The following is a 72,089-nucleotide window of genomic DNA, read 5'->3' on the forward strand; positions in this document are numbered from 1 at the left end:
GATTAATTTTGAAGACAAGCGGAAAGAAAATAAGGCGACAAAAGAAAGATACAAGATCGGAGGTCTCAGACCTCGGGGGCAGGGGGTGGAGAGCCCGGCGCGGGGGGCGCAACTGCGGCAGCGACGGACGAAGGGATGGCCTCATCGTCAGACTCCTCCAAAAAGCCGAGATTAAGGTCGGGGTATCTGCTGGCCACCCTCTCTCGGCAGAGCTCGAACCCCTTGGTGAACGCCTCCAGGCCGAACTGAACGTTCAGCTCCCTCATCTCCGCGGAGGTCTTGAACTCCTCCACCGCAAGGGTCCTGGCCTCCGAGACCAGAACCGGAGTTTGCTCGGCCAGATGGGCAACCTCGGCCTCCGCCTTCCTTGCCGACTCCTCCAAGCTTCGCCTCTCCTCCTCCCGGGCTCGTCTTTCCTCTTCCCGGTCTTGTCTCTCTCTCTCCAAGGCCTCCCGGAGGGCGGCCACCTCGGCCGTCTTCGCTTGAAGACGAGCAACCTCGTCTTGGCAACGCTCCTCCACCCGAAGAAGGTCCCTTCTCATGCGGCCCGACGCCTCGACATAGGCGAAGAGCTGGTGCCCGATCTGCAAGGACAGATGGAGAATTACAACAAAGACCGAGCAACTGTGCAAATAAAAATCCGCTTACCTCAAGAAAGGACCCCAAGGTGTCCCAGGCCTGCTGCTCGGGATCGACACAGTCGATCCTCTCCACGACATCGGACAGAATACAACCATCGAGCAGCCGACGGATCAGAGCCTTATCGTTGAAGGGGTTCTCCGATCCCCCTTCGGAGCAGACGGACTCGTCTGCAGCGGTTCGGTGACTGCTCGGCCGGCGGGCCACCGATTTTCTCCTCCTCCCCGCAGCGGGCGCCTCTGCGGGGCGGACCTCCAGAATGGGGACCCCGGTCGGCGGGTTCCTTGAGGGAGCCCGGGGGGCCGCTGGCTCGGCATCCGAAGGAATGTCGATTGTCGGGGTCGCCTGGGCGGGGGCAGCCAAGCTCGTCTCCTCCACCCTGGCCCTCTTCGCCGAGCCAGAAGTCGTCGCGCCCTTCCTTTTCTGGGCTTTCATGGCCTTGGCGAGCATCCGTGTGGCTTCGGCGTCCATTGCTAGAAAAAAAAAAAAAAAAGAAAAAGAAAAGAAGAAGGAAAAAGCGGCATCGATCAGTCTGGAGTCAAAAAAAAAAAAAAAAAAAAAAAAAAAAAAAGAGAAGAAGAAAGGAAAAAGAGAAAGAGAAAAGAGGAGAGAAGGAAAGAGAGAGAAGAAGAAGACAAGAAAAGGAAAGATATATACTTGCTGGATCCTGAGGGCTCAGGCCGATGTTGAAAAGAAGCTGCTCCCTCAGTAGGTTTGGAAGGGAAGGAGTGGGGTAGCTCAGGAGCTTCTGGGCGGCCTGAAGATCGTCCTCTCCCAGGCTGGGAGCCCGGCGGACGGAATCCCTCAGAGACCCCCAAGGGGGCAGGCCCAGTTCCAGGGTCGGACAGTAAATGAAGAGAAATTTCCCCTTCCAGTTGTGAATCGAAGAAGAGGCGCCCTTCAGCAACCCTTTCTTACCGAACTGGGGGGAGAAGTACCACCAGTCCTTCGCTGAAGGATGGCGTTTGAAGGTGTAGAAATGTCTGAACAGGGAGAGGGAAGGCTGGACCTCGGCTATATGACAGAGAGAGAGAAATCCTATCAAAAACCTAAAGGAATTCGGGGCGACAGAGGCGAGAGAAATGTCTAAGAAATGAAAGAAGGCGGCAACAAAAACAGGAAGCGGAAGCCGGAGTCCGGCACGGAATGCCTCCTGGTACAAACAAAAGCGACCAGGAGGGGGAGCGCTGGCCCGGTCAGAGGGGCCAGGAAGCTCCAGGTCGTACTCTGAAGGGACCCCGTACCGAGCCCTTATCAGGAGAAGTTCGTTCGGAGTCGACGAACAAGGAATGGCGCCCGGTGCGAAAATCGGGCGAGGCCCTGCCCCGAACGCGGGTTCGTCCGCAGAGACAGGGGCCTGGGGGTTTGAAGCAGAAGAACTCCCGGAGCTTACGGGGGCAGAAGAATCGGAAGATATTTTTCTTTGGGGGAGAACCTAAAGGACCCTAGAAAAGCAAGACGAGAAGGGAGGGAGACGTCGGAGGTCAACTCAGGAGAAGGCACAAAAGAAGTGAAAGGAGGAGAGGACCCTAGGCGGTAAGAAGAAGAAGGTGGGTACTAACCTATCTTGCTCTGGGGGCCTGGGGAGCGAGAAGCGGAAGGCGCCTACGGCTCGAGAGGGCGTTCGCTAGAGCGGACTCTCGGGGAGATGACAGACGCCAGCAAGAAATCAGAAATGGAGTGGGGCGCCTGAAGGGGGGGAGGACGGGTTTAAATAGGCCCTGGGATCCGGTGCCATAATGATCTCGAATCCCCCCAGGCCAGTCCGCATCCGACGCGTGTCCCACTCCCCGTGGCAGATGGCTGAAGGCGGCTGGCGGTTGGCAGGGACATAATTGCGTCGTACCTAGGCCAGCGTACCTGCGGGGTCTTCGAAGCATCCTCTCGTACCGCCCCAATTCGAAAAGACTCCGGCACGTGCTCATTTAATGCCAAAATATCTGGGAGCGGCAGGGCGCGGGATTCGAAGGGACGGTTCTGACTGTACTTTTGTGTACTTCCTTCATTTGAAATTCAAAACTCGGATGTAGGGGGACTGGTGTTGGGTATAAAATACCCACAGCCGGAACCCACGGCGGAACCGCCATGGGCAAGTGTAGCTCCGCCCGGACTCCTACGGGAGCTGGGCTCCACCGCCATCGGCAAGTGCAGCTCCGCCCGGACTCCTACGGGAGCCGGGCTCCACTGCCATCGGCAAGTGCAGCTCCGCCCGGACTCCTACGGGAGCCGGGCTCCACCGCCATCGGCAAGTGCAGCTCCGCCCGAACTCCTACGGGAGCCGGGCTCCACCGCCATCGGTAAGTGCAGCTCCGCCCGGACTCCTATGGGAGCCGGGCTCCACCGCCACCAGCAAGTGCAGCTCCGTCCGGACTCCTACGGGAGCCGGGCTCCACCGCCATCAGCAAGAGCAGCTCAGCCCGGACTCCTATGGGAGCCGGGCTCCACCGCCATCAACAAGTGCAGCTCAGCCCAGACTCCTACGGGAGCCGGGCTCCACCGCCGTCAGCAAGTGCAGCTCCACCCGGACTCCTACGGGAGCCGAGCTCCACTGTCGACATCAGCGCAGCTCCGCCCGGACTCCCACGGGAGCCGGGCTCCGCTCTCAGTATCAACGGCTGGTAAGCTCAATCCGGACTCCTATCAGAGCCGGATTTCACCCTTAACTTTGTTTGCAGTGCAGCTCCGCCCGGACTCCTACGGGAGTCGGGCTCCACCGCCATCAGCAAGTGCAGCTCCACTCGGACTCCTACGGGAGCCGAGCTCCACTGTCGACATCAGCGCAGCTCCGCCCGGACTCCCACGGGAGCCGGGCTCCGCTCTCGGTATCAACTGCTGCTCCGTCAGGACTCCTACAGAAATCGGGCTCCGGCCGTTACCGAGCTCCAATCGACAGATCCGTGCCTCCTGACAGGCCCTCAAAATGGCCACGACCCTGCTCCACTTCCTGTGGCGGACTCCGCGCAGTACCATCATTCCCTGACAAGCCACAGTGGCCATAGCCGCCCTGCTCCACTTCCTGTGCCGGACTCCGCGCAGTACCATCATTCCCTGACAAGCCGCAGTGGCCATAGCCGCCCTGCTCCACTTCCTGTGGCGGACTCCGCACAGCTCCACTATCCCCTGGCAAGCCACAGTGACGGCCACGAACCTGCTCCACCTCCTGCGACGGATACCATGCGATTCTCCTGACGACGGACGCTGCTCCACCCCTCATAACAGACTCCACGTGGCGGGTCGAGGTGATGCCCACGTATCTGCTCCATTATATTTCGCAATCAATTCTCCTGACCATGGGCGGCCCACTACCAGGCGGTTACAAACGTCGCCATCAGTCCGTTGCCTCCCCCGCCTATAAAAGGGAGACTCAGATACGTTATTCTTTAAGCTCTTTTGCCTTTTCCCAAAAACTCTGCTAAATTCTCCGTTCGAGTACTCCATTCTTGTTGAGGCAGAGAACTGACTTGAGCGTCGGAGGGTCTTGCCAGAGCAACCCCACCTCCGGTTTAGACTTCCTTTGCAGGTCCCGGCGGCGACGCGGCTTTCCCAACTCCAGCTTCTCCGGTGCAGGCAGATTTTTGCACCAACACCTCCATTCTTTGGGTAGATCATTTGTACCTTGAGGTTGTTCTTATTGTTCGTCACCTTCATCATCCTATTTGTTTTCATGTTCTTCATCATTTTGAATTGTTGAGTCTTTTAGAGTGAGCTCCTTCATCCCTTCTATAAGAAGATCTGCATCATCAATACCTTCATTCTTCCTTGAGAGAAGATCATTAGTCTCATCAAAAATAACATGTATTGACTCCTCTACTGCTAAAGTTCTTTTATTGAAAACTCTAAAAGCTTTGCTAGAAGAGGAGTACCCAAGAAAAATAGCTTCATCGGATTTTGCATCAAATTTTTTTAGTCTTTCTTTATCATTGTTCAAAATAAAACATCGGCAATCAAAAATATGAAAATATACAATATTTGATTTTCTTCCTTTCCAAAGCTCATAGGGAGTTTTCTTTAAAATTGATCTAATTAAAGCACGGTTTAATATGTAACATGCCATGTTAATTGCTTCCACCCAAAAATATCTTGGGAGGTTGCTTTTACATAGTATGGTACGGGTCATTTCTTCGAGGGTTCTATTTTTTCTTTCTACTATCCCATTTTGTTAGGGTGTCCTAGATGCTGAAAAGTTATGGTCAATACCTTTTTCATTATAAAATTTTTTAAAATCTTGATTTTCAAATTCGGTTCCATGATCACTTCGAATACTTTGAATTAAAAAAATTTTTTCATTAGTGACTTTTCGATAAAATTTTGAGAACACATGAAAAGTTTCATCCTTATGTGCCAAAAAGAAGATCCATGTAAAATGAGAGAAATCATCAATAATCACAAAGCCATATCATTTTTCACCTAGACTAGTAGTTCTAGTGGGTCTAAATAAATCCATGTGTAATAGTTCTAATGGCCTAGAAGTTGAAATAATATTTTTAGATTTGAATGAGACTCTTGTTTGTTTACCCAGTTGGCATGCATCACAAATTCTATCCTTTTCAAAATTTAATTTGGGTAAGCTGGTAACCAATTTCTTTTTTTAATAAGTTTTGAAAGTGAATGTATGCTAATATGTGCAAGCCTACGATGACAAAACTAACTAGTCTCATTAATCTTGGCATTCAAGGCTACTAGGCATTGCATGTTTATTTTGGAAAGATCATTCAAATCTACTATATAAACATTACCATGTCTATGCCCAACAAATTTAATATCTTCATCAACAGGACTAGTTATTATGCGAAATGAAGATTCAAAAATGACTTTGTATCTTTTATCACAAAATTGACTGATGCTTAATAAATTATGTTTCAAACCATCTACTAACAAAATATTTTTAATGTATTTGGAGGGAGTGATACTAATGTTACCTATACCGATAATTTTTTCTTTGCTATTGTCTCCAAAGGTGACCATCCCTCCATCTTTTGCATCAAGTGTGATGAATTAGAATTCATCACCGATCATGTGTCTTGAGCACCCACTATCAAGATACCATTTTTGATTTGTTCCTTGAGATGCAAGACACACCTGCATGCAAAAATCAAATTTTCACTTTAGGTACCCAAGCTTTCTTGGGTCTTTTTTAGTTAGTTACAGTGGTTCCTTTTGGAACTCATATTTTCTTTACATTAAAATTTTCAGATTTGTTAGAAAAATATGTATAGGATTTGTGTCCTACTTTACCACATTTAAAGTCAGTAATATTTGAAAACTTGTTGCATGATGAGTTTACAAAGATATTTTTCAAAAAATTTTATTTCTTTAAAAGGTTATATCCAAGATCAACTTTATCATAAATGGCCTTTTGATTGTCAAGTATCATTTGAAGTTTATTTGAACTTAAAGTGAACTTTTCAACCATTGGTTTTAACTTGGCAATCTCATTTTTTAAGTTCAAATTTTCTTGAGACAAGATTGATTTTTCATTTGAAATAATCTCATTTTCTTTTAGTAAAGATTGATTCTTTGATTTCAATTCTTTATTCTTTACCCCTAGCTTCTTTAGTTCATCAAATAGATCATAAAATACTTCATGAAGTTCTTCAAAGGTAAAGTCATAAGGAGTTTCAGTGTTTATCTCATTTTCATGTGCCATAAGGTACAAGTTGGCTTGTTCATTTGAATCTTCTTCTTCAGAGCTTGACTCATCACTTCCGCTCTATGTAGCCATCATAGCCTTTTTCTTATACTTCTTGAGACCCTTCTTAAGTTATGGACATTCAGACTTAAAGTATCCCGACTTCTTACATTCATAACAAATAAGGGGTTGCTCCTTATCCTTCTCTTTGCTATGTTCTCCTTTTGTAGATGGCCTATTCCTCATTCCTTATCTTCTTTTCTTCAAAAATTTTTTAAGCTTTTTAGTAATGAGGGTCATTTCTTCATCCTGCTCTTCATTTTTCGTATCATCGGATTTCTCATCAAGTTAAGCAGTGGATTTGAGGATGATTGTCCTCTTCTTTTTGATATCTTCTTCTTGATATTGTTTTATGCTTAGTTCATGTATCATCAACGATCCTAAAAGCTCCTTCAAGGGTAAGATATTCAGATCTTTGGCTTCTTGGATTGCGGTCACTTTGGCCTCCCAAGTCCTTGATAAAGACCTAAGAATCTTTCTCACGAGATCACTGTTAGAATAAGACTTATCAAGACTTTTTAGATCATTAATAATATCAGTAAAATGAGTAAACATTTCAATTATTGATTCATCATGCTCCATTTTAAAGAGTTCATATTTATGCACAAGCATGTTAATTTTTGATTCCTTCACTTGATTAGTTCCTTCATGAGTTACTTCTAATCTATCCCATATTTTCTTAGCTGACATGCATGTTAAAATATGATTGAATTCATTAGCATCTAGAGCACAATATAAAACATTCATGACTTTTGCATTGAGTTGAGCCATTTTCTTGTCAACCTCATCTCATTCTTTTTCGGATTTGGTTGATTCCACACTATCAATTATTTTAGTGGATGTGTGTGATCCATTTACTATGATACTCCACATATCATAGTCAAGTACGTGAATAAAGATTTTCATTCGAGCTTTTCAATAGGTATAATTTGACCCATTGAAAAGTGGAGGTCGGTTTGTGGACTTCCCCTCAGCTAGTGAAGCACCAACTTGAGTTGCCATAGATCTTTAGCTCTTTAATGGTTAAATCAAAATAAAGCTAGAGCACCAGACTCTGATACCACTTATTGTCCAGCTATGCAACCCAAGAGGAGGGGTGAATTAGATTTTTAAAAATTTAAAATTAATCTAGAACCACAAGGATTAAGTAATAAAAGACAAGTTGGTTGAAGTGAGTGATTTAAGCAAAGTGAAGATATTAGAAGCAAGAGTGTAAGAAAAAAAAGAAAATAAGATAGAGAATAAGTAAGCACACCATAAATAATCAATATTTATAGTGGTTCGGTGCTAACTTTGCACCTACATCCATTCTCCAAGCTCCTACTTGAGAATTCAAATCCACTAAATCATATTCAACAAGAATACAATGTCGGTACCTCCAACTCTAGCTATCCCAAGCTAGAACACTTATTTTTCGGATACAAACCAACCCAATACAATCTGATTCAAGGTGCAGATCGACCTTTCCACGTTTTGGAACCCTTTCAAAACTAAAAATCAACTCAAAACAGAGTATAACAGTTAATCACACAAAAATACAAATATAGCTCCTTTAACGAGCAAATAAAACTTTAAATACACTTTACACAATAATGAAACAGCTTTTCTGATTCTCCTCAAGGTTGTTGAAGACTTGAATGAGCTCTTGAGGGGTTGGTGAACTTGAAATGAAAGCTTCTTTAACTTCAAGAAGGCTCTTTGCTTAGGGCTGAAATGAATGTATGAAGAACCTTCTTTATTCCCTTCTTTAAGTACCTTTTATAGCTTCAAATGATGGTGGAGAGTGATCTGGATAGTTTTAGAGCCATTGGAGATCATTAAATGAGCATTAAATATGCCAAAATGAGCTGAAAAATTAGCTGTTATGGAGTTTTTCCATCGCAGGGGTCGACTCATAGGATCGACTTCTGTGGCACAGAATAGAAAATGATTGTTCTATAATTTTGACGTGCACAGCAACAGAGGTCGACTCATAGGGTCGACTCATACACAGGGGTCGACTCATGGGATCGACTCAATTGGGTGTGCCAGCCAAAAAATCAGCATGTCGTTCAACCCCTTTTGACATGAGTCAACTCATAGGGTCGACTCAATTTTATAAATATGATTTTCTTTTAAAATACACATCCAAAAAATTTTAAATTACCTCCAATAGATCATAATTCTTTTGTTCTTGCTCTTGAGGCTTTCGAGTTAGGACTTGATGAAATTATGATTTTGCCCCTGATAAATAATAAATCTTTTTTCTAGCCAAAAATATTAGTAATCCCCTCAAATGCTTTGTAATCATCAAAATCAATTCAAGGAGCAACAGCCATGGACCACCCGATCCACGATGGACCGAGGTACAGGCCCCAGGTGCGGCGTCTAGGCCTAGGCCGGTCCGCGCGTGCAGGCCTGGGTCGTGCCCGCACCAGGCGCCTGGGCCCGGGCCGCTCCCCGCACGCGCCCCACGTCGGGCCGCGCCCTGCACGCCTGGCCCGCATGATGCCGCATGCTGGGCTGCATCCGACCGTCTGCAGCCACACCACCGTCGCTCCACCGGCCCGCCACAGGCCACCGGTGGTCCTCCATTGCCTCAGATTCTGTATAAGCTTCAAAAGCACGTATCTTCTCCATCCGAGCTCCATTTGGGGTAATCTTGATCTCGTTGGATTTCATTTTTTATCGTGAACCTCACTATGAGCTCAATATGGATCGAATCTCAAAATATCAAATCCTAACAATCTCCACCTCGACTCGATATTCGACCTCCTCCTAACTCTGAGAGCTTCTGGATCTCCTCGCCCCCATACCTTGGGACAATCGTCTGCTGATCATGGATGGGCAAACATGGGAGTCGAGCAAGGCTGCTCGATCCCATCTCCATCATATGCTGTGCTTCTCCTGACCTGAGATCTGCTCGGAGCATCATCCTGCGGCAATAGAAATCTCATCTTGTGACGTCGCCCCTTGTCCTCCCGAGTCTCCTGTCTCGTGCCCGATCCACCTCCACTTGGAGCTCGACCTCGCTCTGGACTCCACCTAGCTCTCGAAGTTCCACCTCGCACTGGGCTTCCTGTCAGGTAATAATATCCTTTGCTCTCTTTCTTCCCCTCCAGCACAATCCTATCACCACGTAGTACCCTCAGGATTCCTCCATCAGCTATAATCCTGTAGCCTCTCGAATCCAGTCTGCTTAGTGAGATAAGACTCCGTCTGAAATCGAATATGTATCGGACCTCCCCAATCTTCTCATTGTACCATCATATGTCCTCCAGCTGACTATCCCGATGCCTCTGATCGCATAGCTCGATCCATATGGTAGATATACAGTGCCTTCACTGTTCTTTAGAGAGTCAAACTGTTCCTCTCTGCAACATATATGATGGGTGCATGCAGAATCTAATATCCACTGCCAAGAAGAAGTAGATATCTCCAGGACATCTCCATCTGAATCACTGTCGGCCGTCACTACAGCAGCCACCGTTCGATTTTTGAGTTGAAGACAATCTCTGACTAGATGCCCCAACTCCTCACATCAATAACATCTGGTTTTGCTCAAGTCCCTCTTGGACTTGGACCATCCGCGTCGCAATCTCCTGTTGTTCTGTCTACCACCTTCTGCTCCTCCAGAACCCACCAAAGTTGAGCTACCGTCACCTGAGCTCGAAGTTGGGTTCTCCATCCTCAGAACCTCGTTCTGGAGTATCGCCGTGGTGATCTCGTCCATCTTGATGGTGCTCTTTCTCACTAGAAGAGCAGTCACCAAAGACTCGTATGAAGATAGAAGCGACGCTAGCAAAACCAGCGCCATGATCTTCTCCTCAATATTCTCGTCAACGCTGAGGAGGTCGGTGAGGATCTTCTGAAAGTGGCTTATATGCTCCTGCACGCTCTGTTCCTCAGTCATCCGTAGCTAGTAGAACTGCCTCCAGAGGAAAAAAGTGTTAGTGAGAGACTTTGCCATATACAACTCTTCGAGCTTCGACCACAGCACCGTCAGAGAAATCTCGCTCAACACATGGATCACCACCTCATCTGTTTGGTATATATGGATGGTACTCACCACCTGCATCTGTAGCCATTTTCAATCCTGTACCTCCATGGTGGTTGGCTTCTCTTCACACAAGATAGCATCGATCAACCCCTGTTGGATGAGCACGTTCTTCACCCTTGCCTGCCACAAAGAGAAATTATTCTTTCCATCAAATTTGTTGATCTCCATCTTAATTATTCCTATCTTCTCCATCTTCAGTCTTGCTCACCACCACTGCTTTTTGCATCCTTGTACCGCCTTACTCTGATACTACTTATTGGATGGATGTCTGACCAGGACACCACCTCCCAAGATCTTTTTGGTACTGCGTGATGCAGCAGAAAGAAAGAAGAAACAAAATAAAAACAATCAAAATACGTAGATCAGCTATAAAAGGGCTCGCCTCTACGGGGCATGCAAACTTTACTATAAAAAAAAATTTACAAGAGAAGATTTCACCCTTAACCTTCATATACCCCATTTCTCTCTCACAGAAAGTTTTCCTCACAAAAGCTCTCTCTCTTAGAAGACCCCCCTGAACCCCTGAAGCGATCGCTATCCATTACCAGGAGCCTCCTGCTTCTTCTCTCACAGTGTCACGCGGCTCTCTCTCTTCTCTTGGGTCTCTGATCTTCATGCCGTACAAAAAACTCAAGTCACGGGTTCTGTTCCCGTGAGAAACCAAGCCAAAAAAGACCACCATCCCTTCTATTCACCGATCGTACCCTTTCAAAGGGCTTAAACCTCAATTAGAAAGGGATTAAGACTCCTAATCAACCTCAAATCAAGTTCCAAACCATTGGATCAAAACTGGGATCAACCCACGCTGTTGGATCGCGCTCCGATCTATGGATAGTACTGTGGACCATAAGAAACAGCTGGAAAACACCCATGCGGTCCACACGCTGGGCCGTGGACCACCCGATCCATGGTGGATCGGGGTACAGGCCCCAGGCGTGGCACCTGGGCTTGGGCCGACCCGTGCGCGCGGGCCTGGGCCTCACCCGCACTGGGCGCATGGGCCCAGGCCGCGCCCCTCGCTCGCGCCTGGGCCATCACCCCGTGCTGGGCTGCACCTTGTGCGCCTGGCCCACGTGTTGCCGCACATTGGGCGGCATCCGACCGCTTGCGGCCGTGCTGCCGCAACTCCACCGGCCCACCGCCGGTCGTCGACGGTCCTCCATCGCCTCAGGTTCCGTGCATGCTTCAAAAGCATGTATCTTCTCCGTCCGAGCTCCATTTGGGGTGATCTTGGTCTCGTTGGATTTCATTTTTTATCATGAACCTCGTTGTGGGCTCAATATAGATCAAATCTCGAGGCATCAAATCCTAATATATTCAGATTTCAATCTAATAAAGCCCCGAAAAGTATAAATATTAATTAGAATTTCAGTCCAGTAAAGCCCCAAAGGGCACAAATATTGGTTTGGATTTTAGTTCAGTATGGCTCCGAAGGGTGCAAGCATTGATTCGGATTTCAGTCTGGTAAAGCCCCGAAGGCCACAAATATTGGTTCGGATTTTAGTCCAGTATAGCTCCGAAGGATGCAAGCGTTGATTCAGATTTCAGTCTAGTATGGCCCTGAAGGATGCAAATAGTACTTTGAATTTCAGTCCAGTATGACACCAGAGGATGTGAATATTACTCTGAATTTCAGTCTGGTATAACCCTGAAGGGCTTGATCCCCCTTCCACCAATGAGCCTTATGCTGGCCACAAGACCAAAGTGATCTTACACCAGTCTCGAATTGGTATAATACTATATTGATCTATAAAGTGAGATTGTCTTTGGATTCTTTCGAAAATGTCGACCTCCGAGTCGAAGCTTGAACCTAATCCGTTCGAGGTCATACAAATAAAAGTACATTTGAACCTTAATCTTTAATTAATTGATAAATGGTAAGGTTAAATTTATCAATTTTCAGTTCTATTGACCTATAAAGATATATGTAATTATTTTATTCTGATGAGTTATGAAATTTGCTAGAACATGCACACCAAATCATGACACTTGAGAAAATATTTCTTGCATTGATGTAAAAAGAAAATACAAAGGGAAAAACCCATATTGGGTTTATATATTCCCCCAAAGAAGATCTGTATCAGGTCAATACATCCTAAAAGAAAGAAAAATCTTTATCAGATGATTACCGATGCATTGGAATCCTTCTTGATTGATTCCTCTTTAGTCCACTTCGGCTCCTTGGCAATGTCAGTGGTAGTTGGCCCTATGGCTGTAGTGGACTCCGGTTCCTTGATGGTCTTGAAAACCTCAATCTCGACTAGAGGCACAACAGATATAGGCTCCACGACAATGGCCTAAGTTATGCTCATGTCGGTAAACTCCCGACCTAACTCCTTAGTTGGCTCCTTCACCGCTTCAGTGGGCAGCTCGAGATTCTCTTTTATGCCCATGTCAACAGCCACCTTCGGAGTGACTTTGAAGATATCTACCTCAGAATATAATTTCTTGATTAAATTGCGACACTGATTGAATGCATAATCATATGCACCCTCAGAGCTCTCGGATACTTTCTCTTCAAATTCTTCAAAAATCTTATATAACTCGACTGCCCTTGCTACTTTATCTTGCTCCTATTTGAGCTACTTTTTAAGTACTTCAATAGCTTTTTCATGAGCTTCATTGGCCTTCTCCGTCTCTTTAAGCCTTGACCCCAGTTCTTTGTTCTCCTCGACTTAGGTATGCAGCTCAAAAATCTTCATCTCTTGTTCATTATATTTTCACTGAAGGTCCAAAAAATTTTGATTTTTCTCCTTCAGCAACTTTAACTTCTCATTAAGTTGATTTTTGAGCCCTTCCATGAGTTCGGACTCCTTCTTCTCCTCTTGGAGAATCAGCAGGTTGGCTTCTATGGCCTCCTTATTTGTTAGCAAATAGGCCATGTTTTCATACATGACCTTGAGATCGATAGCAACCTGTGAAGCAAAGATCCAGCTTGGTCATTCACTGACCAAAAAAAAAAAAGAGAAAAGAAAAAGAAAGAAAGAAAGAAAGAAAAAGAGAAGAAAAGAAATGGTGAGGAAACTTACATGCATGAGATGCTCGAAAGCATGATTGGCAGTCTCTTACAATTTGTTCTTTCGATGGGCCTCCAGGTGGATGATTGGAAGCACCAATTCAAGAAGGTCGTGACCCAATCAGGCTCGCTCTAAAAGGGACATCCACTCCATGGCATCTCCCTCAGCTGAAGTGGATGGGGCGGGGATTGGCTTGCGTCCCTGGTCCTTGAGAGGGGGCATGGGCCTGCTAGTATCCTTCTTTCTCACCTCGGTTGACTGACGAGGTGGAGGCTCGATTGATACCCCTCGAGGAGTATCATTTCTTCTTGAGCGTAGAAGTTCGGGATGGCATCCGGGCAGGAAGAGGATCTGCACCTTTGGCTCTTTTTGGTGCAGGATCAATGTCAGATGATTTTGGTTGGTCCTTTCTTTTCCTCCCCTCCAGTCTATCTAGATTAAACCTCATTTCTGCATCAAAAGAGTTGTAAAGTCAAGAAAAGATATATAATACAAAAGAAAGAAAGTAAGGTAGGAGAAAACACTTCGATCTTATCCCGAGGAGAGTACTGGTTAATGCCAGCATCATACAATACCTGATCAGTAACTAAAGAAGATAGCTTGGGCACTCTGGTGGTAATTAAGGCTGAATGAGCCACCTAATCCTCGGAGAGAATTTCATCATTGGAATTATGCCTGATGTCCGGATGCCCCCAGAAAGTCCTAAAACCCAATGGAATGGGAGCCTGGACAAAAAAAAAATAGCCTTTTCAGTCGTGAATTGAAGAAGAAAGATTAGGTCCAAATTTATAATTTTTTCGAGGCGAGAAGTACCATCAATCTCTCTCACTCGGATGTCTTTTCAAAAGGATCAGAGACCTAAACAAGGAGATTCTAAGTTCTATATGGAGGAATTTACACATAATTATAAATACTATGATCATCCTATTGGCAATTGGAGTTATCTAGAAATCGAAAATATTATTGAAAAAATGGTGCAATGAAAACTGCAAACTGAATCAAAGGGTTTCATCATAGAAGACAATGCAACTCTTAGGGTGCTCAAAAACTCGATCTTTCGGATCTAGTGCCAACATCTCATACTCATCAGGTACATCATATTTCTCTTTAAGGTTCGTGAGATTCTCTTCAATCAAAATTGATCCCTCCATTTCAAGGCTGAGGTAGTCTATGAGATCATACATAGGAGATTCTGCACTATGGTCTGGACTCCCTTCACCTACAAGACCAATATCAAGGTTCTCCAGGGGTGAACTCTCTACCTCAATAGCGAATAGGGGCTTAATCGACCTAATCTGGGGGTCATCTACAATCCTCTTCCCCTTTCTCCCTCTAGTAAGCATATTATTCCTAAAAAGTTTTCTAAAGGCAAATGAAAAGGGCCGGATGGGAAGAAGTATAAAGAGAAGAAAGAAGCAAAAGAAAGTTATTCGGTGACTCAAAGGAAATCAAGATGAGAAGGTCGATATCTACAGTTGGTAGACGAAACCCCTCCTAGAGATGAGAAAAAAGACCCTTCTTCTCCGATTCCCGCAAGCTCTCTCCGATGGCCTCCCTTTGACGGATGTTGAAAATAGGAAGACTTCGAGAGAAAAAAAAATCTGGTAGAACCTTCGTAGGAAAAATAGTAAAAATGAACAGTGATAGGGGGCAAAGATCTTTTATAAACAAACCAACGACTCAGATTAACTGGCCCCATGGCCGATTTACGACATATAACGCTAATCCAACGGCCTTGTCAGGTGGTGGTTAGGCAAACCCCCTTCAAGTGCTGCCACGATAATTTGATCCGTGATCGAGCCGATGGACCATTCCAACGTTGATATTGGCGCACCCTCATTAGATATTTTCAAAAAAAAAATTTCAAACAATCATGACGAAAAGATATGACGAATCATTTCTCTAAAAGTTAAATCACTTCATTTTTCGATCAAATAATTAATTGTGATATTCTCGAGGCTCGGTGCATCTATTTAAGATGACGACAACACCAGCCTGAAAAACTCTGAGATAAAATATGGAATTATGATTTTCTAGCCGATAAAAATTAAATCAAACAGTAAATATAGAGATAAGATCTTCTGATCGATGAAAATCAGATCAAAAAATAAATATAAAAATAAAATCTCCTGGTCAGTAAAAATCGAGTCAAAAGGTAAGGTAGAGATAAGATCTCCTGATTGAAAAAAATCGGACCAAAAGATAAGTATGGCGAAAAGATCTCTTGACTGATAAAAAACAAGTCAAATGGTAAATATGGAGATAAAATCTCTTGACCGATGAAAAATCGAACCAAAAAGCAAGTGTGGAGACAAGATCTCTTGATCGATAAAAATCGAACCAAAAAGGTAAATACGGGGATAAGATCTCCTGATCGATAAAAATCGAATCAAAAAATAAATATGGAGATAAGATCTCCTGATCGATGAAAATCGGATCAAAAAGCAAATATGGAGATAAGATCTCCTAGCTAATTAAAATCAGACAAAAAGACAACATGGAGATAAGTTCTCTTGGTCGAAAAAAATTGGGTTAAAAGATAAGTATGGAGATAAGATCTACTGATCGATAAAAATTAGGCCAAACAGTAAATATAGAGATAAGATCTTCTGGCTAGTGAAAAATCGGATCAAAAAGCAAATGTCGAGATAAGATCTCCTAATCGATAAAAATCGGATCAAAAAGGCAAATACGAAAATTAGATCTCCCAATCGGTAAAAATCGAATCAAAATATAAATACAGAGATAAGATCTCCTGACCGATAAAAATCAGATCAAAAAACAAATATGGAGATAAAATCTCTTGATCGATAAAAATCGAGCTAAAAGATAAGTATGGAGATAAGATCTTCTGATCTGAAAAAATCAGACCAAAAGATAAGTATGAAGATAAGATCTTCTGATCGGTAAAAATCGAGCCAAATGATATATACAAAGATAAGATCTCTGACTGATAAAAATTGGATCAAAAAGTAAATATGGAGATAAGATCTCCTGTTTGATAAAAATTGAATCAAAAGACAATATGGAGATAAGATCTCGTGCCTGGTAAAAATAGGATCAAAAGGTAAATATGGAGATAAGATCTTCTGATCGATGAAAATCAATCGATCAAAAAGCAAATATGGAGATAAGATCTCCTGATCGATAAAAATCGAGATAAAAGATAAGATGGAGATAAGATCTCATGGTCGATAAAAATCAGGCCACAAAATAAGTGTGAAAATAAGATCTCCTGCTCGATAAAAATCAGACCAAAAGGTAAATATAGAGATAAGATCTTCCAATCGATAAAAATCAAATTAAAAAGCAAATACAGAGATAAGATCTCCTCGTCGGTGAAAATCGGATCAAAAAGTAAATATAGAGATAAGATCTCATAGTCGGTAAAAATCAGACTAAAAGATAAGTGTGGAGATAAGATCTCCTGATCGGTGAAAATCGGATCAAAAAATAAGTATGAAGATAAGATCTCCTGATTAATAAAAATCAAGCCAAAAGGTAAGATGGAGATAAGATCTCCTGATTGATAAAAATCAAACCAAAAAGCAAGTAAGGAGATAAAATCTTGTGGTCGGTAAAAATCAGATCAAAAGATAAGTGTGGAGGTAAAATCTCCTGATCAGTAAAAATTGAGCCAAAAGATAAATATAGAAATAAGATCTTCGAATCAGTAAAAACTAAACCAAAAAGTAAATACAAAGATAAGATCTCCTAACCGATGAAAATCGGATCAAAAAGTAAGTACGGAGATAAAACTTTCTGGCTGATAAAATCCGATCTCAATGGCGAACACCTTCCAAACAGGTGAAAACCCAACCTATAAAGTAAATATGAAGATACTTCTACTTCCTAATCTGATCGAAAAATTATCACCTCAGACATAGAAAGTGGGGGACAAAGTGTTGGTACACTAAACCAGTTCCAACACACGTGGCATCATCATATGAGATCAAAGAGATATCAATCTCAAAGCACCAAATTCCAATTCATCAACTTATCGATAAGTAGATTCAGGTCGGTATTTTACCGACCTGAATAAGAAATACCCTAGTATTCTATGTCCGGGATGACAAATCTCAGCTGATAAAGAAAATATTCAGATTGGATATCTATCGACCTAAATCGCAATGCCTCTTATAGTCGGGATGATTATTATGACTAATCTCTATTTCATCCCGATTATCTACTGAAATAAACTATTATATTGACAGACTTAATCGTTACACGAATGCCCGCGATGGTTTCTGCAATCAGACCACAACTGGCTACGATCTCATATACGGTTAACAGATCCAGCCAAGTATGATCTCATATCTAATTCATATGCACAGCTGTACACCAACTCACTTACAAATGATTCTCTTACTACCTAACAAACTTCTCTAACAGCCTAACAAACTCTGAAATAGCCTCATCAACTCTTTTATAAATAGAAAGTCAGAGATCCTCTATCGATAAATTCTACTCTCTGAAACTAGGAGAGACTCTACTAATAAGAAGCTAGACCATAATCTTGACTCCTACCCAATCCTCCTTTAATTCTATTCGATCTCTCTTATTTTCTCACTCTTTTCCATCTTTATTTTTAAGACTCAAACTAACTTAAATATCGAAAAATCAAAAATTGAAAATTTTTTATTTAATTTTTTAACTAATTTTATATATTGAAAAAATTTTCATCAAACTGTAAGGATCATTCCAACCCAACCTCATTCAATTCGATCTATCCTATTCTAAATTTTGAGCCTTGCATCAACACAGATAACCCATTATGAAAAAGGGAAAGATGAGCAGACAGGCAGCCTCGTAGCCTGGGTAGGTAAGGAAACTTGTGAAGACACTTCCTAGCCTTCTGCTCTAGATAGAATATCTTCAAATAATTTGAATGCCAACAAATCAATGCCTAGAGAAAATAAACTAAGTAGTGAAAACGCCAACCACTCGCAAACCAAGATAGAATACAGTTGACAAATAAAACAAAAAGGCCGAACATAATTTCACCAATCACAACACTACGATTGACAGCATTATGTTTGCAAGGCAGCAGTAGAGCCCACCACCATAACTCTTATTCAAAACACACATTCCAATTGTTCCAGGTTTAGATGGAGAAATAGAAGTAAATAGGTCCAAACAAGTTATACTTTGTGATTACCATTACCAGAAACAAACTAACAACCCAACTTTTTCCTATGCAAAGCACTGGATCTATTGACAGGCAACATGAAGGAAAAGAGTTCATTCTTTCTTCCCTATCCCCAAAGACATGTTGTAGACGCCACGACCCTGCTTATTAAAAATAACAGTAGGTCATAAGTACAACGAGAGAAACCATAAAACAAAAGGAAAATGCCCGGCCATTTACTCACAATGAGAAAAATGCTAGAGGCTGCCAATGCAAGCGGGATAGCAACGGAGGTTATCACATCATAACGTCCTTTCAGGTAAGTATGTTTGGGAACGCGCTGAAAGTATTGCTGATGCTTCTGGAGCCTCTCCCTGGACACAAAAGGTGGTTCTGTCATCCTGCATTTCAAGGGAAAAAAGGATTGAGATATTTCCTGCATCAAAATTCCATCCTTCTGCTTATGTAGTTCTTATTTTCATAGGCCTAGAATGCTTTGAATCTAAATAATAAATAAAGCTTTATCTCAGAATTATGCACCTAGGTATATTGCCAAAAGCAACCCCCCCCCCCCCCCGCAAATCCAAAAAAAGAAAAAAGAAAAGAAAAAAAATCATTGGATAAAAAAGAAGTATGCATTTAATATGCTCCAGAACCTCAATCCATGAAACCACTCATACTTTAAGTTTGTAGCAACATTGAAAAAAGGCCATGACGCTGTTCATAGTTTTTCAGCAAGCAGCAACATAAATCAAAATTCAGCTTCAAAACAGAATTTTGAAAATGTCTTAGCATCACTCTTCCCAGTTAATTTTAGGTACTGAAAGAACAAAAAAAATGGAGCTACATCATAAAACTAGAGCATCGCATCGATCAGCATTACACAACAATAACCTAAATGTTTGAATAATCTGATTGAGGAAAAAGCAACCAGGATAAAAATGTGATGATGTAAGATTATCAAACATCAGCTGCCGTTCGTAATTTGATCGAAAAGAAAGGCTCTAGAAGTGTGAAAATATATCAATTAACCAAAGGGGCTGCATGAGAGATGATAAACAAGTTGTAGGATTGTAAAGAAAGCAGATCAACAAGGGAACAGTATCATTTTAATACAGACAAGTATTTAGTCCTATGTCCTACATATATTTAATCTACAAATGACCACTAGACTATCGAGACCTTGATCAAAGTTATTTAATAAAAGAATATGGTCAGAGGCCCACAGTCCGCAGCAAGCACAGCACATCTCTTCAATTGCAAATGACCAAGGTCCAAAAAGAAAAAAGCTTGCTTGTTGGTTATCAATGTTGAAAAGGAAATATTCCGCACTGTCTACAGTGTGTATGCTTGCACAAACACAAACACATGCACACACCTAGATGCACGTGCCTATGTATGTCTGAATGCATATATGCATGCATGTTGTGTGTATAAGTAAACTGGAAATTGAATTATGCAAATTCATGTTATAGAGATGGCTCAAAAACATAATCATGGAAATTCTTGTAGAGGTTCTGGCCCACAAAGAAATTGAGACAAGGCTAGCTTATATATTCTTGCGGACAGAGAACAAGAGTATTTTTAAGTGTGTCCACATGCTTCCAGCGGATGTGTTTTAACTTTATTTTTGACCATTTTATGCCACTGTGATGTTGAGATCTGATGACACAAACTGAAAATTGGAATGCACTAAAAGCACCAAAAGATGCATATTCCAGTAGCAAAGGATGGTACGTGTGTTCATAGTATGTGTTGCCTCTGATCAGAAACTGAAAATGCAGCAGAAGTGCAAGACTGCCATAAATAAAGCAAATTTGGTGTGCAATGGCAGTTATCAGCAAAGTGACACAGAAGTCAAGCAAATAGTTAGCAGAGTGCAGGGGTAATTTCTGGAGCTTGAGAAAAGGAAGGTGCAAGAACCTATGTTTCTTCTGCATTGGGGAAATATACCAAGAGAGCTTGAAATCCTTTTATCAAGCGGGTCCATCAGCTGCATAAGAAGTTGGATGTACAGTTTCGGGCTGGTGATGGACTTCTTGTTGTGTCTCTTTATTTATGCAATTGGAAATCTCTTGAACTATCTTGACCATACATGGGTAGGCGAGTTCAGAAAAACCCATTTACAATCTTTTTACAGCAATATTCTGGAAAGGCATTATGTCATAGGCAGATAACAAAGGGAGCACCTAAAACCTAGATATCAACAAAATTCTTTCTTATAAAAAAGAGGAAATTACTAAAGAAAAAGAATTTAAGAAAAGTATACACCTATAATGTTTTAATAAGGAAATGTAGGAATATCTAATATAAGCAGTCATCAACTTGTAGCTATAAATTAGGTCTTTATAAATTAGGTCTTTATAACTCAAATCTATAAATGTTCCTATTCTCCTCTTATTTTCTCATCCTTTTGGTCCAATTCCTCTCTTCCATCTTCATCTCTTCTGCCAAAGTTCTTTTGTATTGTTCCGTAAAAGAGGTTGCAACTGCAGTTCTTGTTGCTTATGATTTTCACTCTTGCCATAAAAGTAAGAAGCGAAGGAGAAGAATGAAAATTAGGAGAACGGGATGTAACCCCCTTCCCCTTCCTTCAAGCACCGGCTTTAGGAGATTCAAGCAGACGTTAGGTGAAAAGCACTTAGAGAGCAAGTGGGGGACGGAGTGTTGATTTTCTTTGTGATTTTACTTGTCTATACAAGATCATGGTGGGTCATGTTTTAAAAACCCAACAGGACCAGCTGGTTGAACCACTTGAACCATCAACTGGCCAAGTCTATGGTCCAGATAGAGCCATCTAAGCATTCTATTTATAAAACCGGAATATTTTGTTAAAACCATGCATATAACTGGTTGAACCAACAATCCATTTGAATCATTTCAGGTTCAGATGAACCACGCGTTTTTCAATTTACACTAACATGGGTCCATAAGATCAGGAGTTTTGGGTTTAAGGCATACGCTTCTTGCTTGATAACTCCAGCGAGTGGAGGCAACCTCTTGGAAGCCCCTCCTCTCTGTGTCCATCCTCACAGCCTCAACCTTGATCTTCAGCAAGGACAATGGACTGTTGGCTATGCAGCACCCAACCTTTCATCTCCTACCCACACGCTCCATGGTCTACCCTAGAAAAATACAACCAGCCTTTGTTTTTTCAGAAAAAAAAAAAAGGAACAAGATGAGAGCTTAGAACACTCCCTATTGGTTGGTTGAGATCAGAGCAGGGTTGCTTTATTTTCATGTGTATAAAAATATTATACATATACTAAATTCATTGATAATATGATATCATATTTTATTAATAAAATTATAAATTTTGATTCTTTGTTAAATTTTTAAATGATGAATATTTGAATAATAGATGCAATATGTATTGTTGCAGCATTATGTAATTTTATCATATAGCATTATATATGTATAGTTATAAAATATTTATATATTATAGTTCATAAATTTATTATATGATAATGATGTCACCAGCTAATTCTGTTGATCCAGTGGTTGAACCAGTGGCCCATGACCCTATCATCTTTCCGGTCCAATGAACAGTCTGATTTTTAAAGCATTGGACTCTTAAGTGGGATTTGTGTTCTCAAATGGCTAATACCTAACCGTTAAAATCCTAAGCCTAAAAAAAATAACTACATGACTAGAACCAATATGCAAAGCTTGCTTGTCTTCCCAACTCCTGGTCAATTATCTGCCAGCTTGTCAATCAATTATAAGAAAAATTATTACAAGAATATGTCCTTGCTAACCAATAGCTCTTCAATATTAGCTAGCTCTGTTAGCTAGTCTGTGTGGTGCATTGCCACCTCTAGACTCTAGTCTAGGAATTATGTTATATTTTACTAAAATAGGTCTATTAATGGTAAAAAGATTATTGCCTTGGCTATATCACTAACAATATACTATAACATGTACCTAAATAACCTAAAAAATAGAAGTCCAAATAACTAAATTTATATGAAAATAGAGCATAGACTCCATTAATTGCCCTTTCCTTTTTTATTCAAACAAATAGAATATGATGAGCATGTAGGTAGACAGCTGACATCAGGAAGTATGGCATGGAAGATGGAGGCTCAAAAGAAGCCAATGGCGAGTTTGGCGGGCACATAGCAAACAGTCACAGGTATCAACCAAGATACGTTCCAAACCAAGGCTGGCAGCTGGCATCAACAGCAGATAAAAATATTAAGGAAAGTAAGATGAGGAATGGAGAAAAAAACTTGTGAAAATCCTCAAAAAAGATGCAGATATTAAAGATAGACACAATAATGCATTTGTAAATGTTGTCATGAATGTGTTCCATGGAAAGGCAACTACTGGCATCATAAAGTAAAAAAATGAACTTGACTGAGAGCACAAAGATGAGCACTATTTTAACATAAGTTTGGAACGTGAAAACTTGTAACTCAATACATGCAATAAATGCACAATAGGGAAAAACCGATAAAATCATATCCCTTTTTTTCCTCTGCTGTTCATGGAATACAAGAAATACCACTTTAAACTTTAGAGACAACAAAGTACTAAATATAAGAAGCCATATCCTTCTTTATGAAGAATCTTGATTGTCTGAAAACAGAAGAAAATAAGTTCGACAAGCAAAACTCACCAAACACAGTCAACAAATCTTTAAAAAAAAAAATGCAAATTCCCACGCATTCTATCATACAAGGGATGTTTGTCCCTTTAAATTAGAGAACAAATTAAAAGCGCAGGGATGTCAGTCTATCAGAAGAAAACAACTGTAACCCCATACCATCAAACTGCTAGCAGCACAGATGATCCTGTTAACATAAACAGGTGCGCTTGTCAAAGCTAGGCATGAGCTTGGATCGTACTCAAGAAAATTCAGGACTGACTCAAACAGCTTGCATAACATGCCTTTTTAACTACATCATCAGGAAGTATTTATTTAATCATCTAATTTTAACGGAAGGAGGCAGTCTAAGAGTCCAGATTAAGGCCATGCAAGATCGATTCCTGATGGTTGGAATCCGTCCAACTTTCACCTTTCTAATTTAGGCGAGATATACTATATCAGAGATCATATCATAGAAATTCATCACAAAGCAACATAGAACCCTCAATTTGTTTGTATTTTCCTTGGTCCTCAACCCCTAATTTGTTGTCCAAACAAACCAATCATTCGCCACGAGACAGATCGCTGGCCATAATAAATTCATAGGTATCAACGGCATCAGAGAGAAGAGATAACGGAAATCATAAGCAATGTAAAAAGAAATTACAAAAATAAGTAAAAGCCCAAAAAGCGATCCAAGTGATGGATCTCACAACCCAACCCCCCGCCCCCAGATCTATCGATCTCGCGAAGCATAGACCTCCCCAGGACTTCGAAACCCTAGCTTACTGGCGTTTGGAGTAAGAAGTTTACTTGGAGAGCGGAGGAGACCTTACGACCAGAGAGAGAGAACGGAGAAGTACCCTTGAGCCTAGATTGATGGCGTCCGTCCCCGCACCACTCGTCCGCCCTCTCCGTTGTTTTATAGCGGCCACCCCAGCGTTTTTGGACCGTGTCCGAGACTGGTCTAGATGAACAGTATCGTGACCGTCGGTTTTGCGACGTTTCAAAGTCAGGTTGGTCATTGGGGGATTTACCACATACCAATTTAAGTGAATTGAAGTTTAATAACTCAATTTTGGCGGGGGACGCTAAAGCCAGGATGTGGGGGTGCGAGCCTAATCATGCTGCCCTAAGGTCCCCATAACACATTTATCTAAAATATGTAGACTTACGGTGAGTATCGAGATTAAGATAGTTTAGATTTGAAGAGTGACTGTTCATCTCAAGATGAGATCTTTTATCTGAAAGATTGCTTGAAATTGGCTTCCAACATGTATGCTTCTCAGGGACAGAGAGATGAAGATTTCGGCTTTTTGCCCAATTTGCGGATTGAAGGACAAGACAACAGAGTATGTTTTCCTACACTACCTGTGGGCATGTTTCATTTGGAGGAGGGGATGGTCAGCAGTGGGAGGAGAGCAGCAACCTTTGGCTAGATCCCTTTTTGGATGCGATCCATTGAAACACTGTTGAAAGACCGACCTATACCTGGGGTGTCAGATGGCATATATTGCCTATACCAGAAACAGTCTAACCTTCGAAGCTGAGGTGGTTCCTACTCATTGGGTGCTAGAGAGAACCTTTTGCTTGGCTACTGAGTATAGCCGTTTTGATCCTACTCCCAATCCTTAATGCCTCTGAATCTTGGGGCTCCTATGCTTCTCTTACAATGTCCCAATGGATTCTATTCATTTCTTGGAAGCCCCCTTCTTCGAGGTATTTCAAAGTAACTTCGATGGTAGTGTTGGCGAGGACAAGGGTGATGCTGGATATGTCATCTAGGATCCAGATGCTAGGTTACTGGCGACGAGGTCCTCATGTATCTTTGAGCCTTCCATTTCGAAAGCTGAGCTTCGTATTGCTTGAGCGAACATCATCTGTGCAAAGCAAGAGCTTCAAGCGGAAAGGATCCTTATTGGGAGAGATTCTTCCATTGTCATTAGCTGGATCCAATGCAACATGGAGCAGTTGGAGGCCCATCCGCTCCCTCAAAACATATGGATTTTCCTATGTGACTTCGTTGCTGTGTCTATTCAGTATGTTTTTCGAAAGATAAACAATGCCATCGATTGGATCACTTCCTACGTGATGGAGCGCACTAGTAACTGGATCTGGTGACAAAGTCAGACATGCCCGCATGCCTTGCAAGGTATTTTATTTTTTAATTTTCTAAGAGGTACTCATATTTGAGTAGTGTGAGCGTCCGTTTGTACTAAAAAAAAAATCCCCTCTTCCTCGAGAGAAGTTATTGGTTGGAGCTAGTTCAAGAGCATTCAAACCAGCGATAATTTACTATGCAGGGTGTATTATTAAGGAGGAAAAGGTATTAAATATATGATAACAGAAAAGTTATTAATTATTTGTGGTCTACTTTGAACCAAATCCAATCAATAAATTTTCCTTCCTCAAGGAGAGATAATAAAAGCTAGCACTCCCTCATTATTGTGTAGAGTAATTCTTTATGCACCACGTATGGTACAATAAGAGCGCACCGTCTAACAATATTGGAGCACATAGCGTACTTAGATGGGACAGATATTTAATGTCATTTGACTTTTTTTTTTCAATTTTAAGTGATGATAATACATTTCTCTTCATAGAACAAAGAAAGAACAATATTATTACTTTATGATATCTTGTATGACTCTCTATGAATATATATGACATCCTACATAATATATATGTCTTTCTATATCTTTATGAAATTCTGAACAATATATATGATATCCTAAATAATACATATAGCTTCCTAATGTATTATATGGCTTTTTATAAATATATATGACATTCTAAATAATATATATGACTTCCAAATACTTTATATGACTTTTTATGAATATATATGATATCGTAAATAATATATATAACTTTCTAATATCTTATATGATTTTTTGTGAATATATTTGATAATATTAATAATATATATATAATTTTTTGATGCTTTACATGACCAACAGAAAATTATATAAGGCATCAGAAAGTCATATATATTATTCAGGATGTCATATATATTCACAAAAAATTATATATTATTTAGGATGTCATATATATTGATAAAATATCATATAAAGTATTAAAAAGCTATATTTATTGTTCAAGATGTCATATATATTTACAGAAAGTCATATATATTATTTAGGATATCATAGATATTCATAGAAAGTCATATAAGATATTAAGAATCCATATATATTGTTTAGGATATATGTATATTCACAGAAAGTCATATATATTATTTAGAATGCCATATATATTATAAAAAATAATACAAGGCATTAGAAAGTCATACATATTATTCAGGATGTCATAAATATATAAAAAATCATATATATGGTTTAGAACGTCATAAATATTCATAAAAAGTCATACAAAGTATTAGGAAGTAATAATACTATTTCTTTTTTATTCTACGAAAGAAATGATATTTTTGTTATCTGAAAATTAGCAAAAGAAAAAACTGGACAGCATTAAATATCTGTCTCATTGTTAAGTACGTTATATGCTTCAAGATAATTGGATGATGTGCTCCACGTCAATTTTATTGCACTGCACGTGATGCATAAAGATTTTTTCTTGTTGTGTAATGAAGGCCACAGACATAGGCCACAAGCCTTCCTGATCACCAATTGATCATGTCCAGGCAAGTATGATTCAGCAATCTATTGCTGCAGGCACCCCATTTTATCGAGAAATTATTGCCTAGACCACACCCAGCTAGACCAGCATAAATCTTGGAGCACATGCATGGTGGATAATGTGCAATTGGCAATTTGTGAAATATAAGGGTTAATGTGGCATGTTATCCACCATGAGATTTGGGTGGTCTACCAAGACATGGTCCAAGCAATAATTTCTCCATTTTACTAGGCTCTCGACTTCCACATCTTTTTTGCCATGGGGGACTAAATTTGCTATAATATTTTTTTTGTGAAAATTTTTTACCTCTTTAAATCTGAACTATGTACACTTAGGTTCCAAAATTTTAAACGATATCAATTATCTACCAAAATTTTAAATTTATTGTAATACCTAGCTATCTATTTGGATCCTATTACCGTTAATAGAGTGAGAAGAAAGATAAACTAAATCATGGCTTTCACATGATCTCAAAGTGCTCTGTCCTCTATTATTCATCGACCTGCAAGCTCCAACCTTTATTATCTATCCATATGCACGGGTCTCAAAATACTATCCTTTGCTTGCATAGGTCTCAAAGTGCTCTATTTTCTATTATCTATTTCCCTATACTAACTTTAAAGCACTATATCTTTTGTCATTCATCCACCTATATAGATCTTAAAGCATTTTGTTTCCTATTATCCATCCGTTTGCATAGATATCGAAACATTGTATCTCTTCTCATCCATCCATCGATATATATCTCGAAGCACTTTATCTTTTATCATATATCTACTTACATAGTTCTCAAAGCTCTCCATCATTTACCATTTATTTGCTTGCAATGATCTTAAAACGCTCCATCTTCTATCATCTATTCACCAACACGAATCTCAAAATAATGTATTCTCTATCATTCATCTACTTGCATGGATCTCAAATTGCTCTATACTTTGTTACTCACCCCCTTACATAGATCTTAAAGCATATTGTTCTTTGTCAATTTATCTATCTATATATATCTTAAAGCACTCCATTCTTTATCATTCATCTATCTATACATATCTCAAAGCATTCCATTCTCTATCATCCATCTACTTGCATATATCTTAAAGCGTTCCATCCGTTATCATTGATTCATTTACACAAATATTAAAGTGCTCTCTTCTTTATCATTCGTTCATTTGCATAGATCTCAAAATACTCCATCCTTTATTATCTATTCGCTTGTACAAATCTCAAAATATTTCATTCTTTGTCATTCATCGATCTATCTATATAGATTTCAAAGCACTACATTCTACCATTCATCCATCTACACAAATTTCAAAGCAATCCATCATTTATCATCTATTTATTTGTATAAATCTCAAGTCTTTTGTTAAGTTAGTAAGAAAGGTAGTTCTGGAATTTTATAAATTTAGTTATTATATAACCCTCGTACGGCTTACTGACACTTTATACACTTGTGGGGTCCAGATGTAAACAACTCAAACTTAGAGAGGTATGTTTCTCCCTTTTTGCTAAAAAGAAAAAGAAAAGTGTCACAAAATGCTACAGCTGGTCGGGATGTGGAACAGAGAAAGGACAGATGAACTTGATCACCCTGGACAACATTCAACATATAATATCCATATAATTTGATGGATAATATCTAAAAAATTATTTGAATAGATTATGTCATAAGGATAATTTATCAATTTCTATAAATTATTTATCTAAAAAAATAATTATGAAAAAAAATAAATTTACTATATTTAATTGGTGAAAAATTATTCAAAAAATAACATCAAAAAAAATTACTATATTCGATTAAAAATAATCATATATAAGAATATTGTCAAATTTTCAATAATATTTATAAATAAATAATTTAATTAAAATTTTTTTTCAATATATTTATTGGCAATTTGTAACTTACTCGTATGAAAACTACCGATGTGAGCTATTTCAAATATTAAAATTACATATATAACTCATTTGATTCACGAGAAAAAGAAGAAAACCGTAATCAACAAAAAAATAAAAAAATATCTCATATTTAAGTTAGAGTTTTTAAAAAAGAGAGGTGAAAAATATAGCTTTCCATGATAATAAAATTTTAATATATCATGAAAAAAATCTATATGAGATATGAAAAGTTAAATTCCCACCAAATAGAAATTAAGATATTTTTTTCAAAGTGTCCTAAATTTAGATAGAATGAGGTAAGATATCTTCCTTCGTTAAAGACATAACATGTATTTTATATAATTATTTTAAGAAAATAGATAATATTCAACAAAACATGCAAAAATTATTTATCCATACATCAATTTTTTAAAAAAAAATATTTTAATAAAAAAAAATTTTCCACAAACCAAACAAATCCATCGCTGTGTAAGATGCAAATGGGAGAGTTGTGCAGACAATACAGCTCTTCCTATCATGCAAACGTAGCAAGTTACAGCCTAGACCAATACAACAAACGAAGCTAACATCGCAGACAATGCAGCTCTTATCATGCAAACAAGCAGGTCACAGCCAATACAATAAATGAAGCTAACACAAACCCCAGTTCATGACCTGCACCTTTTGTTCTCACTGCCAACTAATTCCTACTAGTTATTGATGTTACTTGCATCACACTCGCAAACATTAACTTGGCTCTTGAATATATAAATTGAGAAAAGCCAAAATACCCGCAGGGAATTCACTCTAATGAAAACGAATATACATCAAAATTATCCCTTACAATGGACTCATCTCAATTTATTATAATTGAGACTGTGAATGTGATGAAACAAACAAAAGAGATCTGCTAATGATCATACTTGTAATCCAGTAGAAATTAATTAATAATTGCTGTACAACAACATCAAACCCTCCAAGCCAATAGGGTGCATCCTCTACATCCAGTTAGCCCACATACCGAGTGGATCTCCTCAGTGAGGCCCCAGTCCGGGCCTAGAGCTATCAGTGCAAGCTGCGTGAAAATTAAGAACGCAACATCCTTTTCTGGCACATCAATATTTTCCTACTTGCATGTGGGCCTTCAGCTGTGTCCCACAGCTGAGTTCTCCACCCCATGGCCTCTGTGATTTCTTGAATATCAAAAATGATGAATTTTGAATCTCGAATATAAGCACGCCCACCCGGTCTTAGTATGCGATCCATCTCCAGCAAGATGACAGATATATTACACCTGCGAGTAGAAGAGGGATTAGTACAGTTATGAGCAGGATTTCTCAATTGAAAAAGACTGCCATGCTACCTAATCCTCTACACTAAAAGGTCGAGATCTTCTGTGCTCTCAAGTTCAATCCATGTTTACCAGGACCAGCTCCATACCACTGATCTGCCAAACTAATTTGTCACAATATGATTTTGACCAAATCTAGACGCCCATAGAATGCCAATTATGACAACAGTTGCCAACCATGGATCACTGCATTTTCAGCTAGAATACACTGAACTGGTTTTTCAATTGCTTAGAAAGTTTTAGCTCTGAACTAAAAAGATTTTGATGCAAATAGAAGCACACAAAATAAATAAGTAAACAAAATAGTGCAAGGGAACACAACCCAAAATAACATGAAAATCACTCTATGATGTGACAGGACAAATTACCTTTTGTGCTCTTTGGAGAACAGGCTAAATGCATGCAATAGATCGTAAGTTCTTGGATATGTATCAAATGGTTCACACCTGTAGAAGAAAGTTTTAGAATACTTTGGAGGGAGCGCAGATGAGAGAGAGAGAGAGAGTGAGAGAGAGAGTTAAGAAGACTACAATAATAATTTCGTAATTACTTGAATAATGATGAACATTGATATGTGTTACAGCAGAGCAAAAGAAAAAATGGCTAAAATCTTTAGTGAAGCTGTTTGAACTGCAAAGACATCTCAAGCTGTTTGAATCAATATTGGATCAATATTGGATAGCACACTTGCACAGGTAAGTATTGTTTTTTTAACACAAGAAAATAGGGTAGCGGGCACAAGAAAATGCCTAAATGACTAGATTAACTTTCATAAACACATAATAAAGGTATAGACCAATTAAATAATTTTACAATTGCTGAGATCCAGGGCAAGTGGAGATTTTTCATTGAGGTAAAAGTTAATGCCAGCACACCCAGCTAAACAATGGAAATGAAGAAGTAATTCAAATCATATATCAAATTACAAATTAATAAATGCTTCCAAATACATTCACAGCCATGTAAAGCAACAGTTTGAAGTTTCCAATGGTTAACATGCAAAACTAAAATCCCCCGGCAACTAACTCTCAACATTATATATAAAATTGAACAAAACATACCAGTCATGGGTCACTCCTATAAGTCCACGATCGTATATTACAGGCAATGTATTTGGTTCACTAACAGGGACAACATTCATCACCCAGCTATCAATCTGTTGATCGATTAGTGCGGACGCAAATCTGCCATATAAATAATGGATGATCATAACAAAAGAATGCCAAAACTAGCAGCATCATATGACTGAAAAAGAATTGTAAGGTATATGTAATCAAAAGAAAAAATAATTTGCCATTTTTCTCTTATTGGCAGAACAAAAAGTAATCTAGTTCTCCAAATAGTAAGATGAGATGGTGGAATAAAAGACAAAGGAAGAACATAGAGAAGCAACTATAAGGAAGAAATCTACCATATGAACCGAAGAAAAGAGGAAAAAAGAAAAAATATAGAGCTTTGCTTCAGGTCATAAAATAACAAAGGAAAGCCCCACACTCATCAGGATATATTCACAAACCATAGATGATGAACCAAGTTCACCACCTGTTAACAATATGCATCTCAACATATCAACAAATGATTTCAGTTTTGGCCACAGTGCTCATAAATAAATTTTTTACTTCAAATGAGCAGTCCATTATAATTAACTTTTTTTCACATAATCATGCCATCTAATTGAATCTTATATTACTCAAATAAGAGGTTTCAGACCTATCACACGATCCAGGTTTATAAGAAAAGCACCAGATGCACCATCAGATAGATCACTGCAACAGATAAACCTACCTATATGCAAGATCAATTCCAATCAGTTGATATAGAAGATCACATTACCATGCAATGAAAGATCTTAATATAATAATACAAACTCGAGTTGTTTAACTAAACACCATGTCAGCTTTAGTTAAGAGTACTTTCTATTTGTAATTACAACTGAAAACATGCAGGTCGAAATTTTGGCATGAGTAAAGATACTAAAAAAGTCGCACCCCCCCCCCGACCCCTCCTGCTAATATTACCAACAATATAATAAAGCACCACAATTATGTTAAGCTGATAGTTGTGTTTTCTACTTTTTTTCCCATACAGCATTATGGCCCATGGAAAATAAAAAAGTTAGTTTTAGAAATGGTTCCATTAGATTCTCCTTAAGTAACATGTTGCATTCAACTATTTCTAGCACTTGGACAAAGCATCTGCACTTAGTGCAGCTTGCTTTAATCCTCGCAGAAATATCCTCATCAATCTCTAGTTCCATATTTATAATGGAAACAAGATAAAAAGTTTTACAATTATGAATCTTCCATAGTTCCATTACTTAACTCTGATGCCGTCCTTCATAGTTTAGATATTTCCACAAAATTAGCAATCAATGTATCTTATGTTGACCCAACTAATTTTTGGACCTTTGTCCTAGAGATCATCACATCATAATTTCAAACCATGTCAACCCTTGTCTGGAAGTTCTTACAATTGATACTGTCTCCTAATGCAACAATTTGTTCTACAGACACTGTACCATGCACAAGTAATGGAGACCATCATGATCTATAATATTTCCAATGTGGTAAACATAGCATAGACAGCGCGCCTTATTCTATCAATTAGAAGCTGGCTAGATGGATCATATTTTGGATTTGCTTCCTATCCAAGATTTAGCCTACATGATCCCCTTAAACATCTTAGCTTGGCCTATATATTTAAACATGTTTCATCTCAGTTTTAATGTTAAATCATGTGTATCTACAGTTGTATTTAGAAAAGAATGTATAAAGGGCATGATATTTTAATAAATTATATATAAAATTCCTTCTGGATAATTTTTACTTTCTTTTTATCAGTTATGATGTTCAATATGAATGTGTCCCTGTATTGGCTTTTGTATAAGTTGCTGAGCAATGCCTGAAGATACCTAAAACACGGAGTCCAAGTAACACTTCAAGAGAAAAAAGGAGTAAAAATACTTACCCCCCAAATCCAGCTCTCATGTCCATTACATTTCGCAACTTTAATTTTTTCCAGTGGAAAGCACGGACATAGCTTGCAACGATGTCATTCCAGAACCTAGATTCTGCCATGAAGAGTTCATTTTTTGCTTTATCAGCATCCATTTGAACAGCTTGAAGCCTTTGTGGTGGCTCGTGCAGGCGAGCAGGCCATGGTGGAATATTCGCTCCATAGCCACTATCAGGAAGTCGGCTGATACATGCTTTTAAGTTAACATACCTGCAGCAAGCATGGAACCACTTACAGACCAAGCAAACTAACTTGAAGATAAATAAATGCATTGAGAAGGATACGCACAAGACAAGGTTAACAAAAATGAAAAAAATTGGAGTCTCTAGCTAAATTAAGGGTTGTCAAGCAGTCCTATAAATGCCTATGTTTTTTTTCTCCAAGAGCTTTGAAGAATCACTGCAACTAAAATTGCACTAAGATTCAAGGCTACATTCAGAAGCTTTTTGTATGCATTAAATTACAATAAATTACACTAAGATTTAATTTGTGTATATCTTCTCATTCTTATATAACTCAATAAAAACAAAATTGAAACTTTTAAGAGAAGGTGGTATTTGGTTAGCCACAAACAAAAAAAAAAAGAAAGAAAAGAAGAGGTTAAAACCGCAAAAGTAACAAATAAGATGATAAAGAGGGAAAAAATGATGAATGGACTCAATATATTCAATGAAAAATTTGCTTCCATGAATGAGGTACTTTTTGAATTGTCATAATGTTCTCAAACTATTTCCTATAAACTTATAAGTTTCATTATAGAAGAAAAACAGGAAAAAGCACAAAAAAAATGATGATCTTCTATCACATGCAAATGCACCAAACAAAACCACCATCCTTTACATCTTTATTTGGAGATTCTCGTAGAACATCATATAAAATAATAAAGATGCATTCAAAACATAGTATAGTTAAGAAAACCAGCTATAATCCTAGTCTCCCATGGGAAATAACAGCCTTTTAACAAGACAGGTATTTATAAACAGTAAATAAAATATATACTCCCCAGAAGAACATGGTAATAATTGAATTTTATAGGAATGCTCAAGAGGGATATCGCATGGCACATTGTACATAAATGCCATAGAAGCTAGGACTACACATAAAGAAGCTTTTATAATATCCTTTTAGGAATTTTTCAACAAAAAAGAGGATCTGTATAAAGAATGGTTGATTATTCTTGAACTTTTCCCGCTCATTAAGCAACAACATAAACTAAAAAGTTTCGGAGATACCAAACGTTATCTGGGTTATCCTCTGCATTGCATAGTGGAGGTTGAATTCCAGAATCTCGCTTGTTATAGCATGCATTGTTTAAAGGCTTCCGCCATATAGCAATATATCCCTCCTTCTTCACAAGCTCCCAACAAATCCGAGCTGTGAGATCCTCCATCTCTGCATATGGATCCCAATGTCAGCATTGCAGCCAAAAGAGAAAAGGGAAAAAAAGGGTGGGGCGGGAGGGGTGCGGGGTGTAGCTCCAGCGAAGGCTTATGCAGGACAAATGGAAATTACATGTTCTCAAGGTATATATGATAAAATGCTGGTTATGATGATTTACAAATGGGAAAATAGTGACATAGGTGTATTGTTATGACAATTAAGCTTGGAATTGCATTATCTTATTGATATCTATTTCAAAACGCCGAGAGAGTTAACTTTCTAGAGCTGTTCATAGGAACAGCCAGAATCAGGTTTTTATGGAGCCAAATGATGGATTGATTAGTTTGCTATGAAACTTGCAGCAAGAATCAAATCATGCTGGGATGAAAATATATTTTCATCTCTAAATAGAAGAGTTGTAAGTATATCAAAAACAATAATTAGCATGCAACAAATTAAAGTCAAATTATTACTCAAAAAGACTTAAAGTGAGAGTCATAACAAGTTCAACCGCATGATATTCAGATGATCACTATTTAATTCTCCACTCTTCTGCACTCATGATATTCAGATGATTTCCATTTAATTCTTCTCTTTTCAGACACACCCACAGAATTTGAGCAAGAAAATGGTAAAGGCACCACATACTGTTCTTAAGGACACTGAATCACGAATGATAGGAAAGCAATGGACTGATTTAAGATATATAATGATCAATTCATAGTTTAACACAACCTTTTAGAAAGTAAGTGCATGGAAAAAGAAAAAAAAACGAAAATAAACTTTAAAAAAAAAATCATTTCTTGGCCATACAGCAACAATGAAAACTTTTGATCAAATTGAGAATAAAAACAGTTTGTAAGTGTTTAGCTTCTGCCAAGCATACAAATAGAATAAGATAAGTCAGTTTAACTAGATATGGTGAAGATCAACTCTAATTCGTAATTAAAGATGACATGTAAGAGATTGCAAGCGTAAGCAAAGAAATAAGTGCTAAAACTTCCAAATCAGCTTGTAGTCCACATATAGACACTAAAGATGTACCAGAACCCATAAATGGATTTCCTTTAATCGACAATTCAGGAAAAGAATACCTTTCCATGCCTCTTGTTGGCTCTCTTCATGTTTATAAACTGGTTGTGCGGCCCAGGCAAAATAACCTCCAGCTCTGAGCATTCTGTTAACCTCAAGAAGCAAGATTCCATCTTCACCACAAGTGGGCAACTGATCAGTATAGTGAAGCTAACGTGAACATAAACAATTCAAAGATTGAGATTATGATTACATACAATATATATGCGGTATTAGTGCGCATGTACAGATATATACACACACATATATTTATTTGTGTATAAGATGGGTTTCTGCTGGAGCAACAAGGATTCTTAAATGTTAAAAATGTTTCATTATACAAGTTCCATAAATCCAAATCAATGGAGAAATCTCACAGCATTCAGGCCCACCCAACCAAAAAGAACAAATGCATTTTGATCCCATAAATCAAAAGCTTTTCAGATGACTCATCCCAAATGTACTATGAATGGTTTTGGAGTACACAATCTATCAGAAAAATGGACTATCTAAATAAAATTAGAAGAACATGGTGAAGAACACAGACTATCCTAAATAAAGCCAGCAGAACATGGTGAAGAACATGGACTATCCTAAATAAAGCAAGAAGAACATGGTGAAGAACACGGACTATCCCAAATAAAGCAGTCCCAAATAAAGCAAGAAGGTTTTGGGTCCAATATTGGAGTGTCTGGAAGAGTGCATAAACAAACTCAAAAACACAGTTGATATGAGAAGAACAAAGACAACGATTACACTGTTGCTTGTGTTTGATGATCCATTCATGATATGTTCAAGAATGACAAGGTCAGTTTAGAGGAAAACAGTGAATGACATACCATCACGGGTCCAATTTATTCGACATCTTGAACAGTGTATTAGATCAAATGCCTGACTTGGATACAACAGCCGACGTGTCGCAAAAGCTGCTACCATTGCAGGTACACCACGTTCAAGAGCAAATTGTATCTGATTTTCATGAACATCTTTTGGGGCTACTGACAAGGTAATCACATTTCGTGAAAGTAGAAATGCACCAAAACTTGCCACGCCACATCCAACATCAAGGGCAACTCTTGTATGGTAACCAAATGCAATATCTGGAATCATCTGCACAAATAGGAAGTAAGATGCTACAGTTGGATGGACAATGCAAGCTGAGATGAGCACATGTCCAAGATTTGATGTCAAACCTTGGAAATTTGATCCAAATATTGATTTGCTCCATGTATAAACTGGGTTCCACCACCCGGAAATCTGAATTTATCTTTAACCCTTGTAATCCAATTTTGCCCTCCTTTATCTTCAACCAAGCGTGTATGTGGTACATTGCTATACCATACCTGTAATAATATATCACCAGAAACATAGGAATCACTCTCTGAACAAGACCTCATCATCGATCTGACGCCATGCTATACAACTGGTGTTATCTTCACGTGGGAAATTACTCAAAAACAACATTTTCAGTAGATATTCACAACGAGTACGAAAAGATTTTTTTTTTTTCGGAAAGAAGAGGCAAAAATGAATCTAGACGGGCAATACTTAGAACGAGGAATTTGAAAATTAAGAAATAAAATAGTGAATTCAAGAAAGGAAAACCTCGTCTCTGCTTCTTGGCCACGGAATTGGAGTCTTGTAGTCCCTGGGCGCCGGAACCAAACAATTCAAACCCTTCTCCTTCTCAGGACAATGCCGCTCAAACTTCTCCCCTCTCTCGATCGACTTCAGCTTCTTGATCGCCTCCTCGTTATCCACGCAAGGAATGTACTCCCTCATGGTAGCCGGACATAGACGGAACTTCTTGACCCTAACCCTAGCTCCGCCACTTCCCTCGCTCATCTCGTTCCTAGCCGCCCCATCGTCCCAGCTCGCCACCAGATCCGGATCGAACTCCCCGATCTCGAAGTCGTCCCTCATAGCCCCGTTCTCGTCCACGATCCCAAACCTCTCCGGCGGCGGTGGCGGCGGCGGTGGAGGAGGAGGAGGAGGCGGGGGAGGAGGGGAGGCGAGAGCAGCGGCCGGAGTCGCATGAGGCGGGGGAGGAGTGGAGGCGAGAGCAGCGGCCGGAGTCGCATGAGGCGGGGCGGTCTGGGCAGCGGAGATGAGAGCGGCAAGGTCGACGGTGAGGTTGCTGTTGGGGGAGACGGCGACGAAGGGGGCGGAAGGGCGGCGAGCGCTGCCATCGGTGTTGGTGTAGAACACGAGCTGGGGATAGCCGTCGGACCAGTGCTTGCCGATGTAGAAGAAGGCGACGCAGGCGACGGCGATGACGGAGATCCTAAAGAAAAGCGGGCTCTTGAGGAGCTCGCCGTAGCCGAGAGCTTTCATGCTTCTTTGTTGCGCTATTCCCGGCAGTGGACTTCACCGCTGGGAGAGGAGAGGTTTGCTAGTTAAGGGAAGCAAGATGTCGGTGAACGTGGACTCGGTTTTGCACCGACTCTTCCGTGAGGTAGCATCAACACCGTTTGTCCGGTTTGTCACGTGACCTTACATGCACGCTGATAAATTTTGACGTGATGTAGAATTTATTAATGTGATCAAAAGATACTGACATGATTTCTAATGCCAGTAAAAAGAATTGTTTGGGATTCAGATTACCTTGCTTCGTATAATCTCCCTTCAAAACCCTAGATCTCTAATGGCTGCTTCTTCACTGCGGTGCCAACCTCATCTTCATTCAACAAGTTTGCTTCTTCATCAGTAAAAAGCAAGACCTATCTATTTCCTTTTAGAATCCCACCATCGTTAATCGAAGGTTCTGCGACAAGTTGGGAGGTATGGATTTAAAAATACATGTTTGCTTATAGGATCCTATATTTTATTCAGAAACAATTTTTTCTCTATATGATTTGAGATTGGTTCTCTCGTATCTATCTTTAGTTGTCGGAATAGTAGACCCCTAATTTCGCTTTCCGTCTGCTAAAGGTCTTTGTCTCTCTATATGATTTGGAAGTGACCTCTTAATTTTTTATGCTTAATAGTCTTCTGAATAGTGGACTGTAATGCATGTCATTGGATATTTATCCAAGGATCAATTTGATCAATACTATCTGTTCTCATTCAGACAACTATTTATATTTCATCTACTTCTTCTATTGCATTTGTGATCCTATCTATGTCCTTTGTGACAACTGAAATAGACCTATTATTTTGGCAAAAGATTTGCAGTAATTACTAATTGATTAGTGTAAGCCCTAGTTTTTATATAATTATGCCAATTGGTGAATGTTTATATGTATTTTTTTAATGATTTGCAGCATAGATGTAGTTGTTACAGTTGTTATTCATCATGGTGGATCATTTGTTAACCATCCTACATTTGATTATATTAGTGGATCAATGGTAGAGGTAGATGATATTGATGTTGATAAAGTATCATATTTTAGTATTATTGATAAGTTAAATGAGTTAGATTACAATAATGTAGATAAAGTGTATTATGAGATACTAAAAAGGGATTTGAAGCATAACCTTAGATTTTTATATTGTGACCACCAAGTTTTTGAGACATTTAATCAAGTTAACCATAGGGGTATAGTACATCTTTATGTTGAACATCAATTGGATACACCTAAAGTCATAGATATGGATGATGTTACTAAGAAGTATTTTGATACTGCTATCGACAATGTTGATAAAAATACGTGTAAGTTTGCAGATAACACTGAGAAGGATGCTCAGGATGCTCAGATTAGTGCTCATAATGATAGTGATAATGATTGTGATACTGATAGTGATACTGATGGCTATGATAGTGATTTTGTGGATGTTCATGTAGAGGAAGCAGATGATACAACTGACTCTAAAAGTGATTATGAGGTGGAAATGCACATGTACAAAGATTTAAATCCATCTAATCAATTCTTGAAGGATGTCGATGAAGAAAAAATGTCTCAGTCTGATTATTCTGATTCTGATGGTGATGGTGATGATATTAACAAAAATGATAAATGCTTTGAGGAGTCTAATGTTAAGACACATTTGAAGGACCCAAAATTCTCAAATAGAATGAAGTTTGATAATCATAAGGAGTTTAAGGATGCTGTAAAAATATATGGGATATTGAATGGATATAATATTAAGTTCAAAATGAATGCTAGTCATTACATTACTACTGTATGTGCTGATGGCTGTCCATGGAGAATATCTGCCTCATGGATGAGTATAGAAAGGTCATTCTAAGTTAAGTACTATTATCCTGAACATAAATATAGTAGAAGCTATAAAAACTGCCAAATAAAGTCATCATGGCTTGCTAGATACTACCTAGATAAGTTTAGAAGCAATCTTGATTTTAAAGTCAAGGACTTATAAGAAGATGTTCGTAAGAACCTGGTTGTTAATATTTTAATATATCAGTGTTACAGGGCAAAAAAGAGGATACTTGAGAAAATTCAAGGATCTTATAAGGTGCAGTATGCAAGACTACATGACTATGCTCATGAATTGAAAAGGTCAAACCCTAATAGCACTGTTATTGTTCATGTATGGAGACCACAAGTTGAGGTAAAGCCTATTTTTCAAAGGTTCTATATATGCTTTGATGCTTGCAAGAAGGGATTTCTTGCTGGTTGTAGGTTTATAATTTGTTTAGATAGTTGTTTTCTTAAGTTAGTTTGCCAAGGACATCTACTGGCAGTAGTTGAGAGAGATGCTAATGAGGGGATGTTTTCTATAGCTTGGGCAGTAGTAGAGGCAGAAACAAGAGAGTCCTGGGAATGGTTTCTAAATCTGTTCTAGATGGATATTGGCTTTGCACAAGAGAAATGTTGGGTTTTTATGTCAGACCAGCAAAAGGTAATATCAAGCATTAAAGTTTATATTTTCTTTCAGTTCTTTTCTATATCATTTCTTATTACAATTACATAATAATTTGTGCCTTTTTATTTTAATGTCTTGCAATGTAGGGTCTAGTCCCTTACTTCCGGCATCTTTTGGGAGGGGTTGAGCATAGGTTTTGTATGAGGACATACATAGTAACTTTCAAAAAAAATTACAAAGACAAGGTTCTTAAAAATGCACTATGGGAGGTAGCACTTGCCTACACGTTACAGAAGCATGAGGCTACATTAGAATACTTGAGAGTGTAAGTGAAGAGGCTTATAAGGATGTCATAAATAACAGGGATGCTCCTCCTCAGACTTGGGCTAGAACTTTCTTTACAAAGAGAGCTTGTAGTGATGTTATCCAAAATAATATGGCAGAATGTTTTAATTCATACATTTTGAAGAGCAAAGATAGACCCATTATCACAATACTAGAAGAGATCAAGATCCTTATGATGATTAGATTAAGACAAAAAAAGGAAGAGCTAAAAAATTTTAGTGGTCCCATATGTCCTATCATCCAAGAAAAGGTAGAGAAATCTAAGGTTGATAGCAGACATTATACTTTAACTTACAATGAAAAGAGTGGTTATGAAGTGAGGCATGAGGTTGATAGTTGGATTGTTGATCCAGAAAAAGAAATCTACAGCTATAGGTCATGGTAGCTTAGTGGAATCTCATGCCCTTATGCAATGACAGTTATATGGTATAATAGGCAAAATGTAGAAGATTACATGGCTCATTGGTTTAGAACTGAAATTTATGGAAAGATATATAACTATGCTGTTGGGTATAAAATACCCCCAGCCGAAGTCCTCCACAGAATCAACGGCCCCGCCAACAAGGCCGACCTCAAAAGAAGTCTCCGCCCGGACTCCCACGGGAGCCGGGCTTCATCCTCGACGCCAACAACTTCAGCTACAGGACAGCTCCGCCCGGACTCCTACGGGAGCCGGGCCCTGCCGACAACTCCTACCGCAAGACAGACTGCGTCCGGACTCCTACGGGAGCTGGACTCCGCTGATGACTTCAGCAGCGAGCAGACTCCGCCCGGACTCCCACGGGAGCCAAGCTCCGTCCTCAACGTCAACTACTGGTAAGCCTTGTCCGAACTCCGACGGGAGCCGGACTTCGCCTTTAACCTTTATTGCAGGAAGACTTCGTCCGGACTCCTACGGGAGCCGAGCTTCGTTCTCGACTCCAACGGCTGCAAGACAGACTGCGTCCGGACTCCTACGGGAGCCGGACTCCGCTGATAACTTCAGCAGTGAGCAGACTCCGCCCGGACTCCCACGGGAGCCGGGCTCCGTCCTCAATGACAACTGCTGGTAGCTTTGTCCGGACTCCGACGGGAGCCGGACTTCGCCTTTAACCTTGATTGCAGGAAGACTTCGCCCGGACTCCTACGGGAGCCGAGCTTCATTCTCGACTCCAACGGCTGCAAGACAGACTGCGTCCGGACTCCTACGGGAGCCGGACTCCGTCGATAACTTCAGCAGCAAGCAGACTCCGCCCGGACTCCCACGGGAGCCGGGCTCCATCCTCAACGTCAAGTGCTGGTAAGCCTTGTCCGGACTCCGACGGGAGCCGGACTTTGCCTTTAACCTTGATTACAGGAAGACTTCGCCCGGACTCCTACGGGAGCCGAGCTTCGTTCTCGACTCCAACGGCTGCAAGACAGACTACGTCCGGACTCCTACGGGAGCCGGACTCCACTGATAACTTCAGCAGCAAGCAGACTCCGCCCGGACTCCCACGGGAGCCGGGCTCCGTCCTCAACGTCAACTGCCGGTAAGCCTTGTCCGGACTCCGACGGGGGCCGGACTTCGCCTTTAACCTTGATTGCAGGAAGACTTCGCCCGGACTCCTATGGGAGCCGGGCTTCGTCCTCGATTCCAACGGCCGCAGACAGTCTTCGTCCGGACCTCTACGGTGGCCGGACTCCGACCGCTGCCGAACTTTAACCAATGGATCTGCACCCCCTGGCAGGCCACAATAACGGCCACGATCCTGCTCCACTTCCTGTAGCGAATTTCGCGCAGCTCCATTACTCTCTGACAGGCTGTATCAACGGCCATGATTCTGCTCCACTCCCTGCGGCGGGTGCTGCGTGACTCCACTACTCCCTAACAATTAGCGGCAACGGACGCCGCTCCACTACCTGCAACAGGCTCCACGTGGCAGGCCATAGCAATAGCCACGGGTCTGCTCCACTACTCTTCACAATAAATTCTCCCTGACTATGGGCGGCCCGCTACCAGACGGTTACAAACGTCGCCATCAATCAGTTACCTCCTCCGCCTATAAAAGGAGGACCCAGATACGTTATTCTATAAGCTCATTTCTTATCTCAAAACTCTGCTAAATTCTCCGTTCGAGCACTCCATTCTTGTTGAGGCAGAGAACTGACTTGAGCGTCGGAGGGTCTTGCCGGAGCAACCCCACCTCCGGTTTAGACTTCCTTTGCAGGTCCCGACGGCGACCGCGGCTTCTCCAACTCCAGCTTCTCCGGCGCAAGCAGATTTTTGCACCAACAGGATTGGCGCTAGAGGAAGGGCGTGTGCCTTCGCAGTACCCTTGTTCTTAAAGGAGTGCTCAACGGATCCGCTTCCGGCCATCTTTTCCGGCACCCACTCCTCCTTCCCTCATCTGATGCCTTCTCACGAGGTCTTTGCACAACTGCCTCCGGCTATGGTCACCGATGAGGAGTGGCCGGGTGACCGGCCTCTGCCGGGTTCCGTCAATACCGTCTCGGGGGAATCCCGACGGAAGGCAACCAACGTACCAGCTGCATCCCCCAAGCGGCAAAAAGTTGAAGAACCCATAACCTTCACCGAAGAAGACACCCAGGGAGTCCAATTCCCTCATAACGACGCGGTCGTAGTTTCCTTGAACATAGCAAATTACGACGTCCGTCGCATTCTCGTCGACAACGGGAGTTCGGCCGACATCTTGTTCTACAACGCCTTTTCAAGAATGTCCACTCTTGGCGATCATCTGAGACCGATTTGCTCCCCCTTGATAGGGTTTACTGGTGATACCATCCCGACAGAAGGGATGATAGCTTTGACTGTGGCCGCGGGTCAATATCCAAGGCAATCCAGGGCCCTGGTGAATTTCTTGGTGGTGAAGGCGCCATCCGCCTACAATGCAATCCTTGGCCGACCCGGCCTCAATGCTCTTCGGGCTGTCGTATCGACCTACCATTTGAAATTCAAGTTCCCCACCAACCAGGGGATCGGAGAGGTCCGGGGAGACCAAGCCCTGGCCAGACACTGCTACAACATCGCCTTGCAAAGAAGCGATCAAGCGGACCTCTGTCCGGTCGATGGATTGGATGCTCGCGATGACCTCACTGAAGAGAGGGGCGGTCCAATCGAAGATCTAATACCAATCCCTTTGAATGATGGGAACACGGAGCATGTGCTGTTAATTGGCTCCAACCTGGGAGAGGAGGTGCAGATGCGTCTTGTTGATTTCCTCCGAAGGAATGCGGACGTTTTCGCGTGGGTCCCGACGGATATGCCGGGGATCGACACAGAAGTCATGGAACATCATCTGGCAGTCGACCCGAAACATCGGCCGACAAAAGAAAAAATCCAGAGTCATGCCCCGGAGAGGCAGAAGGCGATAGCCGAGGAAGTGGATAAGCTTCTCAAGGCCGGATTTATTAAGGAAGTCAATTATCCTGAGTGGATCTCCAATGTTGGTTTGGTCAAAAAAGCAAACGGCAAGTGGAGGATGTGTATAGACTTCAAAAAGCTGAATAAGGCTTGTCCAAAGGACAGCTACCCCCTTCCCAGGATCGACCAACTGGTGGACGCTACCTCAGGCCATGAGCTCCTCACTTTTATGGACGCATTCTCCGACTATAATCAGATTAGAATGGCATCGGAAGATGAAGAAAAGACAGCTTTCATCACTAATCGCGGCCTTTACTGCTACAGGGTCATGCCATTCGGCCTCAAGAATGCGGGCGCAACCTACCAACGACTGGTGAACAAAATCTTCAAAGAGCAGATCGGTCGAAACATGGAGGTCTACGTGGACGATATGCTTGTAAAAAGCAGGTCTTCCAGAAATCATGTCGCCGACCTCGAGGAAACCTTTGACGCTCTTCGAAAGTATAGAATGAAGCTGAACCCAATCAAATGCGCTTTTGGGGTAACCTCAGGAAAGTTTCTGGGCTTCTTGGTATCGGGGTGCGGGATTGAAGCCAATCCAGAGAAAATTCACGCCATCCAAGAGATGACCGCCCCAAGATCGATCAAGGAGGTTCAGTGCCTCACAGGGAGGATAGCGGCTCTTAATCGCTTTGTCACGAGGTCGGCCGAATGATGTTTGCCCTTCTTTCAAACCCTCAAGCAGCCGAAGAACTTCTGTTGGACCTCTGAATGCCAACAGACGTTTGAAGAATTAAAAAGCTACCTTAGCTCACCCCCGCTGCTGGCGAAGCCTGAACCAGGGGAGGAACTATTTTTGTACCTGACGGTCTCTCCCACGGCCCTCGCAGCTGTCCTTGTCAAAGAAGAAACGAAAGTCCAACGACCAGTCTACTACATTAGCCGCGCGTTGAGGGACGCCGAGACCAGGTACACTAAATTAGAAAAACTGACCTACGCCTTGTTGGTTGCAGCTCGGAGACTCCGACCTTACTTTCAAGGGCACACTGTGACGCTACTCACCGATCGACCGATCAAGGCGGTTTTGCACCGAGCTGATACCTCTGAAAGGATGGAAAAATGGACGATCGAGCTTACGGAATTCGACATCAACTACAGACCTAGACCAGCAGTAAAGGCCCAAATATTGGCAGATTTCATTGTAGAGTGCACCATCCCAGAGGAGGCCGAACCTGAGCAAAGCAGAGTTGACGACCTGAAGTCTCAACCGAACTCCCCCAACGAAGAAGCCAGTCCCTCCGATTGCATTTGGACCCTCTATGTGGACGGATCTTCCAACATGGCAGGCGCGGGTGCAGGCCTGATCTTGGTCAGCCCGGAGGGAGTCATCGCGGAGTACGCTCTGCGTTTCGAATTTCCCGCAACAAACAATGGAGCGGAATATGAGGCTCTGATTGTAGGATTAAGGATCACCAAAGAGCTGGAAATAGGTCAACTCTGGATGCACAGCGATTCTCAACTTGTGGTGGGACAAGTCAGCGGGAGTTATGAAGCGCGGGAGGACAGTATGGCCAAGTACCTTGAGAAAGTGAAGGAGCTTACCCCCGCCTTTAGCAACTTCGACATTAGACAAATTCCAAGGTCGGAGAATACCAGAGCCGACCTTCTCTCCAAGCTGGCAACGTCGGCTCCGGTCGAATTGCCCAAAGGCGTCCTCTTTGAAGTTCTAAAACATCCGAGTACAGAAGAATCACGGCCCGTAATGGAGATCGACCACGAGCCCAGCTGGGTCGACCCGCTGATAACCTATCTTAGAGATGGAGTTCTTCCCCGGGATGCGAAGGAGGCTCGGAAGCTCCGAAATCAAGCCTTCCGGTACATCCTTTATGAGGGCAAATTGTACAAAAGATCATACTCCTTGCCCCTCTTAAGGTGCCTCCGACCCTCGGAAGCTGACTACGCTTTATGGGAAGTACACGAGGGAGCTTGCGGAAACCATTTGGGTGCCAGATCTTTATCCCACAAGCTACTCCGCCAAGGGTATTACTGGCCAACGATGCATCATGATTCGATTGAATATGTCAAAAAGTGCGATCGATGCCAGAGATACGCCAACGTCCAGAGACAGCCCGCCACTGAGCTCACACCCCTGAGTGCCCCATGGCCTTTTGCACAATGGGGGATGGACATCCTTGGCCCCTTTCCCATGACGCTGGACAAAGGAAGTTTCTCCTTGTAGCGATTGACTACTTCACCAAATGGGTTGAAGCCGAACCACTAGCAAAAATCACAGAAGCGAAAGTACAAGATTTCATCTGAAAGTCAATTGTGTGCAGGTTCGGTCTACCTAGAATCCTAATCACTGATAACGGACGGCAATTCACGGGAGCAAGATTCGTCGAATTCTGTGAAGATCTAAACATCTCCCACAACTTCACATCAGTAGCCCATCCTCAGGCGAACGGCGAAGCTGAGGTGACTAACAGAACCCTTTTGCAGGGGATTAAGACAAGGCTTGAAAAAGCAAAAGGAACTTGGGCGGACGAGCTTTATCATGTGCTATGGGCGTATCGAACTACCCAGAGGTTACCTACAGGGGAGACTCCCTTTGCTTTAGCCTTTGGTACGGAAGTCGTCATCCCGATCGAGCTTAAACTCCCGTCGGCACGAGTCGTGGCATTCGACGAACCCCAAAATGCACAAAGTCTCAGGGCCAACCTCGACCTGCTGGAAGAAAGACGGGAGATTGCTCAGGTTCGAATGGCAGCCTACAGACAGAAAGTTGCTCGATATTACAATGCCCGGGTCAAGAACAAAGCCTTTAAAGCAGGAGATCTAGTGCTTCGACGAGCTGCTGTCTCGCAACCTCAGGACCGGGGGAAGCTCGCCCCAAACTGGGAGGGACCTTATGAGGTCAAAGAAGTAGTTCGACCCGAAACTTATTATCTTAAGGAGATCGGAGGAGCCGACCTCCCGCGACCGTGGAGCTCAGAAAACTTACGGATGTACTACCAGTGACTTCGTTTTAATCGAAAATTGCATACCCATGTGTCTTTGGACAATTCAAGCAAACTGTATCAAAAACAAAAGGGCAACCTCATAAAGTCGAAGGCCCGGTTCCTTTTAGATCGGATGGGGGGAGAGGCCTTACAACGCCCATATGTGCCCCCACAGCCCTGTTAGGGACAGGAGGAGAACCTCGCCCTAACTTGAGCAAAGTCGAAGGCCCGGTTCCTTTTAGACCGGATGGGGGGAGAGGCCTTACAACGCCCATATGTGCCCCCATAGCCCTGTTAGGGATAGGAGGAGAACCTCGCCCTAACTTGAGCAAAGTCGAAGGCCCGGTTCCTTTTAGACCGGATGGGGGGAGAGGCCTTACAACGCCCATATGTGCCCCCACAGCCCTGTTAGGGACAGGAGGAGAACCTCGCCCTAACTTGAGCAAAGTCGAAGGCCCAGTTCCTTTTAGACCGGATGGGGGGAGAGGCCTTACAACGCCCATATGTGCCCCCACAGCCCTGTTAGGGACAGGAGGAGAACCTCGCCCTAACTTGAGCAAAGTCGAAGGCCCGGTTCCTTTTAGACCGGATGGAGGGAGAGGCCTTGCAATGCCCATATGTGCCCCCACAGCCCTGTTAGGGACAGGAAGAGAACCTCGCCCTAACTTGAGCAAAGTCGAAGGCCCGATCCTTTTAGACCGGGTGGGGGGAAGGGCCCTACAACGCCCATATGCGCCCCCCAAGAGAAAAATCTTGCCCTAACTTAAGCTACTTCGACTGATGGTAAGCCCAGCCCGGACTCCTACGGGAGCCGGGCTCCATCGCCGACATCAATTACAGGACAACCCTGCCCGGACTCCTACGGGAGCCGGGCTCCGCTGACAACAGCAACTGCCGATAAGCCTTGTCCGGACTCCTACGGGAGCCGGACCTTGCCTATGATTTTGATTGCATGAAAACTTCACCCTGACTCCTACGGGAGCCGGACTCTGTCCACGACGCCAAGGAAGGCTCCACCCGGACTCCTACGAGAGCCAGGCTCCGCCCACAACTCCAACTTCAAGAGGGATTCTCCGTTCGGACTCCCACGGGAGCCGAACTTAGCTTCGACTTCAGCGGAGAAAAAACTCCAAGCAAAAAAGGAAGGAAAGCAAACAGTGCCCGAGGGCAACGGAAGCTCGGATCCCCGAATTCAAGCCATAGGAGGGATCTCGGGCCCGAGTGGCCCCAAGCGAGCCTACAGCCATTAACGGAATGACAACTGAGTATCTTCGAACGGCGTAAAAGCCAAAAAGGAGCTCGTCAAATAACAACCCTACATGAATAAAAGAGGTCGTCGATGACCTTGGGACGACGTGAAAAAGAAAAGAAGAAGAGAGGGAAGAAAGAGGAAAGGAAAAGGAAGAAGTTCGACAGACAACTATTTAATGCGAGATGCAGACGAGGTAACAAAATCTTCTTCTCATTTAACAAGATATACGTTACAAGACCCGATGGGTCAAGAAGAAAAAAAAAAAAAAGAGATACACATCATCGCAAGCCTCGCGAACACGGTTCGGGAAGGATGAACCGGAGGCCGCTCCGAGCTGCAAACTCCTCTTCCCGTCTCTGTCCTTCTCAGCCGCGTTCTCCAGTGCGTGTAATAGCTCTCGCCCCACCTCGCTTCGCTCTATCTCCGAAGTCCCAACCCTTGGGGGAAAAGGGTGGGATAGATCCCCGGGGGCGGTAAGGGCAACGGCGGCAGTGACGAAGACCTGTTTCAAGAAGAGCCGGAGTCACCTTGGAAGCAGTGGTGATGCCAGAGATATGCTCCATCTCCGAATGCTCCGCGAAAGCCGCCACCCAAAATGCTCCGGCAAGGTCGGCATGCGCTACTTCCACCGTCCCCGCAACAAGTTTCACTGCCCCACCGTCGACGCCGACCGCCTCTGGTCCCTCGGCCCCGACGGCATCAAGGATCCCGCCACAGCTTATGACGACAGCTCTGTCCTCTTGACTGGTATCACCCCGCCTTGCTACTTCGAAATTCTCGGGCAAAATAACTTCACCGACGGCCCCCGTTATTAAACCCCTGTTGTTGAAGGAATTCTTCCTTGAGCCCCCTTTGAAACGATGGAGATTCTCACCGGCCGCCGTTCTCCTCCTCGCCTTCCTCCAAGCCCTAGACATCCTTTCCAGAATGGCCTCCGGGGTAGAGGACATGGTGTGGGAACCCTCAGAGAAGAATTGGGGGGCTGAAGAAGGCGAGGACTGGTGCGAGGGAAGCAGCTGAGGAGCAAGGCTCTCAGGCGAAAGAAAGGCACCGCCCTATCAGCAGGATGAAGCCATGAAGGGAGATTAGGGGGTTTAAATAGCCGACGGATCCTAGCGCAGTTATGGCGGCGGGTGTTCCTGGGCCAACTGGTGCGTGCCACGTGTCGCGCATGTCCCCCTCATCGCTATCGAGGGTTGACCGTTCACAAATTCTGGTGGCACGACGCTTGGGATCGCATTCCGACGGAGGTTCCGAAAAGACTCCTCAGGTCACCTTCACCGGAAAGCGGGCTCTGACGTGCACACATTAAATACCAAAATATCTGGGGGCGGCGGTGCGCAGGATTCGAAGGGACGGCTTCGGCTGTGTCCATCTCTCTGTACTTCCTTCGTTCGAAATTCAAACTCGAAAGTAGGGGGACTGGTGTTGGGTATAAAATACCCCCAGCCGAAGTCCTCCACAGAATCAACGGCCCCACCAACAAGGCCGACCTCAAAAGAAGTCTCCGCCCGGACTCCCACGGGAGCCGGGCTTCATCCTCGACGCCAACAACTTCAGCTACAGGACAGCTCCGCCCGGACTCCTATGGGAGCCGGGCCCCGCCGACAACTCCTACCGCAAGACAGACTGCGTCCGGACTCCTACGGGAGCCGGACTCCGCTAATGACTTCAGCAGCGAGCAGACTCCGCCCGGACTCCCACGGGAGCCGGGCTCCGTCCTCAACGTCAACTGCTGGTAAGCCTTGTCCGGACTCCGACGGGAGCTGGACTTCGCCTTTAACCTTGATTGCAGGAAGACTTCGCCCGGACTCCTACGGGAGCCGAGCTTCGTTCTCGACTCCAACGGCTGCAAGACAGACTGCGTCCGGACTCCTACGGGAGCCGAACTCCACCGATAACTTCAGCAGCAAGCAGACTCCGCCCGGACTCCCACGGGAGCCGGGCTCCGTCCTCAACGTCAAGTGTCGGTAAGCCTTGTCCGGACTCCGACGGGGGCCGGACTTCGCCTTTAACCTTGATTGCAGGAAGACTTCGCCCGAACTCCTATGGGAGTCGGGCTTCGTCCTCGATTCCAACGGCCGCAGACAGTCTTCGTCCGGACCTCTACGGTGGTCGGACTCCGATCACTGCCGAACTTTAACCAATGGATCTGCACCCCCTGGCAGGCCACAATAACGGCCACGATCCTGCTCCACTTCCTGTGGCGGATTCCGCGCAGCTCCATTACTCTCTGACAGGCTGTATCAACGGCCATGATTCTGCTTCACTCCCTGCGGCGGGTGCTGCGTGACTCCACTACTCCCTGACAATTAGCGGCAATGGATGCCGCTCCACTACCTGCAACAGGCTCCACGTGGCAGGCCATAGCAATAGCCACGGGTCTGCTCCACTACTCTTCGCAATAAATTTCTCCTGACTATGGACGGCCCGCTACCAGATGGTTACAAACGTCGCCATCAATCAGTTACCTCCTCCGCCTATAAAAGGGGGACCCAGATACATTATTCTATAAGCTCATTTCTTATCTCAAAACTCTGCTAAATTCTCCGTTCGAGCACTCCATTCTTGTTGAGGCAGAGAACTGACTTGAGCGTCGGAGGGTCTTGCCGGAGCAACCCCACCTCCGGTTTAGACTTCCTTTGCAGGTCCCGACGGCGACCGCGGCTTCCCCAACTCCAGCTTCTCCGGCGCAAGCAGATTTTTGCACCAACATATGCCATAGAGCCGGTCAATGGACCAAAACTATGGGCAAAGACTGGATATGAGCCACTAGAACCACCGCCACTTATAAACCCCCCTGATAGACCTAAAAAGCAAAGGAGAAGAGACTTGGAAGAGCCTAAGAATCCATACAGACTATCTAAGAAGGGGAGAACAGTGACTTGCTCCAAGTGTCGCATGGTTGGCAATAATAAAAAAGCATGTAAGGGTCCATCTGTAGCTCCTACCAATAGCCAAGGGAGGAAGAGACAAGGTGCAGGTAATAAAAGAGTTAGTGCATCAGTCCACAGCTCTCAAAAGATAGTGCAGGCATATGTTTGCACATATTTACTTTAAATCAGTCCATAGCTCTTAAGATTTTTTTTTTACACTATCTAATTGTCTTCTTGCGTTGATTATTTCTTTCAAATTTGTGGTGCAAGGTAGCAGCAATACAAAGCAAAAATCAGTGATCAATGAACAGCAAAAGAAGAAGCAAAGAGGGAAGATAATGAATCGATTGATTTTACTTTTACATTACCTTTAAAACATGATAACAAAAGATTTTTAATGGGTGATATAGGCCTCAAAAGTCCCTATTGGCTATGGGATATATGTTTCAGATCAAAGTAAAACATTTTATATGACTGAGAGGTGCAGGGTGAATGTGAATTTTATGCCAATGTCATGACACAGGTGAGATGAAGGCTATGGTGAATTCGATTTTATGTTAAATCATCAACTGCCTCACATCTGTACATGTAGGTTTGTAGGACTCTACCAAAGATTGCACGTCAAGAGACTGCAACACAAGGGATACTGCCACAGGAACACACTGATAAAGGAGGACAGTTATCAGTAGTCAGACATCAAGGATGGAGTCAAGGACTCCCAATCAGTCAAGCCAAACATCACAACAATGAACATATAGTCTCTATCCTATTTTTGGATCTTGGTTGATGTTTTGTCAACCCTGTATGTTGGCCAAAAAAGAATATTAAGAGTTGTTCTTACTTTTGACTCTAAGAATCTTGTTGTTTTGACTCTATGTATGTTGTTTTGACTCTATGTATATTGGACAAGAAAGATTGTTGCTGTTTTGACTCAATTCTTACTTTTGTTGTCAATCTGAAAGTGTTCTAGCAATGAAAACCTTTTGTTTGAAGCTGTATGTGCAGATATTGATCTGAGTTTTCTCCAATGTTGGTGATATTAGCTCCAAAGTTGAAATTACACCATAACTTATAATTTGGAGAGGAAAAATAGTAATCAACATGCTTCTTTTTAGCAACCAAGATTTTTGATTGCTAGTTGCATCCTTAGATGGTATACTGATTTATATCACAAATTGACATAAAAAGTATCAATTAATATCTAAATTATCTAATTTTATTAGAAAATTGATATTTATTATTATATTTTGCAGAAGAAGAGGTCATCAATAGAAAGAACAAGGAAAGATGATTCCAACGGCATAAATTTTACGTAAAACGGAGTTAAATTGATCCAGGAATTGAAGAATGAAGAAAGAAGACTCAATTGGGTCAAATCCGAGTCAAATTAGATCAAAATTGGTCAAAAATCAACTGATTTGGTGATCTGATTAGCCGCCTGGTCCACAGCAACAGACGCCTGGACCATGGACCCATTGACGCACCATAAACCAGCCAATCAGCGAGTCTCGACTCACCGCAACGCATCGCGAGCCCGATCCACGTGCGCGGTCCAGGGCTCATGAGGAGAGAGAAAAAGATCTGAAGGGCAACCTGGTAACTTCACATCACTCGATGGTCCGATCTTCTCTGATCAAGATCCAACGCTCTATATTTTTGCGCCATCGGACGGCCACCATCGCAGCCGGTCAAGATCCAACCGTAATCAAGGCAATTGCAAGAATCAATAAACGCTAGGACAACACGGGATCCTTCTGCAGTGTGATCCAACGGACGAAATCTTCCAACGCCTTGATCGGATGGTCCGCGACACATCCGACCTGATCCTATCTCTGCAGCACGTTCCAACGGCAGCGCTTCACCCAGATCGTGATCCGACGGCCCAGAATCGCTCCCGGCTTGATTTATTAGATGAATTGGGTCCTTTAGATGAAGATCGGATGGCTGAAACAATTTTTAGGATTTCTTGATGGATTTAAGTACTTTTTGAGCGAGATTTGAGCCCCTAAACCCCCCTAACAGCCCTCTAAAATCTCTTAGTCCCACATCTAAAGTTTTAAAAACCTTATAACCCCCAAATGCCTATAAAAAGCCCCCAAAGGCCCTTGTTTTAATGGGATTCTGGCCTTCCGATCAAGCTTGTAACCCTAGATAGTGGGGTTTTTAGCTTTCTTCTCAAGCCTCGAGCTTTGAGATTTTTGTAATAATTTTTTTTTTATATAAAATCTTATTTTTATGTAATTTTATCTCTTTACATTATGCAATTTATTTTTCTTGCAATTAGGATAGTTTAATTTATGCAATTTAATTTTATGCAATTAGGTTAGTTTAAATTATACAGTTTAAATTTATGCAATTAGGATAGTTTAATTTATAAAATTAAGATAATTTATTTTTCTGCATTTAAATTTTACAAGTAGATTTAGATCATATCTAGCTAAGCATCCCTTCTAGGGTTTGTGATGAAGCTAGATCATGAGTAGGGGTTTTACATAGGGTTCTTTCTTTTTTTTAGGGTTTCTTTTTCTTCCTCTTTTGCCAAAAATTTTTGATGAACTACAGTTGGATCAGAGTCCCTTCATAGTTCATGCTTGATTCAGTGCATAGGAGGAGAAAACCCCAAGGGATCTTAGTTACTACTCCCCTGTAAAGAATCTTGATGGGTTATCGTTGGACCTTAGTCCCTTCATAATCTATGCTTGAAAAAGACAAGAGGAGTAGTCGTTAGGATCAATAAGAAAAATTTTAAGTAGAATTCCCTAATCTAGATCTAGTGGATTCAAAAACCCTAGATCCTTAGTCTTATTGTCTTTAGCAAACAACTTTCGATTTTCGATTTTTGTTAAAGCTCGCTTGAGCATAGTTTAAAAATTATTTTTAAACCAAGTTTTTATGGGATCGATCCATACTCGCTGGTCGTGCTACTCTGCACACTGTGCGCTTGCGGTTTTATTTACAAATTTTAAGATTTGCACATCATACACCCTCAAAACTTTGAGCCTGATTAATTATAGTATATGAAGATAAAATTCAGATAATTATTGAACATTCTAATTATAATATGAACAAAACCATAATTAATAGAGATCACTAGAAATCCAAACAACAAAATCTATAGGTGCAATAATGGATCAAAATATTTCAGCCTTCCATTAATTCGGTTAATATGGCATCATGACAAACATTCTAAACATACCAAAAACATGCCTAACCTAATTGACAACTACCCTTGCACATTTACAACTTCATAAATTACACCATCATACTAACATCATGATTATATTAGAGGTTTATCACCCACAAAAATATAGCTACTAATACAAACAATGTCAACAGAGCCATTTTTCTAAATCTCTCAAGTCGACCCTCTGATTTCTGCAACTTTTCAATCAGCTGCACCTCAACTTGACGAAGCCTATTTGCTTCATTCTCAGCTGCAGCAAGCCTTGTTTGATTAGCAGAAGTCCGCAAATTTTTTTTTTCTCCTTAAAATCTGAATTTCATCACGTAATTCAGGAATTACTACTATTGATCGAGAACACATAGGAGGGTCTATCCAATCAAAGTATCCATAATATAACTCCTCATCCTACACAATCAAACCATCCAATAAATAAAAAATAATGAAGATTTGAGAAACAGGGCATCTGGTTATTAAAACATACTTATATGATAGTTAGGACAGCCTACAAATCTCCTACTACAATTGTCTTTAGTCCACGATGTCCATTATCGAGCAAACACATCACAGTTGTATTTTTTTGGACCAACATTATTCTTCTTAGATGGAGCAGAGCATCGGGATGGAGGTGAAACCTTGCTTGTTGATGAAGAGGCCGAACTAAAGCTAGATGACTACATCCATAGATTAGAAGGGACCAAAGAAGGAGAAAGCATAAAATTTTGGGTTCATACCTGCAAAGAATGGCTTCTCCTTTGCTTTCCCCTTTCCATCTCCATTAACCTTGCTTGCTCCTTGAAGCCCTAGATGAGGACGACGAAAAGATGAAAAAAAAAGGGGCTCTGACCGTTCATCCAAATCACAAACAACCCTTTCCATTAATATTAGCAGCCACGTCAGCACCTTCTGACCACAACAGCAAGTTTTGCACCACGTCAAAGCTCCGTGGGCTCATGTGACAAATCGTGCAAATGACATTAAGCTCCGTCAGCTTATTTTCCTGAAATTGATCGATTTGGCAATTTTATTGACCAAATTGACAAGTTCAAAACTTTATTCACTTGATTGCTAGTATACCCAAACTTCATTGTACAAAAATATATTTTTCTAAAAAAAAACTATAATATATAATGTTGGTGCACTAAATCGACCCCAAGCCACGTGGCATCACTATATAAGATCAAAGAATTATCTATCTCAAAACACCAAATGGCAGTGCATCGATTTGCTGATGAGTAGATATTTAGGTCGACCTTTTATCAACCTAAATGGAGACACCAGTATCCTATATATATTCAAGATGACATCTCAGCTAATAAGGATCGAACTCCTTTATCTCACCTCGATATTTATCGAGGTGACCTATTACGTTAATGGCCACAGTTGTCCTGTGAAAGCCCACCACAATCTCTACAACCCAGCTACCACTTGCCATGATCTCATATATAGCTGGCAAATGTTGGATTCGGATCAAGCAGCAGAAGGTTGGATTTCAAAATTATTTAAAAAATCCATGAATATTTGAAACCCAAAACTCTAGAATCTCCTTCATGTATTCAATCAAATTATCAAAGTATAACAATAATCAAGCATATAATTATATAAATACCTCAATCGCTATTTTTAATATTTTCATAATGTACATAGGTGCATACCCTCCAATGGTGATCCATACAAAAATTGACTCAAAGAGTCGCTCCTTCAGAACCCGATCGCTAGACCTAAGTTGACCCTGACTTGATTGGTTTGATCGAACCACTTTCCGAATCTGACTCAGACCAATTCTTGGCTTCTTTGCAACTTGGCTAGCCCTTTTAGGACCTTCTAAAGCCTTGTCCTAATTCTAATTAGACTTGAATTAGGCTAGGAAGGCTTGTCCTAAAAGACTAAGGAAGAGAGAGAGGAGGAGAGGATTCTTGTCTTAACTAATATAAGATGAGATATAAGAATTGAATGATCTCTCCTCTCAGTACGGCCCCCTATTTATAATTAATGAGTGGGCATGAGAAGCATCTTCCAATGGATTGTAACCACTCCATTAATCGACATATCAAAATCAAGAGTCATATAAGATAAGGACTCTTGGAATGAAAACACTGTTCCACTGCTTCTCCCTCGTGCGCGCTCTCGAAAAAGTGCATATGGCATCTCATCTTTCGAACCAGATATTCCTCTAATTTTGCCACATATTAGCAGAGGATTATCTAATCTAAACCAATGCCAAAATCCCATGATAAGCACCTCCTTCTGCCTTAAAGTAGAAGGACACATATCTCACCCTTTCGTAAGTCCCCGCACATGCGACAATTTTTCTATCTCTTCCATGCCATAGCATGCCATCTCATATTTTAAAATATGTTCTTGCTGTTATCTAGAAAGATAAGCTTTCATATAGGTTAGAAACCCTTATCAAAAGGATTTATTATGCCCCTCCATGCCAAGAAAAAATCACTGATACATTTTGTGCACCAAGTTAGGTAAGAGTCCTTCTCTCTTTAGACTCTATCTCTCCAATGCCCAAAGGCCTATGTGGCACCATCTATTGGCTGTCCCACATCAATAGTGAATCCAAAATAACATTCAATTAAATTGGTTCATAATCTGAATCAGGTTCGAACCGAAATAGATCAAAATAAGAACTAGGGTTAGCCTACAAGTGCTAGTTTATCAATTAGCCATCAAATTAAGATCCAGTGACCCATAATTCGATTCAAATAAAATTATTTGATCAATTTTTTAATGTGTGTAACCCATTGGGCTCTATACCTAGCCAGCAGTAAGTTCAGATACATGTTGATCTGATTCGTTTAGAGTCCATCAAATCAATTTAGGTCAAACCCAAGAAGACTCGTGTGATCCAATTAGAACCATCTCTAATTGACCTATGAATTAATCTCTTTAATTCATCAAACCTACAACACATGATTGATGTCTAACAATGTGTCATGTCTACCCAAAAGATATGAAATATTTTGATAGAAATATCAAAAATATCCTTCAGTGATAAGTTATCGTGCAATTCAGTCCTTCGATCATCCTGCATTCCGAATATGTTTATAAGTATGAAATCATATCAAACTCAACATATATTTTTATTAATTTTCCATCAATCAATAATAACTCTAATGAAGTATTAGAATCCCTATCTAATCTTCATCTACTTTGGCCAAAGTCTTCTGAAGTTATCTAGAGATGAGAATATATAGGATGTCATCTCCTCTTACTAGGAGTGATCAATTCCTTGTTGATCTACTTACAACCTTCATAAACACTCTATCATATCCAAAACACTCTGTTCATAACTTAATGTCATGATCGAGTATGAACCAAAATATGGATTCTGTGCATAAGATTCCATGGTGGTCTCAGATCTAAGGATCACTTGCACAACTCTCACTTAGAGAATCATCTTTTGACCTACATGTAAAGCTCCATAAGATATTCTCTATCCACAGATCAATCTAGTGAACTCATTCCTTAATAAGCATCCTTATCTTTGTATTAGTGTCTCCACACAAATGGCTTGTGAGATCAGCCACTTTCTCTATTGAGCATACTTAGGATGTGTTAGTCTTTCTGGAATATTGATCTCCAACTCAATATTTTTATGATTAAAAATATTTAAGATTAAGATTTTAGAATTTTAGGTCTCACAGGCATAACCCATTCATGTCTCCTAAAATTATTGCTCTAATCTTTGGGGTCCATCATAATCTTTAACAGAAAAGATGCAACTTAAATGATGAATCACAATACCTATTTTTATTCATATCAAAATACATGTTATTATATGAGTTAGAAGAATATACAGATAAGTCTCATCACATCACCCTTGTGATTCGCTTGTAGGGCATTTATTCTTTCAATCTTTCACTTGCACTAAAATCAATCGCCTTTATATTTTAAACCCATACAATCAATATGACGATCAAACAATTATTGTGGTAAGACCTTAGTGAATGGTTCTGCTATATTGTTCTTAGTTTCTACTCATTCTAACATAATATCTTATCTTTCGATAATCTCTCGAATGAGGTGGAAGCATCTGAGGATGTGCTTTGATCTATAATGAGACCTTGATTTCTTAGCTTGAATGACAGCATCAGTATTATCGTAATAAAGAGGCACTGATCCTTCAATCGTCGGAATAACTCCTAACTCCGTGATGAACTTTTTCATCTAGACAGCTTCTTTAGCAGTTCACTAGAAGCAATGTACTCTATCTCAGTGGTTGAGTCAGCTACTGTCTGTTGCTTTAAATTCTTCGAACTCACTCTTCTCTATTCAGGATAAACATATATCCTGAAATTAACTTGCTATTATCTGTATCAGATTAAAAACTAAAATCTGTATAACCTTCTAATTTCAACTCTGATCCATCATATATTAGAAAAATATCTTTAATTTTTCTTTGATATTTAAGTATATTTTTCACAGCTTTTTAATGATCTTCTTCTGGATCAGTCTGATACCTGCTGACTATGCCTAACGCATAAGACACATCAGGCCTAGTCCATAGCATGGAATATATTATGGATCCCACTGTCGAAGCATAAGGGATGAAATTTATTCTTTCTCTTTCGTCTGGTGTCTTTGGATATATTTTCTTAGAAAAATATATGCCTTAACTTATGGACAAGTAATCTCTTTTACTTCCCTCTATGTTGAATCTCTTTAACACTAAGTCAATGTACCTAAATTGAGACAAGCCTAGCATCCTTTTAGATTTATTTCTATAGATCTTTATACCCAAGATGTAAGATGCTTCACCTAAATCTTTCATAAAAAACTTGTTAGATAGCCAAGTTTGACTGACTGAAGTATTGGGATATCATTTCCAATTAATAGCATGTCATCGACATACAATACTAGGAAAACTAAGGTACTCCCACTAACCTTCTTTTATACACATGGTTCATCCATATTTTTTATGAAGTTAAACTCTTTGACTGTCATATCAAATCAGATGTTCTAACTTCTCGATGCCTGCTTTAATTCATAAATAGATCTTTTAAGCTTGCATACCTGATTTGACCTCCCACTAGAGATAAAATCTTCTGGCTGAGTCATATAGACCTCATCCTCAAAATTATAATTAAGGAAGACAGTCTTGACAACTATCTATCAAATTTTATAATCGTAATATGCAGCTATAACAAGTAAAATTAGTATAGACTTCAGCATAGCCACTGACGAAAAGATTTCATCACAATCAATCCCTTGCTTTTATCTGAAATCTTTTGCTACTAGCCTAGCTTTGTAGATTTTAATTTGTCCATCAGATCCGATCTTCTTTTTAAAGACCCACTTGCATCCTATTAGGGTTACATCCTCAGGTGCATCAACTAGTGTCCACACTTGGTTGGAATATATTAAGTCTATTTCGGATTTCATAGTATCTAGCTACTTGTCAGAGTCCTTACTCATGACGACTTTTGAATAAGTCAATAGATCATCATCCTGAATGATATTAGTCTTATTATCATTCTCTATGATGAAACCATATCTTGAAGGTGCATGACGCACTGTATTTGACCTTCAAAAAGGATGTGTATATTATGGATGTACCTCATTATTAGGTACCTCTAGTTGAGAAACTTCCATTAATAATTTTGAAATATTTTGTAGGTCTTAAACTTTCTTAAGTTCAATATTCATCTCACTACCTCCTTCTTGGATGAATTCTTTTTTCAAGAATATGGCATGCCTACTAATAATTATCTTTTGCTCAATAAGATGGTAGAAATAATATTCTTTAGTTTCCTTAGGATATCCTACAAATAAATATTGTCTGACCTTACACTTAGTTTATGTTCAAAAATATTTTTGACATAAGCAGGATAGTCCCATATCTTGAGATGTTTAAGACTAGGCTTTTTTTCATTCCATAATTCATATGGAATACTAGGAACAAACACTAAAGGCATCCTGTTGAGAATATACATGGCAGTTTCTAAGACAAATCTTCAGAAAGATATTGAAAGATCAGCATAACACATCATGGACCGTACCATCTCTATAAGAGTATAATTCTTTCTTTCTGCTACACCATTTATCTGTGATATATAAGGAGGTGTCTATTCAGAGAGAATTTTTTATCCTTTAAGATGATCAAAAAATTCACTGGATAAGTATTCGCCACCTCGATTAGATCGAAGGACTTTAATACTTTTTCAGTTTATTTTTCAACCATTTTTTGATATTCTTTAAACTTATCAAAAGCATCAGATTTGTATTTCATAAGATACACATATCTATATCTTGATAAGTCATCTGTAAAAATTATGAAATAAGAATATCCATCTCTAGCTAATGTTGTCATGGGTCCACATATATCTGAATGTACTAAGGTCAATAACTCATTTGCCTTTTCTCCATGTCCAGAGAATAGAGACTTGGTCATTTTCTCCATGAGACAAGACTCACAAGTCCCATATGATTCATAATCATAGGATTCAAAGAATTTCTCTTTATATAACTTGCTTATCTTGACTCACTTATATGATCAAGACGGTAATGCCAGAGAAATGATATATTTATATCTTCTTTTTTTTTTATATTTCTATGAATATAAAAAATATTTTTATTAAGTGATAAAATTAAAAGATGATTATTAAAATATCCATTACCAAAGAATTTATTTGCACAAAATATGGAGCAACTATTGCCCATAAATTTTATTTCATATCCATATTGTATCAAAAGAGATACAGATATGATATTTCTTATAATCTTTGACATATAATAACGTTCTTCTAATTCTAGAGTTCTTCCCGATGGTAGCTCTAGTAGAAAAGTTCCCACAGCTTCAGCAGAAATTGATTCTCCACCAGCACCGAAGAGCTTGAACTCATCTTTCTTCAGCCCTTTAATTCTCTGTAACCCCTGCAACAAATTACAGTTATGAGAAATATATGCAATATCTAATACCCATGAATTACTTATTTAAGAACTTAATAAAAATGCAGTATGTATCATATACATACCCTTATGTGCTACACTTGCATTTTCTTTCATCTTTGCTAGAAAACTCTTGCAATTCTTCTTCCAATGTCCCATCTTGCCGCAGTGATAATAGATCATGTCTATAGGGACATTCTTTACCTTCTTCTTTTTGAAGGTGCTTCTTTTAGAATTCAGCTTCTTTCCTTTGTTTGAACCCTTCCTGCCATATTTATTCCTGTCCACCATAAGAAGTAGATCTTTTTCTCCCTTTATATGATTTTTAGCTATTTTTAACATATTTAATAGCTTTGATAGGGATATTTTCAGTTTGTTCATGTGATAATTCACCACAAACTGAGAGAAAGAGTCTGGGAGAGATTGGAGGATGAGATCATGACTGAGTTCTACATCCATGTTGAAACCTAATTGATCTAATCTGATAATCAAATCAATCATCTTTAGTACATGATTTTATACTGGAGTACCCTCAGTCATTTGAGCCTGAAACAACTGCTTAGATAATTCATATCTAGCAGTCTGACTCTGTTTTCCATATAGCTCTTTTAAATTGAGTAGTATGGAGGATACATCTATATGCTCATGTTGTCTCTATAATTTATTACTCATAGAGGCCAACATTATGCATTTGATAGTCATGCTATCATTTTGTCATATTTTATATGTAGTCTTCTCTTCCTCTGAAGCATCTTCACTGATCGGATCAGAGTCAGAAGTGTCCAGAATATAAGACAACTTTTCTTGCACAAGCACTATATGCAAGTTTCTCAACCAGTTTATGTAATTGGGATCAGTCAGCTTATTTGTATCAAGGATGCAATGTAGTGAGAGTAAAGAAGCCATAATGCAAAATTTAATCTACATGAATTAAGAACAATCATATAAGCAAACCACTCATAGTGTTATGTATAACTAGATGAGATCTTTTATTCTAATTATTTCTCACACTATTTTATCATATATCATAGTCCTCTCTATGATAGACGAGAAATCCTAAACTGATCTCTTAGTGGGGTTGAAATCCTTATTCCCTAAAAAAATTTTGTGGATAGCACAACAAACTTCTGTGAGTTTAAAGGTAGAAAAATCTATCCAATTACATTCTCTTTGCAACTCTCAACATAACCTGCCTCTAAAATATTCATAGTCTTGTAGATGGCACAATAAACTATAATATTTTAGTTAAGTCAAATTCTTCATTTTCATACAGCCATATTTGAAAATAATTTTACTCTTGTAGATAGCATAATAAAGTAATAAAAAATCAAATAGACCATAAATATTCAAAAAGCACTAAGATATCATCATATCAGTCTCCATGGTAAGCTTATGGATAGCATAACAAACTTACTATGGTTCTTAAAATAATAATCATCTTAGCGTGAAGGAAGGTAATAAGTAGTGATTTTTCAACATCAAGCAATCCGAATTCAAGATTCGAATTAATCTAATTGGCCAGAAAAGTGTTAAATAAGATTGGTGGAAGTCTTTCTATTGCTTTTCTTGAACGTCAATAAATTGGCCAGGTCAGCGAATGGAACCAATTAAAAAACCGTATATGTATATGTATGTGAGATACAAATCTGAAAGATTTTGAAAGATTTAAAAAATTCAGATGTGAAGTAGAAAAAGATAAATCAGAAAAACCCTAAAGGTACTTTGATTAGATTGAGGATGCAATATCAAAGAAAAAATTTATCGATTATCTAAAGAGATTGACATAATTTCATCATAAAATTCTCCTTATACACCTCAACTCAATGACGTATCTGTGAGGTGCAATGGCACTGTATGAGATATGGTCCGGTCCATCATGAACGTCACTAATTTAATTATTAATTTTTTAAAAATAAGATTTAATTTTTAAAATCTAAATTAGATTTTCTTTAAAGTTGGTTTCATTACATCATATAAGATATGATATGGTGGATAAGTTAGAGGATAAGTCTGTGAGAGCTCATTTATGGTGTATCCCAAAAGGATTTGAGATGTTATTTTCTCTTTCCAGTGATTCACAATATGATTGTGAGCAATCATACTATTTTCTTGAAAATAGTGGGAAGATGAATTCAAAGAGAAATCTCTAAAGAATAACGAGTCACAAGACCTGTACAATCTATTTAAAATGAGCCAATATATATAGTACCTCCTCCATCTCGTAGATCTAGTAGGATCTCTAAACCTTTAGAAAGGTACTTGGTATTCTTATAAAAGATTCAGAAAAAATATTTCTCAAGGGAGATTGGGAACATAGGGATGATCTCAAAAATTCTACAACGATGTGATATGAAGAATCATATAATTACATGAAGGTCAGTGGAAGGATCCCATACTGACATTGGTGATGATGTGGTTACATATAGAATTTTTTTTTCCAAAAAACTAGGTCAAATATTTTGAAAATAAAAGATCTATAGAGATAGATCCCAAAAGAATATTTGATTTTCATAGATAAGTACATAGAATAGGTGCTGAAAGGGTTCAGCATTGAAACCTTCAAGAGGGATCCATTATCCTCTTGGGCATGGGTGTATGCCATACTATGTACTTAACTTGATATATCTTGCTGCGAAAGTCACAAGCAAATATTAGTCAAATCCAGACTGGGAGCATTAGATTGCTGTAAAAATATTTTTAAGTACTTGAGAAGTACTAAAAAATTATTCCTCATCTTTGAAGAAGGATTAAAGATAAAAGTGGGAGGATACACTGATGTTGACGGTAGAATGTCTACATCAATATGTGTTCTTAAGTTATGTTGGTTCGATATGTTGGAAGGGTTCCAAGTAATCGATCAATGAAAGCTAAATATGCTGTAGATGTGTAGGATGCATTCTGATTCTTATGATAGTTGCAAAACTTGATATCACACCATTAGATATTATGACATTGTACTGCAAAGATAATGGCCCATAGTCTTTGCTAAGGAGCCAAGGTCTCACTAGAAGTCCACGCACATATAGCAGGAATATACGCGATTACCTCAAGTAGAAATATATGGAGGTCCAGAGAGTAGACTCCACATGATATATGTAGGCCTGAGTCACTTAGCTAGCTAAACACCGAAGTCTGTCTTCAAAAGATGGGGCTCAGGTATATGGTAGATTGGCTTTAGTGCAAGTGAAAGTTTGTTAGATGTATGTCCTAAAAGTCAATCTTGACTAACACATACCTTTTTTCTAGGACATGTTTCATACTTGATGGGTAGTCTTTATAATCAATCATGTCTTATGTGTCTACGATTTATCTTAAAAATTAACAAAGATAATTTTGTATATTCTCAAAGTATTGAGAATTTAAGATATATATCATTAGTGGTTAATTTCTAAATGATCCCAATCGAAAGATCGTCATAGAGGACAGTGATCAATCTATTTAAGATTGGTGTATAGATCACCTCCCTTTAGGACAGATGAGTCTCGAGTCTACGGTGTAGAGATACTGGAGTGAGAGTGCAAGTGGTTGTTAGAGAATAACTTGCACTGAGTATGATCAACATAAAAAATTATTTGGATATCTACTCACTCATCAGTGGTCTTCTCAATACTGCAGTGGTGTGACTAGTCCTTTGATCTATAGTGTGTTGGCTATTCGCAGCGATGCTACATAATTTGACTGCACGTTCTCTTGAACCCTAGCTATTTGGATCTTTGCTATGTATGTTGGCTATTACAGGTTCAGGTTTGCTGTTTGGAGTAGGATGCACCTAGATAGAATCTATCGATCTTGATAGAAAAGAAGAAGTCCTATACGATTTGTAAGACTGAGTTCAGAAAATCTCTGGCCAGAGTAAGGTGAATACTGAAAAAGAGTTTTTACAAAATTCACAAATGAACTCGAGTCGAGCCAATCTAGTATATGACTGACGATGAAATTTGACGAGTTCTCTATGACCTCCGTCAAGTCGGTACTTATGATAAAGGAATTGTATATTCTGCTAGGTTTCCACTATATGCTGCTAGACGTTACTGGTGAATTGTGAGAACTTACTAAGATCATTTTCAGATCAACGATCTTTATTGAGGTGAGTTGGAATCATTCTAGCTTATCAAAAAGAGTTTCGATGATACTGTGATGAAGATCATGGTATGTCTCACTACCAGATAAAATAGAATCTGAGGGGTTACACACAAAAAGAATATGATCTGATCAATGGCTTAGATCATATTTGAATTATCAATCAGATTGATAGTTTGAACTTTAGAAACTGCTAATTTGTAAGCATTACAGTTTTGGCAGCTGCTAATTGTTAGCACGGAGACTTAATTATAAATATTATAATTTTTTTAGACTGATTAAATTATAAATTAAGTCTTAATTAATTTAAATCAGATTTAATTTAACTAGATTTAATTTAATTTAATATAAATTAGATTCAATTATCTAAATCTGATTTAGATTTCAAGCTTGATTGGATCAAGCTTGACAGTCTTTTTCAAATTCGGTTCATTTCGAACTCGATTTGAACTCGATTAAGGACCAACTTGAATCAGAAGAATCTTAAATCGAAGAGCCCAAGTCCTCTGAGACTCTCTCTCTAGAAATCACATCAAGAAGAGAAGAAGGATATTATTTTCTCATCCTTATTTCTTAGCGCGCGTGAAAGGGGAGGGGGCGCCAATAGTTGGTGCCCCACCTTATCTGGTTTTCTTTTTTCTATTGGTGCCCCACCTTATCTAGATTTTTTTTTCTTCCAAATTTTTTTTATTTGAATTTGATTTAAAATACAATAAAACCTCATCTGATTAGGTGTGTAAAGAATTATTTTTATGCGACAAAAATTAAGAGAAGGTGGGACGTGCGCTTATTGTGAGAGTTGATTTCTTTCTTGCAATGCAACCTTATCTCCACGCCTTTTCAATTTTTGATTTGATTTCAATTCCTTAGATCAAATAAGATTTGATCTTTTAGGATGTTAAGAAGGTGTTGTGCATGGGATAAGATGAGGAGTGTGACAAAAATTAAAAAGGGGGCGTGTGAAGTTTTCTTTTGACGGGAGAGATGTGAGGTGGCTTTCTTTCTTATATCACAACTCTCTCCCAATGCCTCCTCCTCCCTTCTCCCCTTCATCCAATACCTAAATCTGATAGAGATCAGATCTAAGAAAAGAAAAAAGAGAGAAGAAGAGAAGAAGAAGGGTTCTTCTTCTCTTCATGGTGATCTGATTCAGATTCCATCGGATCTGTGTGAAAGAGTTCGCACAACGATCTTCTTCTTCAAGATCTGAAAGAAGAGATCTAAATTCAAGAATGAGGAGCGAGATCTACAAGATGCTAGTATACCGATGATCTTGGTGCTCCAATCAGACATCTTCGTGTGGATACCAGCAGAGATCGGACGCATGCACGGCTATGATCAGAACCCGAACATCCGTAGAATTTGAGGTATGAAGTTCTGATCTCCGATTGATTTTGCTAACCATTTATTTTCTTTTTTAGATTTCAGATCATAGTTGAATATTCATATCAAGATCTTAATTATGATTTTCAGATTAGATTTGGTACATGATTTAATTAAAAATATTTTAATTGATTTACTTCTGCTGCTTAGTTGCTTAGAAAATTTTTGAACTTCACGTACGAAATCATAGTGATTTTCTAACAAATGGTTGTCTTAGAGTGATAATATAACAAACTATTGAATATATGTCATTAATGTTATGATATGCTTAACATGCAATGCATCATATGAAATGCTATAATTATAGTATAGATACTATATGATTAGGATGTGCATGAGATCATTAAATCTCTTATAAAAATTATATTAAGTAGTAGTGATAGCAACTATAAGCTAACTGATTCTTGAAATGATTAATCGATTGGTGTCTAAGGAGTGTTTCAAGTACGGTGATTCTTTAATTGGTTTTGTTTGTTGGTCTAGCTAATTTATTGATGTCTAAGAAAAGCAATGGGGGACTCCCACCAATTTTATTTAACACTTTTCTGGTCAATTGAGTTAATTTGAATTTTAAATTCAGATTGCTTGATGTTAAAAAATCACTACTTATTTTCTTCCTTTACGTTAAAATGATTATTATTTCAAGAACCATAGTAAGTTTGTTGTGCTATTCATAAGACTTACCATAGGGACTGATATGATGATATCTTGGTGCATTTTGAATGCTTATGGCATATTTGATTTCTGATTACTTTGTTATGCTATCCACAAGAGCAATATTATTTTTGAATATGGCTGTTTGAAAATAAAAGATCTGGCTTAACTAAAATATTATAGTTTGTTATGATATCCACAAGATTATGAATATTTTAGAGATAGATTATGTTGAGAATTGTAAAGAGAATGCAATTGAATAAATTTTTCTATCTTTGAACTCACAGAAGTTTGTTATGCTATCTATAAAATTTTTTTGAGGAATAAGGATCTCAACCCTACTAAGAAACTAGTTTAAGATTTCTCATGTATCATAGAGAGGGCTATAGTATATGATAAAATAGTGAAAGAAATAACTAGAATAAAAGATCTTATCGAGTTATACATATCACCATGAGTGGTTTGCTTATATGATTGTTCTTAATTTATGTAGATTAAACTCTGCATTATGACTTCTTCACTCTCACTATGTTGCATCCTTGATACCAATAAGCTGACTGATCCCAATTACGTAGACTGGTTGAGAAACTTGCATATAGTGCTTGTACAAAAAAAGTTGTCTTATATTCTGGACACTTCTGACTCTGATCTGATTAGTGAAGATGCTTCAGAAAAAGAAAAAGCTGCATATAAAATGTGGCAAAATAACAGCATGACTATCAAGTACATAATGTTAGCCTCTATGAGTAATGAATTACAAAAGCAACATGAGGATATGGATGCATCCTCCATACTGCTCAATTTAAAAGAGCTATATGGAGAACAGAGCTGGACTGATGGGTATGAATTATCTAAACAGTTGTTTCAGGCTTGGATGACTGAGGGTACTCCAGTATAAATTATATGCTGAAGATTGACTTGATCACCAGATTAGGTCAGTTAGTTTTCAACAAGGATGTGAAACTTAGTTAAGACCTAATCCTCCAGTCTCTCTCAGACTCCTTCTCCCAGTTTGTGGTGAATTATCACGTGAACAAATTAGACATATCCCTATCAGAGCTATTAAATATGTTAAAAATAGCTGAATGTCATATAAAGGGAGAAAAGGGTCAACTTTTTATGGTGGACAGGAATAAATATGGCAGGAAAGGTTCAAAAAAAGGAAAGAAGCTGAACGTTAGAAGAAGCATATTCAAAAAGAAGAAGGCAAAGAATGTCTCTGCAGACATGACCCATTATCACTATGGTAAGATAAAACATTGGAAGAAGAATTGCAAGAATTTTCTTGCAAAGATGAAAGAAAATGCAAGTATAGCACATAAGGGTATGTATATGATACATACTACATTTTCATTAAATTCTTCAGCAAGTAATTCATGGGTATTAGATAATGCATGTAGTTTTCATATCTACAATTCATTGCAGGGATTACAGACAATTAAAAGGCTGAAGAAAGATAAGTTCAAGCTTTTCGGTACTGGTTAAGAATCAATCTCTGCTGAAGCTATGGGAACTTATCTACTAGAGCTACTATCGAGAAGAACTCTAAAATTAGAAGAATGTTATTACATACCAAAGATTATGAGAAATATCATATCTGTACCTCTTTTGATACAATATGGATATGAAATAAAATTTATGGGCAATGGTTGCTCGATATTTTATGCAAATAAATTCTTTGACAATAGATATTCTAACAATGGTCTTCTAATTCTATCACTTAATGAAAATATTTTTATTTTCATAAAAATATAAAAAAGAAGAGAGAAGACATAAATATATCATTTTCCTAGCATTGCCGCTTTGGTCATATAGGTGAGTCAAGAATAAGCAAGTTATATAAAGAAAAATTTTTTGAACCCTATGATTATGATTCATATGGGACTTGTGAGTCTTATCTTATAGGAAAAATGATCAAGTCTCCATTCTCTAGACATAGAGAAAGGATAAATGAGTTATTGATCTTAGTACATTTAGATGTATGTGGGCCCATGACAACTTTAGCCAGAGGTGGATATTTCTATTTCATAATTTTTACAGATGACTTATCAAGATATGGATATATGTATCTCATGAAACACAATCCGATGCTTTTGATAAGTTAAAGGAATATCAAAAGATGGTCAAAAACTAAACTGAAAAAAATATTAAAATTCTTTGATCTGATCGAGGTGGCGAATACTTGTCCAGTAAATTTATTGATCATCTTAAAGGATAAGAAATTCTCTCTAAATGGATACATCTTTATACGCCATAGTTAAATGTGTAGCAGAAAGGAAGAATCATACTCTTATAAAGATGGTACGATCTATGATATGCTATGCTGATCTTTCAATATCTTTCTAAAAATTTATCCTAAAAATTATCATATATATTCTCAACAGGGTACCTTCAAAGTCTGTTTCTAGTACTCCATATAAATTATAGAATGAAAAGAAGCCTAGTCTTAAACATCTCAAGATATGAGGCTGTTCTGCTTATGTCAAAAATATTTTTGGACATAAGCTGAGTGCAAGATCAGACAAATATTTATTTATAAGATATCTTAAAAAAATTAAAAGATATTATTTCTACTATCCTACTAAACAAATAGTAATTGTCAGTAGGCAGGCTATATTCTTGAAAAATAAATTCATCTAAGAAGGAGATAGTGGAAGGAATATTGAACTTAAGGAAGTTCAAGACCTACAAAGTATTCCAAAATTATCAATGAAAATTTTTTAACCAAAATTACTTAGAAATGAGGTACATCCATAATATACACCTCCTCTTCGAAGGTCAGATAGAGTGCGTCATGCACCTTTAAGATATGGTTTCATCATAAGAAATGATAATGAGACTAATATCATTCAGGATGATGATCCATTGACTTATTCAGAAACCGTCATGAGTAAAGACTTTGGCAAGTGGCTAGATACTATAAGATCCAAAATGAACTCAATATATTCCAACCAAGTATGGACACTGGTTGATACACATGAGGGTGTAACCCTAATAAGATACAAGTGGATCTTCAAAAAGAAGATCAGAACAGATGGCCAAATTGAAACCTACAAAGCTAGGTTAGTAGCCAAAGGTTTCAGACAAAAGCAAGGGATTGATTATGGTGAACCTTTTTGCCAGTGGTTATGCTGAAGTCTATATGAATTTTACTTGCTATAGCTACATACTATGATTATGAAATATGATAAATAAATATCAAGACCGCCTTCCTTAGTGGTAACCTTGAGAAAGAGGTCTATATATCTCAGCCAGAAGGTTTTATCTCTAGTGGGAGGTCAAATCAAGTATGCAAGCTTAAAAGATCTATTTATTGATTAAAGCAAGCATTGAGGAGTTGGAACATCCAATTTGATATGACAGTCAAAGAGTTTGACTTCATAAAAAATATGGATGAACTATGTGTATATAAAAAGGATAATGAGAGTGTCTTAGTCTTCTTAGTATTGTATATGGATAACATATTATTGATTGAAAATGATATCCCAATGCTTCAGTCAGTCAAAACTTGGCTATCTAACAAGTTTTTCATGAAAGATTTGGATGAAGCATCCTACATCTTGGGTATAAAGATCTATAGAGATAGATCTAAAAGGATGATAAGCTTATCTCAATCTAGTACATTGACTTAGTGTTGAAGAGATTCAACATGAAGGAAAGTAAAAGAGGTTATTTGCCCATAAGTTAAGGCGTTACTTGCCCATAAATTAAGACATATTTTTCTAAAAAAATGTGTCCAAAGACATCAAAAGAAAGAGAAAGAATGAATTCCATTCCTTATGCTTCGACAATAGGATCCATAATGTATGTCATGTTATGTATCAGACCTGATGTGGTTTATGCACTAGGCATAGTCAATAGGTATCAGGCCGATCTAGGAGAAGATCATTGAAAAGCTGTGAAAAATATTCTTAAGTATTTAAGAAAAATTAAAGATATTTTTCTAATATATGGTGGATCAGAGTTGAAATTAGAATGCTATACAGATTTTAGTTTTCAATCTGATTTGGATAATAGCAAGTCAATTTCAGGATATGTGTTTATCCTAAATGGAAGAGCAGTGAGTTGAAAGAGTTCAAAATAGTAGACAGTATCTGACTCAACTACTGAGGTAGAGTACATCACTGCTGGTAAAGCTGCTATAAAAACTATCTGGATGAAGAAGTTCATCACGGAGTTAGAAGTTGTTCCTATGATTGAAGAACCAGTGCCTCTTTATTGTGACAACACAGGTGCGATCATCCAAGCTAAGGAACCAAGATCTCATCATAGATCAAAGCACATCCTTAGACGCCTCTACCTAGTTCGAGAGATTGTCGAAAGATAAGATGTTATATTAGAATGAGTAGAAACTAATAACAATATAACAGACCCATTTACTAAGGCCTTACCACAGCAACTGTTAGATCGCCATCTTGATTGTATGAGTTTAAAATATAAAGGCGATCGACTTTAGTACAACTGAGAGATTGAAAGAATAAGTATCCTACAAGTCAATCACAAGGATGATGTGATGGGACTTATCTTTATATTCTTCCAACTCATGTAATTATATTTATTTTGATATGAATAAAAAGAGGCATTGTGATTCATCATTTCAGTTGTATCTTTTATGTTAAAGATTATGATGAACTTCAAAGATTAGGACCATAGTTTTTGAAGATATAAATGGGTTATGCCTATGAGATCTAAAGTCCTAAAATTTTAATCTTAAATATTCTTAGTCATAGAAATATTGAGTCAGAGATCATTGTTTCGAAAAAACTGGCACATCCTAAGTATGCTCGATGAAGAGGATGGCTGATCTCACAAGTTACTTGTACAGGGATACTAATATAAGGATGTGGGTGCTTATTAAAAAATGAGTTCACTAAATTG

The 72,089-nt window shown here is 39.8% G+C and overlaps 2 protein-coding genes and 1 long non-coding RNA gene across 5 annotated transcripts; all 3 read right to left on the bottom strand.

Moving 5' to 3' along the window:
• Nucleotides 1–12,395: 12,395 nt before the first annotated feature.
• On the bottom strand, nucleotides 12,396–14,318 carry LOC140852100 (uncharacterized). Its single transcript, XR_012135022.1, has 3 exons — nucleotides 13,960–14,318; nucleotides 13,397–13,834; nucleotides 12,396–13,282 (listed from the first exon to the last, which is right to left on the bottom strand). It is a non-coding gene; the product is annotated as an uncharacterized lncRNA (long non-coding RNA).
• A 4,096-nt stretch (nucleotides 14,319–18,414) lies between these two features.
• Nucleotides 18,415–24,143, bottom strand: LOC105052182 (uncharacterized). Of its 3 annotated transcripts, none has more exons than XM_010932917.4 (3): nucleotides 23,935–24,143; nucleotides 18,757–18,913; nucleotides 18,415–18,673 (listed from the first exon to the last, which is right to left on the bottom strand). In XM_010932917.4, exons 1-3 carry the CDS (start codon nucleotides 24,126–24,128, stop codon nucleotides 18,626–18,628), a joined length of 399 nt encoding a protein of 132 aa, XP_010931219.1. In that variant the 5' UTR covers nucleotides 24,129–24,143; the 3' UTR covers nucleotides 18,415–18,625. The 3 variants fall into 3 exon arrangements, with proteins under 3 accessions (XP_010931219.1, XP_010931218.1, XP_019709035.1); XM_010932916.3 differs by having other exon boundaries at nucleotides 23,917–24,143; XM_019853476.2 differs by having other exon boundaries at nucleotides 23,967–24,104.
• A 5,251-nt stretch (nucleotides 24,144–29,394) lies between these two features.
• Nucleotides 29,395–37,846, bottom strand: LOC105052180 (probable methyltransferase PMT11). The gene is made up of 9 exons (XM_010932914.4): nucleotides 37,037–37,846; nucleotides 36,625–36,774; nucleotides 36,271–36,541; nucleotides 35,455–35,565; nucleotides 34,213–34,372; nucleotides 32,933–33,190; nucleotides 31,027–31,149; nucleotides 30,334–30,411; nucleotides 29,395–29,908 (listed from the first exon to the last, which is right to left on the bottom strand). Exons 1-9 carry the CDS (start codon nucleotides 37,763–37,765, stop codon nucleotides 29,701–29,703), a joined length of 2,088 nt encoding a protein of 695 aa, XP_010931216.1. The 5' UTR covers nucleotides 37,766–37,846; the 3' UTR covers nucleotides 29,395–29,700.
• Nucleotides 37,847–72,089: the final 34,243 nt, after the last annotated feature.

Source organism: Elaeis guineensis, chromosome 10, assembly GCF_000442705.2.
Source record: "Elaeis guineensis isolate ETL-2024a chromosome 10, EG11, whole genome shotgun sequence".
Lineage (NCBI taxonomy): Eukaryota > Viridiplantae > Streptophyta > Magnoliopsida > Arecales > Arecaceae > Elaeis > Elaeis guineensis.

What these genes read in the sequence shown, in the direction of transcription:
- LOC105052180 (XM_010932914.4), bottom strand. Translation starts at nt 37,765, where the DNA reads ATGAAAGCTCTCGGCTACGGCGAGCTCCTCAAGAGCCCGCTTTTCTTT. An exon ending in AATAAATTGGACCCGTGATG is followed by an intron (nt 35,566 to 36,270) that starts GTATGTCATTCA and finishes CTTGTGGTGAAG; the next exon opens with ATGGAATCTTGCTTCTTGAG. An exon ending in CCAACAAGAGGCATGGAAAG is followed by an intron (nt 34,373 to 35,454) that starts GTATTCTTTTCC and finishes ATCCATATGCAG; the next exon opens with AGATGGAGGATCTCACAGCT.
- LOC105052182 (XM_010932916.3), bottom strand. Translation starts at nt 24,128, where the DNA reads ATGACCAACCTGACTTTGAAACGTCGCAAAACCGACGGTCACGATACT. An exon ending in AGGTCTCCTCCGCTCTCCAA is followed by an intron (nt 18,914 to 23,916) that starts GTAAACTTCTTA and finishes CTTGAAATGCAG; the next exon opens with GATGACAGAACCACCTTTTG. An exon ending in CCTCTAGCATTTTTCTCATT is followed by an intron (nt 18,674 to 18,756) that starts GTGAGTAAATGG and finishes TTTAATAAGCAG; the next exon opens with GGTCGTGGCGTCTACAACAT.